This window comes from Haemaphysalis longicornis, unplaced genomic scaffold (genome assembly GCF_048455015.1).
Source record: "Haemaphysalis longicornis isolate Haplotype H1 unplaced genomic scaffold, Haemaphysalis longicornis Haplotype H1 scaffold_7, whole genome shotgun sequence".
In the NCBI taxonomy this organism is placed as follows: Eukaryota; Metazoa; Arthropoda; class Arachnida; order Ixodida; family Ixodidae; genus Haemaphysalis; species Haemaphysalis longicornis.
The window spans coordinates 102,266,889-102,338,977 of record NW_027526422.1 but is presented as its reverse complement, the minus strand read 5'-3'; the positions used below and the strand labels follow the sequence as shown (position 1 = coordinate 102,338,977).

General features: G+C 46.7%; 2 protein-coding genes across 2 annotated transcripts; both read left to right on the top strand.

The window, feature by feature from the left end:
- Positions 1–26,209: 26,209 nt before the first annotated feature.
- LOC144146447 (uncharacterized) lies at positions 26,210–44,900 on the top strand. Its single transcript, XM_077678402.1, has 4 exons — positions 26,210–26,441; positions 40,368–41,240; positions 44,648–44,724; positions 44,871–44,900. The coding sequence occupies exons 1-4, from the start codon at positions 26,210–26,212 to the stop codon at positions 44,898–44,900; spliced, it is 1,212 nt and encodes a 403-aa protein (XP_077534528.1).
- A 15,076-nt stretch (positions 44,901–59,976) lies between these two features.
- Positions 59,977–70,267, top strand: LOC144144703 (monocarboxylate transporter 13-like). The gene is made up of 5 exons (XM_077676232.1): positions 59,977–60,085; positions 60,745–60,994; positions 65,391–65,534; positions 68,465–69,343; positions 69,849–70,267. Exons 2-5 carry the CDS (start codon positions 60,757–60,759, stop codon positions 70,040–70,042), a joined length of 1,455 nt encoding a protein of 484 aa, XP_077532358.1. The 5' UTR covers positions 59,977–60,085; positions 60,745–60,756; the 3' UTR covers positions 70,043–70,267.
- Positions 70,268–72,089: the final 1,822 nt, after the last annotated feature.

The window sequence follows — 72,089 nt, the reverse complement described above, 5'->3', positions numbered from 1 at the left end:
TGCCTTTTTAACAGAGAAGCTGTGGGGCAATCCATGGGTTACGGCGTCAGAAAATCCCCGACAAATACAAAATATTGGGCGCACGTGAGCGCCTACCTCGCGGGAACCACCCGACCGTTAAGAAATACGAAAACGCTGAGCGATCGTGAGCGCGTGCCTCGCGGCGACCGCCCAGGCTCCCCGGCACCGTTTATCAAGCCAAGCATTGGACAAGATTGGCGAAAAACTCCAGCGTTCACCGTAATCGTTGAAACACTTCCCAAAAAACTGACGGAAGCTACACTTATAGCACCAAGAATGGAATAATGGGCGTTGCGGAAGCAAAGAAGAAGCAAATCCGCTGCACTCGTGGACTTAAACCGTCGTGATGGCCGTGAAGGTGGCGCACAGCTTAGCTACGTTCAAATCTTACGCGTTAGTGTGAGTTTCCTTCATTTTTAGTGCGTGGATTTCGTTTCTCCGCGACATTGTAAACGAAGCCCTGTCTGGAAAGTGACAGAAAGAATAGGGTGCGGTCAAATCACGTCAACTTCGCCTACCCTTATTGCCCTCAGCGGAGCCCCAGTCAACATGCTTCGCAATATTGCCCGGAACATCCGCCTCCAGCTGACGTGTTAACCGAGAGCAATAAACAGCTTTGTTAATACCATGCTCAACTTGTTTACTGCGTAATCTGTACCGTTATTTTTTTTAATTGCGAATGCACTTTATAAGCGACCCCAAACCATCCACCGCCGGCGGCGGCGGCGGCGGCGTCGGCGGCGGCGTCCGCAGTGCTCCTCTATATTTAAAAAAGAAACAGCATCCGGCGCCAGGTTTCGATCCGAGGACTTTGCGGCCGCAGCGCGACGCTCTACCGACCAAGCCACGGACGCGACGCTGGTATCAGTGTTAGTGACGCGCCTTATATCTTTAACGCATTCAAACTACGTCGTCAGCGGCGTGCGTTGGCGACTCAGCGGCGTTATAGCGGCTTGATAACTGCGTGGTGTACACGTGATACTACAAACCCGATGGAAGAGATGGAAGAGAAGGCGGCGAGGCGGTGGGCTGCGGGGGCCGAGCGCAAGCGCCGCAAGCGGGCCGACAACCGTGCATTCGCACTTTCACATTCTCCCCCTCGGGGAAATGCGGGGGAATTTTTAAGTTTTCTGTGTCATATAAAAAAAACTTCACTACAATTATCATTTAAATATAACTAATAAGGTGTGACGGTATATGAATTCAACCTAACTTCTCTGCGCCAAACGCTATGCACACTCGCCTATACTTTATAAAAGCGGTAGCAGGCGCAAACAATGTTTGAACTGTCGAAAAGAAGCTCTTCATCAAAGTTTTGCTGGTACTGATAATTCCCGAAACACAAGTATTCCTCATGCGAAATTCCCTATGAGTAGCTGGCATTCCCCACCAGTTTACCTATGAGGAATTGGCCTTTGAAAAATGGCCTTTTGACGAGTGGGACAATACCCATACGAGTCATATATTCGGAATTGTGTATACATCAAAGTAAATTTCAGGACTTTTCCTCTTTCAGGAACGCGTTGCCGTGCCTAGTATCACCGTCAGGGGCGCGGCAAACTCTTATGTCCAAATTATGTGCACTTTATATAAAGTACAGGAATATATAGCATATATACAAGACAACTGAGAAAGCGCGCAGAGGGTCTCAGAAAGTGCTTGCCCGGGTCGAACCGGCGCCCCGGTATTGGCCCGCGACCTGTAGCAAGTTGGACAGTAAAAACCATCTTGCCCTCAAAGTGCCAAACATCATGCTTAGCCCTTCGAGAGCAAGAAGGTTCAACCGAATTCAACTGGGCTCAACACAGAATCAAGTATGCTGGGGCGTTTAACGTTTGCCTGCATTTTCTATGCGAGCTTGGCTCTAGTGTAGCCTCTCGCTTTAACTCGTGAAAAAAAATGTAACACGTTCCACGCCAAAGCAACCTTCTTCGTCCGGCCAACAATTCATCTCTGCCCACGCTTCGCTATCAAAACGCAGCGTAACGGCCACTGTTTGCCAGTGCTGCACTACAGCTGCCTGATCATTCGCAGTCGGCGGAGCGGGGCTCGACTATCGCGCTGCCACAAAGAAGTCGGCTCCTTTCTTTTTACATTTATGCTTGATAAACAAACATTGACGCTGTTGCCGGGAATTTTAAAAACTGAACTGAATGCGGCACGTGGTGGCCAAAGCCAGTACTACTGGCCATGAGCCGGAAAGCTGGACATGCTGTACATTGTCTCCGAACATTGACTAATACAATTATAAATGTTCTTCGGATGCTTATGAAGTGTATGCGTATAAGGTTTGCTTACTGTATCACCCCGCTTTTTTAAACCCCCCTTGTAATTTTCTCCTTATGTTGCTTCATTCGGTGACTAAATCACCGCACAAATGTATTTAAGTATCCTGTTTTTTGGTTAATACTTACCTCTGTTTTATGAATATAATTTCTTCGTACAATGGTAGAGTGCATTCGAAATGTTGCTGCCATACAGACACGTTCAACGTGTACTGTGATAAGCATCATGGAATGCGTTGCTGTTACTGTCGTTCTCAAACGTCCGCTCTACAATTAGGAGAGTCTATGCTGAGCGCACGTGTGCTGTCATGCCGAACAATATTAGCCGTAGATGTGCAGGCGCAATATGAGCGCTGCGATCCCATCCCCTGTGGCAAATTACCTGAGTATAGGGTAGGGAGACACAAGTAAAAAGCGAGTGCTACAGCCGCGAATGTTCGCATTGACTATGTAGTCCACGAAGACCACACAGCAAAGCTTCGAGTAAGCGGCCTAGTGCGACACGCTTGATGCGTACGGGAGTGAAATCAACTGAAAATCATCGCTCATCAGCAGAACACGTATTTACCCATTTTTTTTTCTTTTTAACACTTTGCTAGTCATATAATTCAGCCTTGGCTCCCCAGTAACCCTTTGCAAGACGAACCCATTAACATATTCACACTTCATCATTTCCAAGGAAGGTTGCAATGATTACGAAGTGCTTTTGTTTTCTAAATGTTTTAAGCTAGTTTCAGTATTCGATGACAAAAAGTGTCTCCAATCAAAACCTTCGTAATGCGGTTTACTCAGAAAAACAACTTTCCGCTAGGTTATTATACAAAGCGTGCAGAACAATCTGACTACTTCGTTTGGCGCACCAGGGCCATCTGTTTGCAAGTTCACGTGAAATAGATCTGGGCGTATTTATTTAACTTCATTAAGCATCACGCTTCCAACCGTAATAAGCCTGATAATAACGCTTGCTAATTTGAGGACTTCGGAATTATTGTTGTCCTTCTGGGTGTGACCCATATAATAAGCACACGTGTCTATTGAATAGAAGTTGAGTTATTATCCTAGTAGTGTTTTTTATGGGCAAGCATTTTTTGCATAATGAGCCAGCTGTTGCGGAATATTATACTTTTTTTTAAGAGTCAGCTTTTATATGAAATTTTTTAGGCCAGAAGGGGCATTGGCACTGCACCATGTCAAGCCACAGGCCTAAATAACAAGCTCGAAACTGTTAGGAACTTCACAGTTACGTGCCCGAAGTATATGTGTATCACAGATATCGACATAAGTATTTGTGTACATCGGAAGCAACCCTGGATAAGAGAGGAAAAGTGCTGTCAGTCTGCTTGTAAGTGCTGTCAGTCTGCCTGCAAAGTAAGTATGCTTTGCAATTCGTTTCCCGAGTTACATAGCAAGGCAACGTAATCAACAAATCTGAGGTTACTGAGGTGTTCTTCATTAACCCTTACTCCTACCTGTTCCCAATCCAATGTTCTGAATACTTCTCGTAAACATGTTTTGAATAACATTTAACATATTGTGTCTCGTTGTATGACGCGCTTTCTTATAGGTATTTTACTGCTCTACTGATGGAAGATGATGGTAGCTGTGGACCCGTTGTAAATATCCTCTAGTATTCTTACATAATTTATTTATTCATTTATTTATTTATTTACCCTTAGGGCCGGAAGGCATTACAGAGGGGAGAGGTTACAATCTACAATACAAACATAATAAAAAAGCAGTCAGTTACAATACAAACGCAAATAAAGCAATTAGTTTGTTATATAAAGATACATTCAGTTCAAGTAAATAAACAATTCAGGTAAATAACAAAAGCAGTCAGATATAATACAAACGCAAATAAAGTAATCAGTTTGGTATGTAAAGATTAGTTCACCTTATTATACAATGTTAGGTAGGGTATCGTGAAAAAAATGGTTATCAGTAATCGATACAACTTCTGCAGGAAGGTGGTTCCAGTCTCATGAGGTACGGGGTATAAATGATTGCGCGAACGTTCTCGTAAGACATGATTTGAAACCTACTTTGTGAGCGTAATCAATGCGATGGGAAAGGTAGGACGGAGAGGGAATTAATTTATGGTGTAGCTCATTATGATGATATAGTTTGTGAAATAAGCTGAGGCGAGAAATTTTACGACGGGTCTGTAGTAACGGCAGGTCAAGACTGGACTTCATAGTAGTTATGCTGGCTGTACGGTTACAATTGGAAAGAATGAAGCGTGCAGAGTTATTCTGGACCATTTCAAGACAGTAGGTTAGTTTATCGTGACTGGGGTCCCATACTGATGAAGCATATTCTAATTTACAGCGCACTAATGTTTTATACAGTAGTAGTTTTAATGATGATGGTGCGTTATGGAAGTTCCTATGCAAGTAGCCAAGCATTCTGTTAGCGTTATTAGCAACATATTCCACGTGGCCTCCCACGCTAGGTTAAAAGTAATATGGACATCTAAGTATTTGTAAGAGTCAACGGATTGCAAGCATACGTTATTGAGGTAGTAGGAACATCGAGTTACGTTAATCCTAGAAACATGCATGACTTTACATTTATTTGTATTCAGTTCCATTAGCCAGGTATTACACCAGTTATTGATAGCAGAGAGATCAGATTGAAGTATTCGACTATCATTTTCGCTGGTTATTTTCCGAAATATTACACAGTCATCTGCGAAAAGGTGTAAATTAGAAGTCACGACATTATGAAGGTCGTTAATATAGATAAGAAATAAAAGCGGACCAAGGACGGATCCTTGGGGTACACCAGAATCAACATTACTTAGTTTGGAGTTATGGCCGTTAGTTGAAACAAATTGGGTACGATTAGTTAGAAAATACTCAATCCATCTAAGGACATTCCGATCTATGTTTAGTTTTCCTAGTTTATGGAGTAGTAGTTTATGTGATACCTTATCGAATGCTTTTGAAAAATCCAGAAAAATACAGTCGGCTTTTGATGAGCGATCTAGGATTTGATGCAGCTTATGAGTTAGCAATGCAAGCTGAGTTTCACATGAGTATGATTTGCGAAATCCATGTTGTGCCGATGTGAAAAATGAGTTTGATTCTAGGAATTTTACCAAGTTAGAGTAAATTACGTGTTCTAAAAGCTTGCAACAAGTACTTGTAAGAGAAATAGGACGGTAGTTAGCTGGATTAGATTTGTTCTCCGATTTGTGAACTGGAACCAACTTTCCGATTTTCCATGATGTGGGAAGACTGGACATATTTAATGATTGTTGAAAAATTTTTGTTAGTAGGATGGCACTGTAAATGGACGTGTTTTTTAGAAATTTTGTTGTGATGTTGTCATAACCAGGGGAGGAATGATTACAAAGACCACTAATTAATTTATATATACCAGCTATGTCGAAAGATATTTGAGGCATGATGATGTAGTTATAGTGATTTTCACAGGAAGGTAGTTGTGTTTTGCATCCGAAATAATGTTAACGAATACCTCTTGCAAGACAGTAGCACTTTGATCTTCAGGGATCGGGTTATTTGACGGGTCAACCAAGCTAATTTTGTCAGAATATGACGGATTAATAGCTCGCTAGAACTGTCTAGGGTTGTTTTTTAGCATGGCTGGTAGTGTATTGGTTAAAAAGTACAATTTGGCATTTTTAATAGCTGAAACATAAGCATTTGAAGCAATATTATAGGCGGACCAGCGCGTGTTTGTGGGATTTCGTTTGGCCTGGCGATAAAGACGCTTCTTTTTGTTAGCTAGACGTTTGATATGAATATTGTACCAAGGTGCATGCGTGTTAGTGGTGATTGTACGTTGTGGAATGTGCTTTTCGGTTAGTTCATGAACTTTACGCGCAAAAATGTCCCAGTTTTCTTCGACCGAACGATCATCAAAATTAAAAAAAAACTTCAATAAATTGTGACAAGGCGTTATTTATGGAAGCGAAGTCAGCTCTGCTGTAGTCGTGTACAGTTTTTCTAACTCGTCTTGTTTTTAAGATCGGTGCGTGAATATCGAGAGTGAGAAGACAATGGTCGCTTATTCCAGGCAAGTAAGTGATTGGGGAATAATGCTCGTCTACACCCTGGTTCCGTAATGCCTGAATGACTGCTGAGGTTTCGACCGAGTCAAATGCTTTCTCATAATTTATGAAGGCTATATATAGGTGTTCAGTATACTCCGTGCTTCTGTATCAACTGATTGATCCTGTACATTTGGTCGATTGTTGAATAGGCTTTACGGAACCCTGCTTGTTCTTTAGGTTGACTGAAATCGAAGGTGGCACAAATTCTATTAGTAATTACCTTGGTAAATAAATACCTTGTAGAAGAATAATAGTAAGCTGATCGGCCTGCAATTTTTCAAGTCCTTCATCTCGCCTTTCTTGTGGATTAGGATGATGTTCGTGTTCTTCCGAGATTCCGGTACACTAGCGGTCATTCGGCAGTGCGTGTATAGGTTTTCCAGTTTTTCTAGTACAATTTACCCGCCATCCTTCAAGAGGTCTGCTGTTTTCTGACCTTTACCAGGTGCATTGCCCCATTGCATTTCTTTGAAAGCCTTCCGTACTTCTTCTGTCGTTACTGGTGGAAGGTACTTATGTAGGTATGTACATCCTTTGTCAAAGTTTTCTAGGTCAGCCCTAAGCTTTGTCGACCACACAGAATTCAAAGGATAAGCTTTCGCTTTAAATGTGCCAAAAATATTTTATAACAGCAAGAAAGGAAGGTGTTTGCTCTAGCTTTCCGGTATAAATTCATCGTCGCTGGGGGCGTAACCTTGTACTGTAAAGTTTTTGCAGCTTCGTACAACCGGCTTGCCCTAGAAAATTATGACAAACACTGTACGTACAATGTATGTATGTATGTATGTATGTATGTATGTATGTATGTATGTATGTATGTATGTATGTATGTATGTATGTATGTATGTATGTATCAGCGTGTCGAACCGGAACCAAACTGAACCGGAAGCGGGACTCTAACCGATACTTTGGCCCGAACTGTGCCCCAACATGAACCGTATTATTTATCACGCTGAACCAGAACCGCAACCTAACCAAAAAAATAAATAACGGTTACCGCTTCACGACGAAACATTTGACCATCCATTTTTGATATAGAGCGTTAAGTTTCATTCGGGAATTTTTATTTATGTACAATCAGCTTCCTTGTCGTCCACGGCCCCTTAGATCAATCACAACACTATCAACACCCCCACTGTTCAGGGTCAGAACTCGAGAAAATAAATGCGCACCAATATTGAAATTATTGGTTGCTACGGGTCGCCTGCAGGATAACACACTCTATAGCAGTGCACGGGCCAGAATTTTTATGCCCGGCCCGACCCGGCCCGATTGAGACACGGCCCAGGCCAAGCCCGGGCCCGAGAGATTTATAAAAATTGAGCCCGAGCCCGATGAATTTTTAAAATCTTAGTAAGAGCCTGGCCCGAGCCCGAAAAACTTCAAAAATATGAGCCCGAGCCTGGCCCAAGCCCGCCTCAGTATTGTTACCCAAGTCCGCCAGGATATTAACATGAACTTGAAGAAGTTTGCTGTTAACCTAACAAGCGTAAGCACACAGCGAATACAACTACTTTTGATTTAAATTTCCTTGTACCTTGGACCCAACTTTGTACAAGTTATCCTCACTAAGAAGCTGTATTTTCTGTAGTCGTGTCATTTGCCACTTCATTTGCCAGTCTTCGAAATCAAAGCACACCCGAGGATACCATACATGATTCCGAGTAAGCAGATTTTTTTATTATTGCAATTCTTTTGCAGATATTGCTCCTTTCGTTCTTCCATTCCTTGCTGAAATTTTATCAGACGATGCGTCTGGTTTCCCCATTAAATTTTTGTCTTTCCCTCTAGTTACGTTAGCAGCATGATTTCATGTGCGCTTGTGTTCTTTGTTGCCTTTAATCAAGGCTCTAAAATAATTCTTGCGAGAGAAAATCATGGGCTCTGCTACTAAAATTGGTTCTTCATACTCTGCACACACTGCGAAATCCCGGTAACGTCTGTTTGGTTGTTTTGTTTTGAAAAGGAGAGAGAAACTACAATTATGTTGTAGTCTGTGCCTGGAGTGCCCTAGTTTTCTGGACCGCTATCTCCCGCTAAGCTGAGGGACCCAGACGTTGGTTTTATTGATGTGAAGGCTTTCTAAGTGCAATCGTCTTTTTATTATATCTTTTAACGGCGCGGTAGTGATTTAGCACTTCATTTTTTTGTTTTCACTTTACCTGAAATATCACCACGAAAACTTTTTCTTGCTAACAATTGAGAATTTGCGGCAAAGGATAGCCGGGCTTAAGGAACTGCCCGGGCCGGATCGGACAGGCGCGGCCCGACAAAATTTTGGTTCAAGCCTGAGCCCGACCCGGGCCTGAGAAAATCTGGGCTACCGGGCCCGAGACCGCCCCGTGGGCTGGGCAGGGCTCGGGCTTTCGGGCCGGCCCGGGCCCGTGCACTGCTCTAGGTCACAACACCTTCAAACCTTAGAAGAACCTCCAGCGCTCTTATCACGATAGAATGCTTTACGACAGGTAAGTGCTGAGCATCGTGCGCTCCCACTTCTCTTAATTTGGTAATGGCCGACCGCTAGGAGGGAGATCATCCTAATTGCACGGGTGGAGATGACTCAGGAAGTCGCGTGCCTGGACACGCTTGCTCGTTTCCGCTGAAATCACTCATAGTTGAAGGCGCGCGGTTGAAGATCGGTTGATGAACCGCCATATACAATCTGATTGACACGTGGCACGAGCCGATACCGACGAACGCGCTAATTAGCGCCTAGGTCCGTGCTTGGCTGTGGCGGGTCCACTGCCCGGTCATAACAGCTCTTCCGCCACCCAAATCTAGCCCACGTAATGGAGGGGCTCGACGCCGCTTCACGCAGAGCCGAGGCCTGGATCCAGAACATTCCTTCAGCTGGTTCTCTGGGCTGCGCTGTGGGTCGATGTCTTGTCCTTGCTGGGTCAGTAACTGTCTGGAGTTTCGCAGTGAAGAAACTTGAGACCCTCCTCAACAAACAACCAGCAGGCACTGACGACCTCCGCAGTGAAATCTACGAGGCTCTAGGATAAACAACATTAAATCGTAGAGCTGGCAAGGGCAGCAACAGTTAGCCGTGTCAAGGCCTCATGGATCAAAACTAGCCGATAAATTCTGAGGTGGTTAATGTTGCGCAGATACACTGTACAATGGGCCACAGTACAAAAGAGTACACCCTTCAACCCCTACTAGTGCTTCTGACTCAACCATGAAAGCAGCGACTCAAGCCGCCGGCATGGGAGTTCAAATTAACTGTTTCATATCGCATAAAAGAGGTCGGGCAAGGACCGAGTCGAGAGGGCTCTCCTTTTCCGTCCTCCTCCTCAAACCATCAAACTCCCTGGTTTTATAACAAAAACCCTGCCCTACAAAAGGGACTTTACATATTGATATTGAGGACGACCTATCGATTAACCAAGACTATTCGCTTCCGCGACAAACGAATTAGGCAGGTGCAAAATAATCACGTGACTGATCTACCTCACTATCACACCGAAACTCGAAGGTGTTTCGCAAACACAAATATAACACAACAAAATCAGCCAGCTAAGAATCAAGCTACTGCCTGACATCACCCTAGGACGGCTTTTATTTTGACCCGCTGTATTACCTCCAGCCTCCGTCCGCTGCTGGGATTTTTACGGTGGTAATCACGGTCGCCAGGCGTCATGCTCTCCCCCTCTGTAGGGTTCACACACGGACTACGGGAAATCCTCTTTTAAAAGCTAACGTATCTATTAACTATCGAAGGGTGACCGAAGCCGATTTCGTAGAATGTTTTTCCCGGCCTGCTCGTGGAGTGAACACGAAAGCGCGACGGACAAAAGGAAACTTCCGCGGATTCTCCTCACGCCCTCGCGCTCCAGTCAGCCCGGCTGACGTGAAAACACACACCACACCGGTGAAGATTATACTCAACGAACCATACCTAATTGCCAGGGGGTTTTAATTACCTAAGTGAGGTGCCCGAACTTATCATTTCCCCACCAAGTAGGTTATTCGTACACTAAACTCTGACTGTGGGTATACAACCACAATACAGAACAACCAAGAAACTAATAGCCCTCGCTACAAAACACACAGCGTGTAACATTCCCAGACGTACTGTAGTCTGATGCTACGCGGGAGCAAAACGCAAACTCCGTCCTGTCACAGAGGACACTGCCTACGCTGAAGAAAACACCAACAAATTCTAACAGCCTTCAAAAAGCGAGAAGCTTCAGCGAACTGAATCACAAAAGCGATCTCGGTTTATAACCGCACACTTGGGTAACATTTCCCTTTGACACCCAAAGACTACCCGCATCACGATGTTTGCAAACACTGAGAATTTACAACTGAAGTAACAGGCAGTTTTAGCATATGGTTACCGTGTTTGCGTTACCGTTTACCGTGTTACCGGAAGCGCTGGTGACGGTGACGCTTGTGCCGGTAAGTTACCGTTCGCGGTAACTTTCACGCTGCGCAGCCTACTCCCGCAAGCATGGTAAACGGTAACATAAACACGGTAACGATATGCTAAAACTTCCTAATAAATTAAACTACACACACACACGACCATGAAGGGACCACTGAACGGAAACGTTTACGTACGCCATGGCGGGGACAAGGCTGTGCGGAGATTCAATGCTAGCCTCCCCTAGCGACCTTCTGAAAACAGGACTTTGCGTACGCGCCGTTCCAACCGCCACGGCAAGTTACCCTTTTGAAGCTCCGAAACGCCAACGCGCATCTGGACAACTTAGCCCTACGATGTGTGCATAACTTCAAAGAAGTCAAAGGTTTAGGATCAGAGGGGACTTCTATTTCCGCCCCCAAAGCCCCGTGATCAAGCTTCCTCATTGCCCACCTTTTAGGCAATTCTTCGAGTTCACAGGAAGAGCACATGCTTGATATTGGAGAGGAACGGGGACCCGCGAACGCGACCACATGCTTGGGTTCATTCTTCCCCGTACAGACTGGATGCATCCCGGCTACAACGTCGGACGCGTCCACCAGCAGCCAATGCTGCTCGTGCACGTTGCGATTAACCAGTTGGGCATGGTTCTTTCTTAAACACCCATTGTGCACGATCACTGATTGCGTCACGTTCCTTTCGTTCCTCTATTTTTGTCTCCTCACGTGTGTTTTATCTTCCCCGCACGATCTCATCATGCGCGCTGATTTTTGGTTTCTAAGCCTACACACATGCGCTTTGTTCTTGATCAGCTTCTTCGTGTTCAGCATAACTTTTAAGCTTAACTGACTCACACTCTCTCTCTCTATCATTCATAGCTTTTTCAAGTTCTCTCATACCCTTCTCCGCCTTTTCGGGTTCGACCTCCCTTTCTCGTCCCGTTAACTGTCCTAATCTGGCCGGTTGCAAGCTGTATGGATTTTGGTCTAGTGTCAGCCGTTCCATTGCTAGCTCATGGTTGCAACGTTTCTGTTCAGCTATCTCTGCCGCTTCCTCGCAGCGCTTTCGCTCAGCCGCTTGGAGGTTCTTTCGCTCTAGCTAAGCAGCCGCTGAGCGCTTGCCTTTCTTGATATCTTTCCAGCACTCAACTAACTCGCTATCGTTTGCGTTCAAGCCGCGAATCGCATCGATAATATGAGGCTTGCGAGTGTTCCCTGTCGACACATTCAATAGGCTGCACATCCAGTGCAATTCGGTTCACCTCAACGATCTGAGATCCATGACTACTGGGCTCAGACACTTGGCTACGTCCTTGTCCTTTCAATCTGACCCCAAAAAAATGTCAACCAACAAAACACACCAGCTCAGACACTTCTATGAGACACACGACACTGGTACATCCGTGTCAAAAACACGTTTCTTTAACGCACAAAATTTCATTCCACCGCTAACATCCAGTTGGTGTGACTTCAGTGGCCAGATTCCACCGCTTCTAGCAGTTGTGACCAACGTTTTTAGAACAACGAATTGTTCTAAAAACATTGTTTGTGACTTGGGTGGTCTAATCCCACCCCTGACGTCAGTTGTTGGGACGTACGCGGTCAGATACTACCGCGTTCACCAGTTGTTGCGATTACAGGGTTCGAGAATACGTCTTGCTAGCGTGACTGGTGACCGGAGGCGTTGATCAAGAGACCGATGTTTGCTGATGAAGGAGAACAACTTTATACACGTATTTACATGCGGAGTACAAGTTTGGATACTGTGCTCAAACAGCAACTGCAACTCTGACAGTAACCCGAGAGCAACACGGGAGCAACACTCGGCGGCTCGCAACAACGCCTTTTTGTTCAAGCGAAATTCCCTGGTCCAATCATGTCTGGTAAATGACAGACCCACAATCTCACGCACATTGGCACCGACATCGCGAAAAGCCGTTCTGGTTTTTTGCCCACGCGACTACGACGAAGAGCAGGTGATGGCGCCGCCGGTACGAGAGGACTCTTTATCCCAAGTACGAGGCGCGCCTGGGTGCTTAATTTACACTGATCGGCGCTGACCCATTTCAGCGCCCGCACCTCCTCCTATGCTGTTTCATCAGAATTTCCCGGGCGGGTATGGCTCAGGAAGCATCGTGCCCGGACACGCCTCCTCGTTTCCGCGGAAGCCACTCAGAGGTGAAGGGGCGCGGTGGACGCATGGTTGATGAACCGCCGTATTCGATGCGAATTGACACGTGGCACGACCCGATACCGACGAACGCGCTAATTAGCGCCGAGGCCCGTGCTTGGGCACGCCTGGTCCGCTGGCCGCTAAGGTAGCTAACGAGGAGCGCGAGGCATTGCGCAATGGCGGAAGGAAGCATGGCGCAGCGCGTGGTGTGCAGTACACACGACTTGAGAAAGAGGCGGCACCGAGGGATGAGTACGACGGGGAGCTGTAACCATACTCCTTCCGAAGATGTACATGCTTCGCTACGCAATCCCTCAAAGAAACCAAAGAAAGATCAAGGTTGCACCAATCTCCACAAAGTCAGCTTCACGTCTAAACAAATGAATAGGAAAGTTTGACATCCACCTGAATGCAGCCGTACGACTACAAAGGAAAGCTATACAGCTTCCTCAGAAACTTCGCAGTTGAAGAAAAATTCGTCCTGGTTCAGGCTTCGAACCCGGCCCACCGCTTAGGCGGAGCAGCTGCTCAACCAACTGAGCTAACCAGGAGGCAAGTCGTTTGTAGCGCGAGAGCGAATTGATCAACTCGAAGTGAAGGACCGGTGTTAATCGACCATATTTAGGGGAACTCCCCAAGGTGGAGTACGTTTCTGCAAAGGAAAGTTTGACATCCACCTGAACGCAGCTGTACGGCTACAAAGGAAAGCTTTCCTTTGTAGCCGTACGACTGCATTCAGGTAGATGTCAAACTTTCCTGTGCAGAAAGTTACTCCACCTTGGGGAGTTCCCTAAATATGGTCGATTAACACCAGTCCTTCACTTCCAGCTGTTTATCAATTCGCTCTCGCGCTACAAACGACTAGCCTCCTGGTTAGCTCAATTGGGAGAGCGACTGCTCCGGTTAAGCAGTGGTCCCGGGTTCGAATCCTGGACCAGGACGAATTTTTCTTCAACTGCGAAGTTTCTGAGTAAGCTGTATAGCTTTCCTTTGTAGCCTTGCGGCTGCATTCAGGGGGATGTCAAACTTTCTTTTGCAGACACTTACTCCACGTTGGGGAGTTCCCCTAAATATGGTCGATTAACGTCTAAACAAAACTGCATCGCTAGCAAGACATCTGTCCAGGGGCAATATAAGAACATCAAAATATGGAGGCCTTATGACCTCTTTGACCATTTTAAGCTTTCTACAAGCCGAACCAATGACTCTGATTTAAGCGTCCACACTTCGCGAGGATGTGAGGAGGTGGAGGATTACAGATAGAGCTTCGCTGTAAAACTTCCCAATTTTATTGAGAGGTACAGAGTTTTCGAGAGAAAGTTGGTTCTGTTGCAGGGCGTATCCTGTCGACTGTGGTCTACAAACACTGCGAACAAATGAGCCATTACAGGGACGTGGTATCCTTGGGGAGTTTCTGCGTAAGCGGCTAAATGGTTCCTTTCGGGAATTCTTTATTATTTTGGAATCCCATTCTTGTACCAAACTGTTTTTTTTTTTGTGCGAAGCGCTTACCAAAGACTCAAACTACTTCCTGGGTTCCTCTTCACCTCTACATAATTCAGGGAATTTCTATTTAAGCGCCTATTACGATCTGTATGTTTTTCTTACATGTGTTGTAACCGTTGCTATATATTGCCAACCCAGGAATCACCTGGAACTGCAGCAAGAACAATCTTCTGCAACAATGTGTATGAACGAGCAATCTTCGAAGCTGCAGTTTACCAGGATAATGGCATAGTCAGGGGGGAGGAGGCGGACTGGCGAACTGAGTGCTTGCAATTTTTTTCGGAATGCGTGCATCTTGAATTGATGTCTTGTTAACACGCGTCTAATCATGTCCGTATCATTTCCGATCGCACCCTACCACGGGCCTTTCTCTTGTCTTCGTGAATTCTCCGTGACTTCGTGAATTCGCTGGAAGGTTGGTCTGACTTGGATTCAGTTTGCTAACATGCTTCGGCTAACAAAGCTTATTTGCGTGCATCCACTGTTTTGATGTTTCATGGCGTTTGCTTCTAGCAGTTCTAAAGTTTACCTTTTTTTCTACTGAAAAGGTCTAACTCCTGGCCGGAATTGAGAACCTAGTCGAAATGCAACAGTCATAAAAACGTACGCCCGTTTTTCCTATTCATCAAGAATATGGCTTCAAGACTGCGTTCTTTTTGCCATTTGCCTAGAAGTTTTGACGTATTAAACAGTTGGTGGTAGCGACAATGCCCCACATTTGCAACTTAAGCCCGCGTAAAAGTCGCGTGATGTTACGTAAAAACTCGCATATGGCTTCTCCCATCACCCCGGAAAAGGGGCTAAAGATTTCATGGTACCTCGCTACTGTGAAATGCCCATGAATTTGCAATAGGGACAGTTCCGCATGAGGAGTATTTTAAGCCTGCTTGCAAGTGAATAAAATGAAAATTCGATTCGTTTGAAGCCACAAATAACAGAGGTTAGAAAAAACGCCCATGTTTTCTGTTCACATCGGGAATAAATTTGTCGCTATTGGTTTTGTGTAACAGAAACGCAAGGGGGCCGCCTTTTATTACAAAGAATTCAGAACACTGGATTTGTCCAGACTCCTTCTAGTAAGCTTGCGGGCAACATGATGAAAAACAAGAGAAAAATAAAAGAGCAAATTAACTTTTCTCTTTATTACTGCGCTGATCGAGTTGAAACTAAATGGACGAGTGGATCCGCAGCATCAGCATGCTTTTCGATTATCACGCGTGCTGTTTCGGTTTCCTTGCCTCAGCAGAGAACCGATAGCCATGATCTTCGTTTTTGGTGGCGGCATCAATGTCTTGTAATGTAGCAGCAGACGATCGCGTCACGGCGGTGACGGCCGAGAAGGTGATAATGCTAAACGCTGCCTGGAAGGAAACATTGGTCAGGAGAGTTCAATAACGTCAGTTATGTTAATAAAGGCGGTAAAAAGAAATTATTAGTTACTTGGGAAACCATTGTGTCATGTTCTTTAGCTTAACACAAGCATTCCGCTCGCATTTCGACATGCGGTGTTGGCGCTACTTTTAACCGGAAATTGTGTTTTGTTTCCAGTATCAACGTGCGTGTCTAGTTCAGAGGACGAAGCAGCTGTTTCTATGTTGTATTTCCGGGATATTTGACAGCTTGGAAGTGACCTTTGTAAGTCAAGCGCCAAATTATACTGCATGTCGTCAGAGCTATACGTGCACACGTCACACAGATCGCCTACGTGTCCGCTCCACAAAAACAGATGGAGGCTTTTCGGATAATTCACGAAGTCGAGAAAAACGTGCCTGCCTAGGGTTACTGACATGGGCATCACACATGTTTTCTTGCACCATAGCGCAAGAAGGAACAAGCGAAGGCTTCGCTTTTAGCGCAGGAATAGCTAGGACATCCGTTTTCACGTGGAGCACCAATTATAAGGAACATCAATTGCAACATTTGGTTTGCGGCATTAGCCTTCTATATGTTTGCATCGACATGATGAAAAAATAAGCGGTGCTCACTCAGCAGAAATTCTCTTCTCTGGAATAGTATTGATTTCTGCCTACAGCATGGATGAACTAGGCCCTCGCGCGTAGTCTTGATGCCCTGTAGTTACCGCCGGGGATAAGCTTGTAGGCAAGTCGCCCAACCCACTGTTCAATTCTGCATGGTGAGAGGGAGAGTCGCGCGGGGAAGCATAATATTGCAGCAACTCTTCAGGTCTACAAGTTTGTTGGTCCATGCGTGGTGGTTGTTGTTCAAGAATTGAATGCATCGCGTTGGAAATTTTGCGTACAACAAAAACCCATGCACGGGGCAGACGGGCTTACTGATATGCTCCTGTCATTTCCGCTTTCGCTATTCAGCCTAATTTGTGGGGTGATTGGCAGTCACTTACACAAAGATTTCGGCGGGTCGTCGAAAGAAAAAGGTTTATTGGCGCGAACTTGCACCCTCAATAAACTAAAAAAACACACGCCTTGATAAACAGTCACTGAAGTGGCGTTCACAGACGGACGACGGGGAATGGAACCTCGCTTGGTTTGCTCTGCACAAATTTATTTACAGTTCTGCTAACATTCATTTAAACCGAAAACGCGTTTTTGTAAAAAAGAACTGTCTAGAACAAGGACCACAAATTAACACCCTACAAATGTAGGCAACAAATGCAAATCTAGGAAACGCGCTTCGCATCAAACACAGGTATCTGGAAGCTGCTAGCGGCTCGCGAACCAAAAGGCATGATCCGATGAATTTTATATAAGCGTGGTGTGCGGGGATGTCATGTATCTGAAGATGTTTGCTGGGGATGGTGAGGGAAGATTCGCTTAGTGTAGAGTCATGCTGAAGAAACTCTTCAAAACAGAAGCGATTTGCAAATGTTACCTACCGATAACCATGCAACGTAAAATACTTGATCTTGATATGCTCGAATTCGTAATTCCCCGACAGTTTTTCTTCGGCTAGTTTGGTTGCCATGGAACCATATACAAACAGCGAACCCAACAGACAAAAGGCAGGCGAACTAAACAATAAGCAGTTTTTCAAGGATAACGATAAATCCGCTACATTTTGAAGATTTATTCTCGCATGAAGTCTATTAACGCCAAATGAGGCCGAAATGTGGTTCACACACGGAGAATGTAGAAGGAAATACGCCGTTAGAGTATAATTATGACCGTCCGAATGCGCCACTAAAGCCAATGTCACAGAGAGAAAGATTAGGGCTTACTATATGTGACATCAAAACGACGAGCGCACCGGCTTTTCATTTGTCTGTCTTTGCGCCCAAAAGTTATTAAAGCACATATCTTCAGGTCTGACCCCGACCCCTGCTTCGATTAGCTTTACCTGACTGTGGTGCACACACCTAGTGTCATGTCCAGTGCCGCTGGTAAGTCCCGACTATAGGGACCGGGCAGCTGGACGGGTGGCGCCACCACTCGGCGCTCCCCTCGTCAGTGGAATGAGCCGGTGCATTGGACTACACAGCCTCCCGTTGTTTTTATCGTGTTTGCTTCGGTGCTTTGTATGTTTTGGTGGCGTTGTGAGCAGACATGTGAGATTAAACGAAGTCTAAACAGATGTGTTGGGTTCTTAGATGCAGTAATGACTACGCAAACTTGTCGGACGCGTCTAAAGATGGGTATCGGCTGCAATGGCATAAGCGCTTTTTGCAGCGATCTGCGCTTGGCTCCACCCGTTCTGAGTACGAATAAAACTACTATTATTAGTATTGAAAGGTGATTTATTGCCGAAGATCTTTCTGAAGGCGAGAGGTCAGGAATCGCGGACCAGGGAAGCAGACACGAGCCGAGCGAAGCAGTCCGAGTGAACCCCGTCGTTCTAGGCGATGGCGATGAGGATTTCCGACAGTCTGTTTGCTGATGATGACGCTGCTCGTACTGGTCAACATGACCTATTGTGGGTAATGACGCCTCCGATGCTTTTGCGGAGCATAGCTGCTAATCTTCACTACAATCACCCCCCGGAAAAGAGGGTAGCCATCCTGGCGACTCAAGGTGATGGCGAGACGAGCGGGTCATAATAATTCTTGAGACGAGCAACATGCACTGTGTCACGTCCACGGTGTCGGAGATCCTGGGAAGGTGTTAGCGGCTCGACGACGTAGTTCACCGGGGAAGTGCGTTCAACAACACGGTACGGCCCCTGGTAGTTCGACAGGAATTTCTAGCACAGGCCAGGAGTCCTGGTGGGTACCCAGAGCCACACGAGAGAACCGGTACCGAAGACGGGTGCGGGCTCGTCAGTCGTGATGGACTTTTGTCGCTCCTGCTCTTCAGTGGTGAAAGAACGGGCAAGCTGGCGGCATTCCTCGGCGTGTTTGGCAGCCTCAGAAATCGGCGTGCACTCGGATACATCAGGGCGGTAGGGAAGGATCGTGTCCAGCATGCACGATGGCTCCCGCCCATATAGGAGGAAAAACGGAGAAAAACCCGTCGTCGCTTGTATGGCGGTGTTGTAGGCGTACGTCACGTAAGGGAGTACAAGGTCCCAGTTTCCATGGTCAGACGCAACGTACTTGGACAACATGTCCCCGAGGGTACGGTTGAAGCGCTCCGTGAGGCCATTCGTTTGCGGATGGTAGGCAGTGCTCGTTCGATGGATGACGCTGCATGCGTTAAGAAGCTCCGCGACGACGTCAGACAGAAATACGCGGCCCCTGTCGCTGAGCAGCTCCTTAGGCGCACCGTGACGGAGTATAAAACGCCGCAGGAGAAACGAGGCGACGTCCCGTGCGGTAGCAGCCGGTAGAGCGGCGGTCTCAGCATAGCGCGTCAAGTGGTCGATGGCAACTATAGCCCAGCGGTTGCCGGCGGTTGTGCAGGGTAACGGTCCGTACAGATCAATGCCCACACGGTCAAATGGTTTCACTGGGCAAGGCAGCGGCTGTAACGGACCACAGAGGTGAGGTACCGGCGAATTTCGGCGTTGGCAATCTTGGCAGGATCGAACGTATTTTCGCACGAAGTTGTACATCCCGCGCCAAAAGTAACGAAGACGCAAACGTTCATAGGTTTTGAGTAGGCCGACATGACCACATGTGGGATCAGAGTGGAACAAGGCACAAACATCGGACCGCAAATGCCGTGGAATCACTAGCAACCATTTGCGGCCATCCAAGTAGTAGTTGCGTCGATAAAGCAGCTGATCGCGTACTGCAAAGTGAGATGCTTGCCTACGGAGAGCGCGTGTCGTTACAGCTTGGGAAGGATTGGTGAGCGAGGTGACAAGGGCAACAATCCATGGGTCCTTCCGTTGCTCAGCTGCCATGTCAGTCACAGCAAGGGAAGCCAGGTCACCCGGAGAGTCCGATAGATTAGCAGGTACGGGTGAACGGGAGAGAGCGTCGGCGTCCGAATGCTTCTTACCAGACCTGTATTTTACTCGTATGTCATGTTCTTGGAGGCGAAGCGCCCATCGCCCCAGACGACCGGCCGGATCTTTCAAAGAAGACAGCCAACAGAGGGCGTGGTGGTCAGTGACAACATCAAATGGGCGGCCGTACAGATATGGTCGAAATTTAGCAAGCGCCCAGATGATGGCCAAGCACTCCTTCTCGGTAACTGTATAATTGGATTCTGGCTTCGTTAGGGTGCGGCTGGCATAGGCGACGACATATTCGTCGAAACCTTGTTTACGTTGGCAAAGCACAGCCCCAAGGCCAACTCCGCTGGCGTCAGTATGAAGTTCGGTGGGCGCTGTAGGGTCGAAGTGTCGAAGTATGGGTGGCGATGTAAGGAGACGGCGCAAAGTATGGAACGCGTGGTCGCAGGCCGGAGACCAGGCAGGCAAGTCACGGGCACCACCGAGGAGCTTCGTCAATGGCTCAATGATGGAAGCAAAGTTGCGAATGAAGCGCCGGAAGTACGAGCAAAGCCCGATGAAGCTCCGAAGGGATTTTATGTTGTTTGGCTTCGGGAATTCGGCGACAGCGCGAAGCTTGGCTGGGTCGGGGAGCACGCCGTCCTTGGATACAACGTGACCCAAAATGGTAAGTTTCGTGGCGGCAAAACGACACTTTTTCAGGTTAAGTTGGAGCCCAGCTCGTGAAAGGCATGTTAAAACTTGCTCCAAACGGTGTAGGTGCGTCTGAAAATCGGCGGAAAAGATGACAATGTCGTCTAGATAGCAAAGACAGATCTTCCACTTGAGGCCGCGCAAAACATTGTCCATCATGCGTTCAAATGTTGCAGGGCCGTTGCACAGCCCGAACGGCATGACATTAAATTCGTACAACCCATCAGGTGTGACAAATGCCGTTTTCGAGCGATCACCGTCTGCCATAGGAACCTGCCAATACCCGTACCTTAAATTCTGCCCCCTGCAAGCAGTCCAGAGCATCATCTATGCGAGGGAGAGGATAGACGTCCCTGCGCGTGATTTTGTTGAGGCGGCGATAGTCTACACAAAATCGAATAGAGCCATCTTTTTTTCGAACGAGAACGACAGGAGATGCCCAGGGACTGCTTGAGGGTCGAACAACGCCACGCTGGAGCATGTCATCGACGTGTTGCTCGATGGTGCGACGCTCGGTTGGGGAGACGCGATACGGCCGTTGCCGAAGGGGAGCATGGCTTCCAGTGTCGATGGTGTGCTCCACAGTGGACGTACGACCAAGGGCGTTGTGCGACAAATCGAAAGACGAACGGAATCGCTGAAGTAGAGCCATAAGTTGAGCTTGTTGGGTGCTGTCTAGAGCATCATCCACGGAGGCACGAAACACGTCAGTCGCTGAGTTTGGATCTGACGAACACGGATCCAGTCCGTCGATGTCAATGTGTGACACGCCATCCGCAACGTTGAAAATAAGGCCAGGGTCGATATGTTCTAGAGTTCCAAGAGTTTCGCCTTCTAGGAGTGCGCACGGTACGGTCGATGTGTTCGTGATGAACATGGCGCTTCCCCCGGAGTGGAAATCCAGAACGGCAAACGGCAGTGGAAAAAGGTTGCGGCGGTGAAACGTGTCAGATGGTGTAAACAGCGCCGTGGCGTCGGTCACAGACACACAGCATATAGGCACACATACAGAAGAACAGGGCGGAATGTGAGTGTCTTCTGCCACGACAAGTTTAGCAGCGTGGATGGGATGGTCGTCGTCAAACAATGCGTCAGAAGAGGCTGAAAGTTCCACTTGTGCGCGTGCGCAGTCAATCACTGCGTTATTGCGGGAAAGAAAGTCCCATCCTAATATTACTTCGTGGGAGCAAGCCGGAAGCACTATAAACTCAACGTGGTGCACGACGTCCTGAATAACAACCCGAGCCGTGCATGCAGCCACTGGCTCGATATGTTGTGCACTTGCGGTTCGGAGTGATAGTCCATCCAGAGGCGTCTTTACTTTGCGAAGGGAACGACAGAGATCAGCGTGAATAACGGAAATGGCGGCTCCTGTGTCGACCAGAGCTAATGTGCGAATGCCTTCAACAACAACATCGATGACATTGGTAGGGAACGGAAGGGGATGAGGCCTTGGACTTTTCGACGTCGACGCAGTTCGTGCCTCAGGAACTGCGGCGACTAGTTTTCCGTATCTCCGGGACCAGGACGGCGCCGCATCGGGGAGAGCGAGCGACGGCGTGGTGACGGCGAACGGTGGTCGGTAAAGGTGGCGCGGTTCGAAGAGGAGGTCGGGAACGACGAGCGTGGCGTCACATGGACTTGAGGCGACTGAGTGAAGTCTGCAGGCGCTGAGTTCCAGGTTGACGGCGGACAACGACGACAATAGCGTGCAACGTGCCCAGGCATCCTGCACGCAAAGCAGATAGGGCGATTGTCCGGTGTACGCCATACACTCCGGGGTTGCGGCACGAACTGAGGTTGAGGAAGCACCGAGGGCGGAACCCGAGGTCGAACTGGGAATGTCGGCTGGAACGTCACGGCAGGCTGCTGCAATGGTCTGGTGACGACTTCGGCATAAGTGACTGGCGCAGCTACTGGCACGTACTGCGGAGGCGGCGGCGGAAGTGCTTCAGCAATTTGACCCCGGATGACATCTCTGAGGGCAGGCTCCAGCGCGGACACCGACGTCGTCGTGGAGGGTAGGAGGGACAGCTGTCGCGCCACTTCCTCACGCACGAAGTCTAAGTTGCGTAAGGAGCGCGGAATCGGCGGAAATCGCTGCCAAACTCAACCCAGAGCCATCCCGTGCAAGAGATTTTCGAGTGAGGGCCCATTGCTTCCTCAGCTCATCAAAGCTTAAGCACAGCTTGACGACATCGGCAACCGTGCTCAAGTCCTTGGACAAAAGCATTTGGAAGGCGTCGTCATCTATGCCTTTTAAAATATGTTTGATTTTATCAGCTTCCGCCATAGATGGTTCGACGCGCTTACATAGGTCCACGACGTCTTCAATATAACTAATAAAGTTCTCGCCAGCCTGCTGTGCTCGAACACGCAGACGCTGCTCCGCTTCAAGCTTGCGCACCGCTGAACGGCCAAAGGCCGCAAGGAACTTTACCTTGAACTCAGACCAGGTCCGGCAGTCGCGCTTGTTGTTCCCATACCATAACTCGGCGGCGCCCTTCAGAGAGAAGCCGACGTCATTCAGTTTCATGGCGTCGTCCCATCGGTTATGAGTGCTTACGCGTTCATACACGGACAGCCAATCCTCAGCGTCGTTATTATCGGTTCCGTTGAAGAATGGAGGTTCTCGCTGCATAGCACCGTAGCACATCACCGTCGGCGATGAGGGCGTAGCACTCTGGTTCGGTTGGTTGTTCATGGCCGAGGGTAACTTCCGGCTCCGGAGTTCCAGGATTAAGGCGTGACCCCGGCTCCTCCACCACTTGAAAGGTGATTTATTGCCGAAGATCTTTCTGAAGGCGAGAGATCAGGAATCGCGGACCAGGGAAGCGGACACGAGCCGAGCGAAGCAGTCCGAGTGAACCCCGTCGTTCTAGGCGATGGCGATGAGGATTTCCGACAGTCTGTTTGCTGATGATGACGCTGCTCGTACTGGTCAACATGACCTATTGTGGGTAATGACGCCTCCGATGCTTTTGCGGAGCATAGCTGCTAATCTTCACTACAGTATTATTTCCTTCCTAAATGCACTCATGGCTACGCAAATTTATTGGATGCTTGTAAAGTTGGGGAAGGGCTACATTGACACGAGCGCTTTTGCAGCGCTCTGCGCCTGGCTCCGCGCGATCTGAGCAGGAATAAACTATTAGCAATATTTGAATTCAGTTCTACCACTTTCTTCACTGGTTTCAATGACTACGGTTTCCACGCCAGCCTTAGCGCTGGGATACCTTGATACGTGTGCTTTAAATAGAAAGGCACCTGCATACGAGATGGATTACCGTGTAGCCGTAGAAATGTGGCGCTAGTTTACACTCTCTGTAACCGTGAGCTTTGTACCTTCGGTTTTGGTGAGCGACACTGTGACAGCATGGGAGCCTGAAAGCCGAAGTGGAAAACCCACGTTTCTGGTGGTCATTTTATCAAGAGCCAAAGTTATTCACCAACTCAATAGCCCAAGCTACAAACCATCCCTCCTCCCTTTCCCGTTTTACCCCCTGCGTAGAATAAAGGCTGGCACCGATAGTTACGAAATGTGGCAGTGTTAACGTAAGCCGGTGTTTTTTAATGCTTAAGTATTCTTTACAGAGTACCTAAAAAATCGTGTGATGCCTGGTGAAGACACTAAAAGCGCGCGATTAGTTGCCTCAAATATGGGTGCATGAGCGCGAGTCCTCCACCACAGACACTTTTCCGACACACTGGAAAAAGTTTAGATTTGGAGAGGGGGCATGGAAGTTCAAAATTAAACAGCAAAATCATCTAATGATTATGATGGTTGAACACAAAGCTTTCTTCGTGCGAAATCGAATGGGAAATGGTCAAAGTCCAAGACGCTGCGACCAAAAGACCAAACTGCGAGCTGGTCAAATTCGACGCTTAACTAGTCAAAGTTCAAATCCAGAAGGCAACCAAGGAACCCCTTACGATAGAGCTTTGCGATAAACCATCATCGTCGTTAGATGGAGGTGTGCATGATTTTTCAAGCGTAGGTGGCAGCTTATAAAGCGACCGCAGCATTCAGTTTTGAAGCTGAGTACAGGTTTCGGGCACCCTCCTGTCTTGCATCCTTCAGTCACGCAGGAATTGGTTTTTGAAAAACAATTTACCAACTAGCCAGAAACCATTGCAATTCTTGTAAAACAATGCTTCTTCACGGCAAGCAATAACATTCTACTACCATGCGGTATTTATTCTATCAACGATTCCCGATGACTGTAGTAAGATTATTTCTGTTAAATTAAGCACGTTTCAGCCGTAGGTAATGAAGATACGGAAGCGTCATCCGTCACAATTTCTGTTTTGAGGTAAATCTTCGAAGACACCCTCCAACTTTGTCTTTCGCTTGTGCACGACGTCGGCGCCGTTTCGTCATCAACTGCCAAAGGCCTGGGCCGCAGTATTCCTAGATCGGTTGCGCACACCGGCTTTGTGGGAGCATTTAGCGGGAATATACTCCTCGATTCGTAAAACTGCATGCAGGCATGAAAAAATTGCATGAAGCAACGAACTTTCACTTCCAGTTGAATTCCAGCTTGGCGCATTGAGCGTCGTCTGCTATTTGTAAATACTGAGTATGGGCGTAAATAACACACATGGCATACCTTGTAAACGTCACATCCACACTGAAGATTTACCGATCTAAAGAATGCATGTGTGGTTACGTTCGCTCTGCAAGCCGCACCCCAGAAAAACGACAGAAAGCCATGCACAACTACGCTGCGCTGACCGCCACCGGCCTTCCACTGACGAGCGGTTCGCCATGGGCGGCGCTGTTCGCTGAAACGACGGTGGTGCCATACAACGGCCGCCCGGACCCTATAGCACCGGCTTGTTGAGCCAAATAGCGGCAGGACACGCCACCCAAAAATGTAGACTCTAGGGCGAGCAATCTTCAGCACTGCGAGTTCGAGAATTCAGTAAAACTTCTTGGAATTGCCACTCTGAATTATAGTCAAACCTGGGTGCAACAACGTGTACAAAAGTTACCAATTTTTTGTTACATCCAGGTTTTCGTTAGATGCAAGATCCGAGTTAACGCTCGTGGCAAGGAAGGAGAAACAATGCCAAAATGGTAGACATTAGTGAAGGTTAACTCACCCTTCGTGAATTTAGTTTACAGTAAAAAGCTCCGCGATTTGTGCCTCCTGATTTTGGACGAGCTTAGGCATTACACAGTGCTCCAAGAAAGCACGGTCACTGACCCCCGTAATAATAAACGTAGCTTAAGTGTCACTTTTGCCTTTTGAAACTTTTCGGCGCATGAACGCGTTACAAGAGCCGAACTTATGCTGAAAGGGTACCTTTTGCGAACTTGATTCTCTTTACCGCACCCAAGATTGTTGAGAGGGTGTTAGGCAGGATACTATACCAGGCGGCCACATCTCCTTTCTCGACAGTGGAGGCGGCATTTAAAATTGTGTGCCTTTCTTGAAAAAACGCAACTTTTCATTTTATAGCAGCAGCACTCATCACCGAATAACCGATATACTATAGATAGAAGCGGAGACGCACGACTACACGCCGACAGGATGACCTAGCACCTCAAAACTTATGTTTCGAACCAAAACCGCATTCGCACGTGGAAACGCATGGTAGTGTGCGGTGCGGGCGAAAACAAAAAAGCGATGGGTAGTTACTCTTGCTTGCTGGTACAATGTCATATATCAATTTTCGAGGTTAGTTCGCATTGCGGTAGGCCCCAAAATATCATCCTTTTTTTCACCGTTCTATTTCACGCACTGCAGAAATAGCCAAGCAAATTCCATGACCGCGGACAATTCCTCGCCGTCACCGGGCTCCTGCGTCCAGCGTCGACCAGTTCCACCGGACTCATGTTGGGGTGTGCCAATCGCCGCGGCTCTGTCATCCTTGCTGGCTTGTCTTTCTGTGTCCAGCTATGGATACCTGTACGTCAGGTTCATGGAAGTGTACGCAGTGAACCACCAAGAAGCCATATGGCCGCAGAGTGTTCAAATAATCGTCGCTGGATGTTCAGGTAGGTTATCATCATGCCATGCTTTTCAGGTTGACGTGGTACAGTGTAGAAATTATTTTGTTTCGAAGGTCGTAAGTATGTGTGGTTATTGTTTTGGCGGACTAGCCATAGCAGTGCAACGGTTCCGCGATTGGACTTCTGAAACGATCAGTTACGTTGCAATAAGTTGGCAAAAACGGCGCAGCGCCGTCGTGCTTGTTGAATCAATGCTACACGTTGACGAAATTTCAAGATATCTTTTTACACGCACAGTGGTATTGCTTCATTTATTTTTGGGTGTTAGTTCCACAAAGGATTGAGTCGAAACCTATTTGTGAGGTTGAAGGGTAGCAAAGGCGCTTAGACGTTCCTTCTATACCCTCCCGTTCCTTCTTCGTTGTGCGCGTGCTGGGTCTTGCGTGATTGGCGGGTGACGATGAACGTAGTTGTGGCATAGCCTTCAAGCTTTTCCATCATGCTGCAGCGCTCCTGCAGAACTCTTTCGCCTGTCTCCCCAACCACTGTAGTCATTGTTTTACATGGCCTGCGCATCAAATACGGACATAACCCGTTCAGGGTAGCCGCCACCTGCAGCCCTCATGTGTGCCTACGCACCCTTTATACGCCTCGAGCGCGGCCTGTAGGGGCGCCACTGAAATCCCCCTAGCGGCCCGTTTCGAAAGCAGGCGCGGGAGTCCCCGGCTCGGTCCCCCCTGTCGCCGTTGCTTTTGGGGCTCGTTCAAGAGAGCGATTTACCGTTTGTCCGCGTTAGAAATACCGAATAACGTGGAGCAGGCACTCTGTTTGCAAGCGTGGTGTGTTCACGAGACTATAAACGTTTATGACGCGATCTTAGTGAGATCTTTATGAGCGCCGGGCGTGTGTCACAGGTCCGCGTCCCGAAGCCAGCATTTGCATGCAGCTGATTGCAATTCCGCTGCCCTGAAATTTAGTGGCAGTGTCTCCGTAAGCAGTGTTTCCTCCGATGGTCGTGTTGCGGCCATACACACTATGATGTAAATCGACTTTGTGCACTTACAAAATCCAGCGGAGCACTCATGCCTGACAGCACGCAAGTTACGCCTGCCAATATCACATAGCAGATATTGATCAGTACCATGAAAAAGCCAATGCGGCATAAATTTCACAAACACTGTACCAAAGAAGTACGATGGATAATGGAAAATTACACTCCAGAGTCAGCACACGACGACAAATTTAATGTGGGTCGTCTTGTCCCGAGGTGAGCGCTCGCAAAGATTCATCTGTTACATTTATCCTCCACGAGAAGCGCGAAGACGGGTTTATAGAGTAATCCGCGTCCCCGACCAAACTCTTCGAAACATCGTCATATGACACAGGGAGACTGCAGAATCTAGCATAAACCGAAATCAGAACCCTTATCAGATACGACACTCTTCCAACGAGCCCGTGTGTACGAGATTTCGGCGCACATTAAGGATCTCCAGGTGGTCAAAATTAATCCGGAGCCCGCCACCACGGCATGACTCATCGTCTCCGTTTCGTCGGCGCGTTAAACCCTGCAATCAATCAATCAACTCTTCCAACGACACCTCGTATTGCTTGTGAACTGCCTACCCTGTATTCTTCAAAAAATGCGTCCGCCGAGTGATCAGCCGTTCGTTGAAGGCGAAAAACAAACGAAAAGTGAACACGCAGCAATTGTGTGTGTGATTACTAAAACGTTCATTCGTTGATTTCGCTCCGCATTTTTAAACAACGATAGTGGAGCGTCCTCCTCCTCAGCCCCCTCCCCCCCCCCCCCCCCCCCACATGTCTAGCGATATATCACTGCATTTCGCATCTAGTTGGTCTGGTGAATACTACCTTGCTCAAACAAACGTCTTTAGCATTTCAGGAGCTGCACTCGGTTTTTTTTTTCATTCCCGTACGACTATTCTATTTATTCCTGACTTGCAGACCATTCATTTTCCCGAGGTTTCGTTAACATACACATTGGTTCTTACTATAAGGCATGAGCGGGCACATATATGACACTGCACATCCTTTGAGTGTACTTAACATTTTCGCGTGGCTTAGATTCCCATAAAAGACACAAGTTTTTGTCAGCTATTGGGTTATCACATCCCCGAATCATATTTTTCTACGACGTACATAGAAGCAAAGCCGCATTTGTTGTCTGCGCTGCAAAACGAACCAACCTCTTACAGTGCCAATATGATGTCTCAACGAGGCGACAATAAATAGAATTCACTTGTGCTGACGTGTTCGAAGGTGACAGCGGTGATATGCTGCTGCCGTCGTCGACGCCCGCAAGAGCGGCCAAGAAGCGCGCAGAACCGCCTCCCCGCGGGTAGCTCTTGTTGGCGTTAGAGCGCTCTACCAAGACGCAGCTGTTTTTTTCAAGTGCCCTATACGTGCAGTTAGCTTACAGACGTCACCATAACAAGTTGTTTTGTGCGCGGAAAGGCAAAGAGAAGCGAAAGAGAACCAAAACACTGCATGACCGCCTATCAGCCACGCAGCGCTAATCCCGCAAACGCCGCGGAGAAGCGGCGGCAGGCGGCGCAGCGATCGCGAATCTCGAGGCGTATAACCACCCGCCGCGTTTGCTCAGTGGCTAAGGCGTTGCGCTGCTGAGCACGAGGTCGCGGGTTCGATTCCCGGCCGCGGCGGCCGCTTTTCTGATGGAGGCGAAAAGCAAAAACGCCCGTGTGTACGAGATTTCGGCGCACGTTAAAGATCCCCAGGTGGTCAAAATTAATCCGGAGCGCTCCACTACGGCGCGCCTCATCGCCTGCGCTGCGTCGGCGCGTTAAAATCAATCAATCAATCAATCAATCAATCAATCAATCAATCAATCAATCAATCAATCAATCAATAAATCCTTTTATAACCGGGGTCAGCAATCTGCGGCCCACAGAGCCGTATTAAGCGGCCCCCGGTCCGACGCTGCAGCTGTATGCAGCTGTATGCAGCTAGGATGCAGCTGTATGACAGCTCTACCGGTACTCACCTACGGGGCAGAAACCTGGAGGCTCACTAAGAGGGTTCAACTTAAATTGAGAACTACTAGGGGTGCAATGGAGCGGAAAATGATAGGTGTAACATTAAGGGACAAGAAGAGAGCGGAGTGGGTCAGGGAACAAACACGTGTTAAGGACATATTAGTAGAGATTAAGAAAAAGAAATGGACGTGGGGAGGGGATGTAATGCGAAGGCAAGATAACCGCTGGTCATTAAGGGTAACAGAGTGGATCCCTAGAGAAGGCAAGCGCTGCAGGGGGCGGCAGAAAGTTAGATGGGCACATGAGATCAAGAAGTTTGCGGGGATAAATTGGTCACAGTTGGCACAGGACCGAGGTAATTGGAGAATAATGGGAGAGGCCTTTGCCCTGCAGTGGGCGTAGATAGGCTGATGATGATGATGATGGTGGTCCGACGTCAGAACCCCCCCCCTCCCACTCCACTTGTCATTCCCTACATGAATGATGAGAAGGCAGTTTCAATTATCAATTGGGGTTAGATAGGAACAAAGAAATATCGTTTGCACTTGCCATTGTTCCCCATCGCACAGTTTTGAGCATTATTGCCAGTTTGCCAATGTTTTTCTTTTCGCCTGCAAAAACCTCCCCCTTTTATATTTGGCGTCCGGCCCCAGCCGTGTCGGCTTCATGCAACTCGGCCCTCCACCTGACAACGTTCCCGACTCCAGGTTTATACGATACACACATGAGCAGTTCAAAATGAAACCCCCGGACCCCACCCAGGGGATGCCGAAGGAGGCCAAGGGTGAAAAGCCTTCCTTTAAAACACTATGGAGATGGCAACCGGATTAAACAGGGAGGGTTCGCGGTAACAACTCCTGCACCCATATACGGTTAGCCGTGCGGTAGAAGTGATAGCGTCCAAAGAAGATCAATTCTCTTTGCCCCACCGGTATGAGACGACTGCGCAGCGCTGCAAGTGAAACTATGCCCGGGTCATGTAATGTTTCCGGGCGTACCCTGTTCTTGCTACCAGGAAGTGGTACGTTTGCTTAGCAATAGGCTGGTTTCAGCGACTGCATTTGCCTTGAGCGATACTGTACTGTGCTCTATACGCCTCGAGCTTCGCGATCGCTGCGCCGCCTGCCGCCGCTTCTCCGCGGCGTTGACGGGATTTGCGCTGCGTGGCTGATAGGGGCTCGTGCAGTGTTTTGGTTCTGTTTCGCTTCTTTTCGCCTTTCCGCGCCCTAAAATAACTTGTTATGGTCACGTCTAGAGTACGTTTAGGCAAAGAGTACGTTTAGGTCACTTAAAAAGCAGCTGTGTCTTCGTAGAGTATGCGATCGCTTGCAAGAGCTACCCAGGGACGCGGTTCTGCGCGCTTCGGCGCCGCTCTTCCGGGCGTCGGCGACGGCAGCAACATATCACCCATGTCACCTCCAAAACATCAGGCACAAATGAATTCTACTGTCGCCTCATTTAGACCTGATACTGGCACAATGAGAGGTTGGCTTCATTTTGCAGCAGGGACAACGAATGCGGCCTAATTCGTTTCGAATATATACGTCGCAGAAAAATATGTTTCGGGGATGTGATTACCCAATCCCGGACAATAACTTGTGTCTTTCATAAAAATATAAACCATGCGAAAATGTTAAGTATATTCCAAGCCTGTGCGTCATTAAATATGTGCCCACACATTCCATATAGCAAGAACCAAGGCAAGTTAATGAAACCACGGAAAAATAAATGCTGTGCAAGTGCGGAATTAAGAAACATAATAGCTCTAACGGAAATGAAAAAAAAAAAACAAATACAGTCCAGCTTCTGACATGCTAAGGACGTTCGTCGAAACTTAAGCCAGGTAGGGCTCACGAGACCAACTATACGCGAAATGCACTGCTATTTCGCGAGACATCGGTGGGAAGGAAGGGGGGGGGGTAGGGGAGGGGGACGCTGTGTACAAATGCGGAGCGGAATCAAGCAATGAACGTTTTAGTAATCCCACACACAAATCTCGCGTCCACTTTCCTTTTGTTTTTCTTCTTCAACGAAGAGCTGATCGTACGGTGGACGCATCTTTGGAAGTGTACAGGGTAGGCTAGCTGTTCAACAAGCGATGAAAGGTGTCGTTGGAAGAATATGGTATGTGATAAGGCCCTCTGATTTCAGTTTCTGCTTTATTCTGCAGGCTCCCTGTGCCATATGACGATATTTCGAAGAAGCATTAGTCGCGGATGCGGATTATATTCTAAGCCCGTCTCGGCGCTGCTCGCAGAGGATATATGTAGCAGATGAATGCTTGCGGGCGCTCACATCACGACAAGACGACTCTGTCGTGTGCTGATCCCCGAGTATAATTATGCATTGCCCATCGTACTTTTGTTGAATATTCCCGAAATTAACGCAGACTGGCTTGTAAATGGTGGTGATAAATATCTGAGGTGTAATATCGGCAAACATAACTGGCATGCTGTCAGGTATGAGTGCTCTGCTGATTATGTAAGCGCACAAAACCGATTTAAATCGTATTGTATAGCCGTAGCATGAACATCTGAGGAACCGGTGGTTACGGAGACACGACTAGTAAATTCAGGTCAGTGTAACTACAATCGGCTACATCACACGCCGGTTCCGCGACGCTGGCCTGTGACACACACCTGGCGCTTATACAGACCGAATATACCACACTAAGATCGCGTCAGAAACATTTACACTCTCGTAAACACATCCCATTTGCGAACAGAGTGACTGCTCCACATAAACATGGATTTCAAACGCCCGCAAACGGTAAATCTCAGTCGTGAACGTGCCGCAAAAGCAGCGGTGGCACTGGGGAGCGGGACGCGGACTCCCGAGGCTGCTTTCGAAACGGGCCGCTAGGAGGATTTCAGTGGCGCCCCTACAGGCCGCGCTCGAGGCGTATAGTCAAGCCTTGGAAAACCACAATGTTTCTAGCAATGGGACCAAAAAAGTACTGGATAGCCCTAAGAAATGTTTTAGTTTCTGTTTCCCCTGGGTGACTAATGATACTTTTTGAGTAACCTCAGGGGCCTTAAAAAGGATATTTTATGCAAAAAGCAGCCCCTGCAGTAAAAGTAAAGCATAATGGGTTACATTAGCCAGCAGTAAAAACTGTATAAGAAACGTCCCTTTTTCTCGTCGCAGAAGTAAAATATCTGTGCAGTAATAATGATACTACAAAGGTTCCATGTTATCTAAAGGCTCATTTTTTGGCTCAAGGTGCTAGCCATGTGAAGGTGTGTACGCTGTAATGCAGCCATCTGAAATTAGTAAGGTGCTTCACATGTGGATTTTCCTTTTAGTTTAGAATATTTCGTTATACCTTGTTAATATTTCGGACGTCCTGAAAATTCCTAATTCTTTTTTTTAATTCCGCCATTACCTCTACAAATGTTATGAGGTGATTGTGTGATCGGTTTTCTTAAGAACATTTTAAATGGGAATTTTCTGATGTTTCTTCGGTGTGTTATATTCACATACACTTTTATGAGGGAGGCTAAAGCTCTCAATGTCAAATCGAACGTGACGGTCGCTACTTATAACGTTGAACGTGTAGCACTGGGCGTTCAAGCTGCAAGTAAAAGCTTACGCATTCCACAGAAAAAATCACGACGGCACGTTAAAAGAAAAAATTACGAACCACTCTGTTCCGGAAAGGTGGACAACGTGGGAATCCGTGTAAACTAAATGTCACACTGATGAAAAAAAAGGAATAGTTTATTTTTCAGATTTTATTGTATTTACAGACTCTGGGGCTTTGTGATTACAAAATAACCTAACAAAACTTTGAAGAACATGTTTCATTCTAGTAAAGACACATGGGACCTATTTTCTCCCTGTCTTAGAAGCCCAAGTATAACAGCCGGCGAAAATCATGCAGGGTTTACAACTTTACTTTGAACTAAGTATGACAAGTACCTGAAACTCGTAGTGGTAATCAAGGCGTTTTGGTGGCCAAGTTCACAGAATTACTTTTAGAAACTTTTACTAAAACGAGAGTTATCCCACTTTAAGATGAGTATTTGCATTAAAGTTGTCTTTGCCGCATGGCGTTTTCAGCCCCCCCCCCCCCTCCCCAGGTTTGTTTCAGGCCAAGAATTCCACAGACAACTAGCGAGACTCAGCTTCACTGTAATAAATTAAGTGTAGTGGAGTCTGACCGAATTTAAAAGACAACGGCAACGTTTTTGTTCCTATTTCCGGCCCTCGATGTGAGCGCGCTGGGAGCAGCAAATTGCTGCCGTTGAGGTTCAAATACAAGCCCGCCACTCTTTTACTTCGTTTAGAACTAGTCATGATCCACCAACATGCGGTTAGCATCGCTGGGCTTAGCATGACGATTCGATTTTGTTCCAGCAGATTTGCACGTCCTCGTTAAGACGACAAATACCCTGGACGAGAGGCATCGTGCGGCTGCTATATTAAGTATGCGTAATGCCACTGGTGCTCCTTGATAGCTTCCGACCAGTGTTAAGACCTGGAGCTACATTAGATGTCCGTTCATGAGAATAAGTTATATCGCAGTGGATCGGTTTATTGTACCAGTCGAGATATTCCTGTTCGAGGGCTCTATTTTTACACCGCTATGATGTAAACAGTCTGTCGCCCGACAACTCCCAAAAAAATGCTTAACGCAGTCGTCGCAGCAAACCTGGAAAACACCACGCAGCTGTGCGTGCGCTTCGTGCGTGTGAGTTTACGGCGGCGCGTTCGAGCGATCCCACTTCAGAAGTCAAAATCGGCTCGCAGCTCTAGAAGGAGCCATGCAGACAAAACGCAAGCCTGCTTCATTCAAAAACCTGCCCCGCTATAATTGTACTGACACAACTTTAAGCGTAAATTTCCCTCAAATTAGCTACATAATTTAGACAAAACAGAATGGCAATGGGATTGACTAGCTTCTTTCCCGCACTAGAACATATGACGTTATACCCATAGCCGCGCGATTAGCTGAGGCCGGCAAACGCAAACGAAAGTTAAGCAGGGCTTATAAACTTGAAGAACAAGATATTTTCGCGCACATGCAATGCATAACAGTAAGAATGGTGGGATGAACAATGAAAGTTAAGAAAGTGCACGTACACATAGAAGCACCAGTGCCTACTCCTGTTGGTACTGCACGCACTATGCTTGTTATAGCTGCACAGCGGCCTGGTGCTTTGGGGTTTTCTAACAAAACACTGGCCTAGTGACGTAAGCGACATTGTTTTACGTTACCCTGTTTGTCGAACATACCCCATGCCTCCCGAAACGGTTCTTATCTACCGTAACCAAAACAAGCCAGGTGCAAATACGGTCAAAAACAAAACAAAGGCGGACAGCGGTCCGGCGTGGTATGGTGGCGCTATCTAGGAGGACTCACGGTAAACAAAGCTTTGTGGTTCGCGGCAGATTATGCAGCGCACTTGAAGGTAGCTTGAAGATCGAGCCTTGTTACGTCATCGCAGACGTCACGAAACATGACTTGACGGCAGAAGCAAAATGTTAAATAAATTGATTACTTTTTCATTGAATAAAGCTAGGTTTGCTGCCGGACAAGTGCTGGGCGCATTACAAAAGACCAAAACTTTCGAAAAAAACAAAGTTGCATTTTGTCTGCATGGCCCCTTTAAGGGTGTTCGCTGCTAAGCATGCGCTGTTACGCATGTTACGCATCTAACCCTTCCCCTTTGGTCTAGCGGCCACACTCTCAGTATCTGAGGCTGGCAGAGGAACGCTGGTGAAGAATACCGTTCGGTGTCTTCGCCAATGGCGCTTCAACTCCACAGGCAGCCGGCTGGATTCACTAGGTGCTACCGCGGGGCTGGGGTAGATGAAAAACCCAGGGTGCTGTGTGCGGGAGGAACCTGAGAAGAGATTGCGGCCTCAGAGGATGTGCCTTGCGAAAGCTCGGCCGCCTGACGTCATGCTCCCGCCTAAATTATGTTTTTTGCTCCGTGGGAAGGAGTGCGGCATGGCCCCGTTAGACGGGTGTCCCAACCCTGTACGGCGGCGCTGGTGTCGGGGCACCCTATATCGCTAACGCTATTTTTTTGCTGATGGTTAAATCAGCCCTGGGCCGCAACCAAAATATTTTTCGGTAGGTGTTTTGGGTTATGGGAATGGATGAGTTTTGCCGAAAGAAACCTACGTCTGTCTTACGCACCGCCTAGAAAAAATGTTGGTTGGGTTTCGAACCACCAAACCCCCCATTGTTTACGTCCCTACCACGGTCCCTGCTTGTATGATATAAGGCGCCATTTACGCTACGCCTAACATGTGTCTCACAGAGCAATACGTGAAAAAAATAAGTTGTTTGTGACCGGGGCAGCCAAAGTAAACACACGAAAATCAACCCCTACATGCTCCATGAATATGGTTAAAATACTATAAGACGAACACACAGTTTAAATGTGTTTTTTGGAAGCACGCTCACAACCATTAAGCCAAGTTAATAATTGAAAGTTAGCTTGTCGCTTAACCATAGCATTTAGTTTACAATTTGAAAATTCCGCTGAAAGAACCTAATGCAGTGCGCTTTGTAACTTCCGTGTCAAAATAAAATTATGGTTTATTGATTCCAGTCATTTGTTGTAGGTTGCTGAAGTTAGGCTGAGGTACCTTAAAAAACACAAGAATAAAGCCCATCGATTTTTTTCACAAAAACAGCTCTAAACTTTATCAAAATAAAATATGCCACCATATTCTGCGAGGGGAACCCTAGGGTGATGCAAGGCATCTCACGGTGTTCAATTCGCGTTTACGTTATGTTGTTTACCCAAACTTGGTTGAAGTGTAGCGAACCTTAAATGATGCTCAATCACACGTACATTTCCAATTACGCGGTAGCAGGCATGTTAGTGTCCATTTCAACTCATCGGAGCAGCAGTCGGAGCAGTAGCAGCAAGAGCGACTGACCGAGCGACTGAGGAGCGCGCTGCAGATACCGCGGTTATATAGCCGCTCTGCGAGAGAGAGTGATGAGGGAAAGACACGCATGCGCACTAACGCACAGCTGGCATGGCGAGGAGAACGTGCTAACGCAGCTGACAGGCGAGGGGAAAGCAGGAGGGTTGTGGACGGACCGAGAGAGAGACACGCATGCGCACTAACGCACAGCTGGCATGGTGAGCAGAACGTGCTAATGCAGCAGGCGGGCGAGGGGAAAGGAGGAGGGTTGTGGACGGAATCTGGATGGAGGGACAGGCCGAGTGTAAGGGATGCCTTGCATCTAAAAATATTACCTTCTGGTTACACAGAGTGCTCATGAAATTTGCTTTAAAACATTGCTTTCGATTTTCCAGGCCTCCTCGTCAGCCAAGTACAAAATAAAGTTTCGTACTACCACATTACGCTGATTGGTGGCTCTCTGGTAGCCACAGGACTAGTCACTTCAGCCTTTACCCCGAGCATAGCATGGATGTCGATAACATTTGGTGTTATTCAAGGTAAGATAAATTTGGTATACGGTAACCTTTCGCGTATTCGTATTAAAAGCGTGCGTGTACTGAGTTGTAGAGAAAATGTGAGTCAGGCAAGGCAATGAGAAATCCGTAAGGAATATAGAGAGGTGAACCAGAAAAAAGTTCCGCCGGCAATGTGTGGTGATAGCATAGTGGTAGCGAATCAGGCTGGACTGGTTGATATTTAGGTTCAATTTCCATCATGCTGAAACGCATTTCTTTTTCTTTACTTCTCCTTCATAGGACCGTCGTTTTGTTCGCTGCACTACAAGAACAAGAAAACCGCGGTATTTCACAGAATTGTGCCGTTGAGGCTTTTGCCCTAAAAATAGTATATTTGCTTTGGTCAGCATTCCATACAGGAACCTTAGAAATGCGAGGCCGCAAGGAATCCCCATCACTACCACAGCGTCTCTTTGAATCGCAGTTCAAAACGTTTAGCGTGAACATATAAAAAAACGTTTTGGAAGATTGTAATATTGAAGGGTACTTGACCTAGACCATTATTCCGGATTGACCTAACAAACATTTTAGACAGCATGTTTCGCTGGTTGACGCATGAAAAAGAGAACAGCGTTGGTGCAATTTCTGTGTATTGATTATAGAGCAACGCAGCTCATGTATTAAGAACGGAATTTTTGAAATGAGGATAACTTATAAACAATTATCATCCTAAACATTCACTTTCCCCACCTTTTCATTGTTCTGCTTTTTGATCAGGTTCCGCCTCCTGTCCTCGTGAGTAAGGCTCCCTATGCCAATGTTATTCGAGGTGGAGATCTAGCGCACATTTGCAAATGCGACTGGAGTCGAGAAAAAAGCGCCGTCTAAATTGCAGGCACTCTTCTTAGCTAATCGCACTGCGGCTCTAAGCCCCCCTTCCCTCAAAAAAAAAAGAAAACCCGCATCTTCCCACGGGGGGAACTCGAGTAAATGCGTCGCATCTACTCGAGTCAAGCAAAGCGTCACGTCAAGCGTAAGCCATGCAAAGACGCCCTTGACTGAATTCCGAACGCGCGCTCCGCCGCTTATATACGTTGAGGGGACTGCGTAAGCCGGTCCCAGTCGACGACGTTGGCGTACTTGTAAAGCGGCGTGGACTCTAGGTGTTTGAGCCAACCGCGGATGTTGCTTGGCCGGAGAACGGCACACCGGTTATATGCGCAGCGCGCCCGAAGGAGAGGAAACCGCGGAAGAGAGAGTACTGCACATGCGCCGGCCCAAGCGCGTCTGCCGGCCGCGCCTATGACGCAACGTGCCGCGGCTATGACGCAACACAATCCAACACAATCCACTTTAATCCAATCCAATCCAATCCAATCCAAGCCAAGCCAAGCCAAGCCAATCCAATCCAAGCCAATCCAATCGAATCCAATCCAATGCCCCTCGCGAGAGAGTGTTCGAATCCAATCCAATGCCCCTCGCGAGAGATGTGTTCGCTTTCGCCTCGACTCCACGCGCATGCGCAGTGAGCGTGCGGACTACGGACGCCAACGCGGGTGACATCGTGAGTTACTGAAATGCTCTGCATTTAAAAAGAACTTGGCACTCTTTACAGCAACAGCAGGACGTTCCCTTTTTAGGCAGAAGACTGCTATGCCTCCAGCGTATACGATAGATGTTTCCGTTTAGTTTTGCAGGGATGATGCTCGTTTACATATTTCTTTTCAAAACGGTTAGTCATGGCGTCTAAATCTAAAAATCAAATAGCGGGGAACCTTATCAGAAAGTCTTAGCTGTACTGTTCATATAGAGACCTTAGGTGTCTTATTTCAGTTAACATCGTGACGCACTTCCAGTACGCCAAGCCTTTATTAAAGTGTTGCCGAGATGCTATGACCTTTATTAAGGCCTTCTTTATAAAATGGTTGAGTGAAACCGGCCTCCTTCACACAGGGCCTACATTTTCACGTTATAAAGTCATATTTGTTTTTTCCAATTCAAGCACACCAACGTCAACACACCTCTTAGCCGCATCGCAGCACTCGAGCACACACCTGGCTTTGTGAATGCTGATAAATATCTTGGGGCCTTTTGCGACTCGCGCCGGGTACGACGCAGCTTAATGTTGTTTGTCTGCCTGTAGACCCCGTCCTAGAAATAAAAAGAAACACCAGTAGTCTACTATATTCTGATAAATTGAAGGACAACACATTTAGGCTTTTTTTGTGTTTGTTTTATTTGGTAGCATTGTACGTGCTTTAGAATTAGACGATGGTAACGCATTGAAATTGAAGGATTTTATAAAGACTGCCGCTAACGGTAGAAGTATCTCGTTCTTAAACGCTTGACAAATGACCCCGATAACACGTGGATGCCTGGAAACATGCTGGCGTGTAGTTTACCATTGTCACTATGAAATTGCCATCGCTAATGGCCTTTTCTCACATTTTCTTCAATTTCTAGGGAAGTCTAGGCATTGCACCCATACATTGTTTTGAACGATACAGGGTTAAATTCTTGCTTCTGGCACGTTAATATAATACTTGAATGGAAACTGTTAAAATTTAATACGCAGCACCCGCAGATATGATCCAGCTGAACATCTAGCTTGGCTGGAAACAACGAGTATGCGGAGGCCTTACTTTGCCATTGGCTAGGACGCATAATTAGAATTTGGGTCCGGATGGCGAAAGTGTAGTCCTCAATTTGCGTTTCGAGGTCTAACACCGTTACCAAGAAACCGCACTTTGACGTTGCATAAACTGTCATTCGGCTCCACGATACCGTTTCCACCTTTGCGTACGGATACAGGCATAACAAAAGCCATAAGCACTTCCCAAGGGGGCTGCATGGGACAATAGCCGGTGGCGTCAGAAACTCACGACAGATTTACAAATTCGTATTTGCTGCAACGTCAGCATACGGATCAATATTTACCACGTCGGGACACAGAAGAATTGAGCCTTGAAAAGAACAACTGTCTTCGGAGGGTCACACGAAATTCGCGCAGTCTCGTTGCCCTAAATGTTTCACGTTCAAAGCGTGCAAGCCGACCTAACAATGCCACAAATTTTCAATTAGGGGCATAATTTCTTAATTCTAACTACACTTAAAGAGGTGTGATCTAAATATTCCGAGCAGCCTAATGCACTGATTTCTTCCCAATTTACAACACAATACAACTCCCCGTTACTTATTTAGCTACGTGCTTTCAGTTTCAGTCTCGTGCTATCACATAGTTTCGCAGTTCTATTCTCTCTAAATTACCATGAAATCCGGGCAAGGTTACGGGCTGTGACTGTTTAAGGTATCTTTCTTGAGCTGAAAAAAAAGCGAATGAGTTCAAAGGCACAGCTAGGCAAGTTGCTACAATACTCAGAACGCGATCATTCTGGGTTTGGTTATCGCACTCAGAAACTGCACTTTGTTAGTTGAGACATATACCCACCACGTCTTGTTTTTTTCTAATCCTAAAGCATTCTTGACAGATCAGGTGTTATTGACGTAACCAAGTAAGTAAATAGTTGGTCTTAATTATTAACAAGGTTTTTTATTAACTTTGTCTCTAGGTGTGGGCCTAGGGATGATTATGCTGGGCCTCTCGCTGTACATACTTCTACACTTCAAGGAATACATCGCCACCGCAACAGCCATTAAATATGTTGGCTGGGCCGCGGCTGCATTCGGAGGCCCACAATTGACAGCGTTCTTGGATGCACGCTACGGTGTTCAAGGAACCCTCCTTTTAACCGGAGCGATAACCATGCATATCCTACCGGTCGTGATGCTTATCAAGCACCCCTGCCGTACAGACATTCGTTGCTTCAAAAGGGAAACCAACTGCAAAGAAGAGTCGTTTCAGTCGAAAACTCCATATGCAGCAAGGATCGATGAAAGAGAGAATAAATCGTTATCGTGTGGCGTGCAAGTATCAAAAACTTCTACAAATATTCGCGCCCACCAGGACGTTCCGGTTAAGAGACTTGCTTGTTTCAAAATGCTCCCTTTCTACGTTATGGTGACGTTCAGCATTATTGCCGAATACACAGCAGCCTCCTTTTCGATGACCATCGTCGACTACAGCGTGGACAAGGGATCTCAACTCCAAGACGCCAAGCAAATTTTGTTATACAATGGCCTGGGACAGTTGCTCGGGCGGGTGGTTGTGCCTTTCGCGTCAGATAAGATTGCTCACAGCCGCTGCCCCATCACCGTCCTCAGCATGTCAACGGCCGCGGCGTGCTTCTTGGTCCTACCGCACATATCGGCGTTCAAGAGTGTTGCGAGCTTGGCAGTCATCGTAGGACTGACCCAGGGTTACGTGATGTGCATCAGACCCGTGCTTGTTGCGGACTACATGGGCGTTGCGAGACTCACTTTCTGCACGGGAATGACAGGGCTGACGGGAATTCCGCTGCACTTAGGTGGCCCCTACATTGTGGGTAAGTCCATTGAGGGTTAATGCTAATTAGGTAAAAAATATCGGAATAATGAGATCACTGTATGTGGCTCTGTAACAAACCCTGAATTGTCATTTGCACCCTGACAATAGTTAAGAAACGAAAGAATGCCGCAATGCAGCTCACGATGAGAGATCGGGGTGAATTAGTCCGCCTTAAGATTGATCGAGGCAACAATGGCTTGCTTGGCGAAAAAGATCTTAATTCTCCTTCTGATTTTTATTTTATTTATACATACTGCAACCCCCAATTTGTGGCTATGGCAGGAGTGAGCATTGACAGAACAGAAAATAGCAATTAAACAGATCAACTGAGCAATACAACGAAAGAACAGTTAATGCAAATCAGCAAGGGCACGTAAAAAAATTTCCAGCGGAAGGGAGCGAGTATCACCGGACAATTCATTCCAGCGTTTGGCAGTGAAATGAAAAAAACTAAATTTGATTGCGTTGGTTTGACAATGGTAAGGCTTGATATATAGGTGGTGATTACTTCTAGTTATGGACGGCGAGGCAAATGAGATGTAGGTATTGTCAGACATGCGATAGACTGAGTTATTAAAACAGTAAAGCAATTTCATTGAATCATTTATTCGGCGCGTGCGTAGTGTGGTGAGTTCAAGAGAAGGCAGGGCAAGGGAAGGTGAAAAGTAGTGGTCATAGCGATTACAAATAAATCTGATAGCTTTTTTTTAATGGCCTCGATTCTAGTGATTTCCCCCTGCTTGTCTTGGTTCTATACGGGGCATGCGTAGTTAAGTACAGGACGAATCAGTGTTTTATACATTAGTAATTTAGAGTGTTTAGGGGACTGGGACAGTGTTCGTCTTAAATAACCTGATTTTTTAAAAGATCTTGTACAGATAAAATTAATATGCTGAGACCAAGATAGATTGCTGGAAAGAACAACACCAAGATATTTGGATTCTGTTACTTTTTTAAGGTGGATCCGTTAAACGAGTACGTGAAGCAGGAAGGGGACTTAGTATTCGTGAAAGAAATAGCCACGGTTTTTTTAATTGATACTTATTTGCCAGGTTGCACACCATTCGCATAATTTATAAATGAGTCATTTAAACGATGATGAGCTTCAGGAGAGTCAATGTGTTCATACAAAACACAATCATTCGCGTACAGCCGAATTTTAGAGGTGACGTTATTAGGAAAATCGTTTATATACAGTAGAAACAGTAACGGGCTAAGTACAGAACCTTGTGGAACGCCTGAACTAACACTAACAATATCGGAGTCCGTCGAGTTATACCAAACGGATTGCGAGCCCCCAGAAAGGAAATTAGAAATCCAAGTAACTAGTTTTGGGTCGTTTAATATGGTGTTTAATTTACATAATAATTTTGAGTGAAGTACAGTGTCGAACGCTTTCGAAAAGTCAATGAGTAGTGCGTAAACCTGATTACCAATATCTAGGTTACTAGTAATGTCGTGCACGAATTCGGTTAACTGAGTAACAGTACTATAACTTCGTCTGAATCCATGTTGGAAGTTAGACAAAAGATGGTTAGATTCGAGAAATGGAATATTATGTTTGTAAATATTATGCTCTAATAGCTTGCAGGAATGAGGGGTAAGAGTGTTGGGTCTGTAATTGCTGAAGACTTGCTTGTCACTAAATTTAGGTATTGGTACTATTTTGCCATTTTTCCAAGATCTGGGAACGGCACCAGATTTTAGGGATTTATGGGAAATTATTGTGACGTATTGAGAGGTCAAAAGAGAGTAACGATCGAGAAACAAGTTAAGGATACCATCGGGTCCATAACATTTTTTAGTGTCCAAATTAGGTATGAGATTTAACATGCCCTGTTCAGTGATCACTACATCGTGGATTGTAGACGTTGGATTCGAGGTGGAAAAAGAAGGAACAACAAGATTGTCGACTGTAAAGACAGACTGAAGAACGAGTTAAAAGTGTTCGAAATTTCGGCCGGATCATTTGCGATTCTATTGGTCATTTTGAAAGAATTGCAGTAAGCATCGCGGGGCAGGACCGAGAGCCGGAACTTGCGGGGATTGTCGGATAGTAAACGTTGCAGTTGAACACGAAAAACAAAAAAGAAAAAAGAACAGAAGAAATAAAAGAAAGAAAAGGGACATGGCGTCTGCTGTGTCTAGATAGAGAAAAAAATTGGCGCTGAATAGTTCCCATATACAGCCATCACTTTAATTCTTGTGTATGGTAGTATTTATTTTTTCAAGCAGAAAGCAATGCTAAATTTTCGTGGCCCAAGCGTTCGTGGGACTATCCCCTAAATCTTTCTGGACTCGGCGTCATTGTTCACGCAGACGGCACGGCAATCGGAAAACGAAGGAAAATATTGAGGCTGCTCAGATAGCACGCCTGGGGGACCACTGCGCGGGCTCACCATGCGTGGCCTCATCTGAAAAGGAGATTGGCTATCTGAAAGGGGGGTGACTACCACCTTAGGCACAGTCTGTTGTTGCGTCCTTGAAAGTCAAATCCTTTTGCAATTCTTTTTGTGTGCGAATTTCATATTGTCTTGCTTCTTTTCTTGACGTATGATAATACCTTTCCTGCCTATTGAACTGTGCTAAGCTTTCAATAAACTCTCTCGCTCGTTCCTTCAGGTCTCTAAGCTCTGTGAAAGCTTTAGTTATATCCCGTACAAAGTAACACTGCGTGATTTGCTCGTCGCATCAGATCTGCCTTCCGTTTCTGTTGTGCTTTGGTGGCGTTTTTTTAAGTGGCTACCGAATGCGTTTGTTGCTGCAACTTGAAGGAAGCCGGCCGATAGCCGCTATATCGCTATACTGACGTAATTCAAGCTAAAGAAGAACGCCAATACTTGAAACGGAAGAAAAATCGTTTGAGCAAGTTACTAAGTTGTGTGATTGGCATAGATCAGTCATTTTTGGCTGAGGTACTTTTGTGAGCCGCTATAAATGTGTTTGTTCACTGCAGTCCGAAAGCCTTTAAGATTTAGAGCTAAGTTGAGAAAAGTATTGCAAGGTCCGTTTAAATTATTGCAGTTTTCAATAAAACTAATTTGGAAGTTACCACTTGTGCGTGTCACACCTCTGTGTGGATGTCCATTTTTTTCTGGTACACGACGTTATTGGATCATCGATAACAACCAACCCAAACATAAACTCTTAGAAGTTACAAAACTGCATGTTTTTACGGCAGGAGATAAAATACCATTGGCACGGGGGTGCTGGCATAAACCGGTGACAAGGACTTAAAAAATAAAACTGAAGAAACAACACAGCCGCTAAAGTATTGCCACAGACCAACAGCCTGAGTGTGTAGAGAATTTTGTCGGGGCAAGAAACGCACAGCGTTGGCGCATTTATACTGGCGTAAGCAATCATACTAGCAAGTGCTAATATAATTTCCTATGTTTATTACAGGGTTTTTCCGGGACAAACTAGGATCCTACGACTATTTCTACGCTCTGCTTGCGGCACTGAACTTGCTGATAGCTTCGGTACTGGCGGTGCTTGTCTTCAGAGACCACGTTCACAGAAAAGGCCGCCTTAAACATTATCGGCGACCGAGTGATGGAGCGGAAGAAAATCCGATGACTAATTTACGTGCAGTCGACATCTCGCACTGTTAGATGTTCCTGAACAGGCAGAAATCAAACAGCAGGACGTTTCCTGACTCACCTTGATGCCCCAGTGTCTTTAGTTAGGTTTTAGTGTTCTGCGGTATCACCTCAATTGTTTTTTCGTCAGTGCTGTTTTGAGTAGATTGAACTCCTTTATTTTTCTGTCAGCCGAATTTATTACGCCATCTTTGTGTCAACGAAAGCAATTTACTTTTTCGGAGCTAAGATCATGACATTGCCTGCACGACAGTTCTTGAATACTGAAAAGCCACTTATACATGCGGAAGGGAACAGCAGCCACTGAGCCATCAGCAAGATTTGGACCCATCCTTTCATTAAAATGGTGGAAGCAGCTGTCATTTTACCTTGTCCTTGTATTCCGTGTGATAACAGAGGACGCGGCCTACGGCGTCACCTAAATGTGAAAGGCAGGTGGCAAGCGCAGAAAAGACGCATAACACTTTTTATATTATTGCAACATGCGCGGCGCGAATCATGTGTAAGCGGGAGCGTTGTGTGGTTGATTATGGGGAAGTGCTGGAACAGTAGCCCCTAATGTGCACAAAACTTCTAAACCTGGGAAGGTCCAAGATCACAAGACTGGAAGCACAGTCCACTGTGTCGAGTAACGTAGAACCCTACAGGACGGTTTGAAGAAGCCTGCAAAACAGCGATCACTTCGAGTTTGTGGCATGTGGTGCACCTGTCTAGGCCTGTAAGATTCCTTACACTGCATTTTGGATCAATGCTGACGAGCAGGATGAGGAGGTTTATTCGCCAGGAAGGTATTCGCTTTGGCATCAGGGTGGTTCATACATCAATTACCCACCTTTGAGAAAGGGAGGCCGAGGTTTGTCTTGGGCGTCGTGAAACGACCTGATTTAGGGTGCACTGATACCTTTGGTATTTCTAATTTTGTAAATATATGGTTGATTGTCTGGTCTCGCCATTGGAATTGCTCAAGATGGTTGTCAGTATCCTGTCAGCTTTCAGCGTAAGCAAGCCATATTTTTTCCCATGTGTCTAGGTTGAGACAAGCAGCATACCGATAATTCAGCATTGGGCGGCATAATAGAGAACACGAGGATACAGTGTGAGATTCGCTGCACTTCAAACTAAGATAAATAAAAAACAATAGAGCGTATTGGCAAGAACTCACCATTACACTTTTTCTTTTGTGTTAAAACAGGATGGTGCAGATACGAGAAAACTTTGCAACGTACCTGCGGCTGTGAACTGTACAGGTGCGGGTGCTATGTAGTGGGTGCCGTTGCTCTCGGTTATTTCAGGGCCCCTTTATTTGTTGCCCGCTGAACGGAACCAGTTCGCGATTTTAGGTGGACTATCATATCATAAACGTGGTTCCTCTTGGACGAGTAAGCCAGAGATTATGCTGAAGGCGGCTTAGTCGACGCTTCAGAATCGTGCAGTGCAGTTATGCGTAAATCAGTGTGTGTGCATAAGTTCTTCCCTGATCAATGTTGTTGATATACAGGGCTAGTATAGTATCTGATAATTCTTGTACGTGTTGCAGGCGTTGCTACACTAGGTACACCGCAAATGGATAGTAGCATTTGTGGGATTCTTCATTTCACGCACTACTTATTCCCTACCGCCGCAGCCATCCGTCCTTGGCAAACATGCCTTGCGAGCACCGGCTGCAGGCGGGTCCGGTGCGTGCGGAGACAAAGGCTGCAGGCGACAAGGGCAGAACATCGATGGGGCCATTTATTGCAACAAGCAAATCACATATACTGCATACAGGCCAACCGTAGGCCATAACCGTAACATTGGGAGCGATGCTTTAAACAACGCTAGAGATCGAGATAGTTCGACTCACCGATGGCATACCGGAGCAGCGGGGCCCTGCGCCTGCGAGCCGAGGTGCAGTCTCCGAGCTCGCACGAAAGCACCCCTCCGTTGCGCGTTCCCCAGGCTCGGACAAGCCTGCTGGCGCTAGTACGCGCGCTACCGCATGCCCAAGACGAAACAGCGTCCTCTCGTCATGCTACAACCCACCAGACCTCGCCAAATGGTGGCGCTAGTACGGAGGAAGAACTGGTTCTCGGGTAAGGCAGAGCGAAGAACGGTCGACAGCACCCCAGCAACAAAAAACCCTCCAGTTGCTGGCGCGCTGCCGTCGCGCAAGCAAGGAAACGATGTGCAATGCCGGCCTCGATGAAAAGCTAGCCAGAAAGGGGTTCGCGTGAAAGCCGCCATCCCCACACATTGGAATAGACTAACCCTGGCTCTGGTATTCGTTCTTGCACAACACACTGCAGTGATGCTACCTGCTTGGGCTTCGCTACGCGGCACTACTATAGGGTAGGAGCAATAGAATGGAAGGACGCTGATGTTACTATTTCACTCTCTATTAGCACCCACAGCAAATAAACAGCCCACAAAACGCTCCAGCAGGCCAAACCACGGGGAAAGGTTAGCTCCCGCTGCGCGTACGCATGTGACTTCAAGGGGAAGGGATAACTTTCGTAGAAACGGGGGCAAATACCTGGACAACCAAGATACAAACACAATAATGTGATGTACCCTTATGCACTCGGGAAGTAAACGGTAAGCGTCTACCCAGGCCTGAATCCTATCGCATGCAGAATACAGCGCGTTAGTACAATTTCGCACGATAGCGTTAACACTGTCATCACTGCACAAGATTTTGATCAATTGATTTTGAGTCACATGATTTTGAACAACATCACACTGCTTCAAGCTGGTGGCGGGGCAATTAATTTCTCGCCCAATTCACTGTTAAACCACTTCCGGGTATTAGTTTTGTTTTCAGGCGATCATTTTTTAATGGACTGTGTTCTGGAAATTGGGCGAGATTATTGACGCTTTGAAGAAAAATAAAATAAATATGGCGGAATCTCGGCACACAAATTTGTCGTATGGTTCGTAAGCATCTTTTCTTTGAACCTCATTGCACATACACCTGGAAGTATCCACGGAGCGTGTAAACCACTCCTGAACTCAGTGAACGAGAGAGGACATAATCACGGTAGTTATCACAGCTAAATCATACCAATACACCAGTACCTACTGAGAACATTCAGAACCTATGGACCGCATCATGCATTAGACAAAGCGATAATACACATATGCAAAAGCACGGCGCTCCGGATCGTCCAACCATAGTTACAACTCAGTCGTCATATACCATAAACATCAGTACATCACATAACACCCTAAGTATCCTTATAAACAAAATCCGGTAACTTGCTACAGAGTGACGCATCTAGGCAAGAAGCCGCCAAACACTGGCTACGCTGGAAAACAGATAAATAAGACGCAACAGCCTGAACAGTTGGCAAGGACTTATACATGGCCCACTGGATAAGGGCTGGCTCTCAACTGTTGACTGAACAGGTAAAACACGGAAATATATACCGCGATTGAGCGCAGGCCCAAGAACCGTAAAAACCTATTAAAGCAAGTAATATCGCAGAATCAATCAACCGTCAAGCATATGTGCGATAAAAAAAATGGTCCTCATTTGGCCCTGCGAAGTGGATGTCAAGTAAAGCTTTGCAAACCAAAGAAATGGCGATTCAGGAGGGTATGAAATGTGTCTCGTTGTCTCAGCAGGCTTGTCGCTTGCAATCGGCTAGTGTCACCAGATGAGAGTAGAGTGTATCGGCAGTCTTTTCTGCATTTGTTCCGTGCCGTCGCAATGATGAGTGATTAGTTCTTATTACGTGGCATTCGTTTACACTGCGACGGTTCATGAGCGCCGCCATTTTTTAAGTGCGATGCACTTTATAAGCGACCCTGAATCCGCCGTCCGCATTGCTCCTCCTCCTCTCCCCTAGCAACGGCGCGAGGAGCGGAGAGGAGCGTCTGTAGCAACGGCGCAGCGACGTCACACCCCACGTGACCAGCGCGCGCTCCGCCTCCCGCGCCGTGGCTGCGCGCGCCCGCGCCGGCTCCAGCACCGCTCCTCGCGCCGTGACGTCACACTCCCACGTGACCGCGCGCTGGCGCCTTTGCGTCTGCTCCCCCTCTCCTCGCGCCGTGACGTCACATGCTCTGCAGCTGGCGCGCCTCTCCCCCCGTTAGGTTTGCACTCACCCTCGGCGCGCGCCTCTCCCCTCGCCTGACAGCTCCCCCTCGCCGGTACTGCGCCTCTCAAGGCGATGGCAGAATTACTACGCCGTGTGCTGTCGGCGCAAGAAATGCATTCGCACTTCCTCACGATTCCCTTCGGGGAGGTGGGGGCAATTTTTGTTGTTTATATATTTTAGTTGCTCAACTCTGGTGGGCTCAGCTTGTCCTCTGCTAGGCGGCTGCGGGCGACTGGCGTCGTTGCAAATACGGCTCAAAGATAACACGTGTAATAGCATGTCAGCAGCGGAAGTATGTCCAACGATGCCGTTTGGGTGCATCTTTGGTAGTGTTGTTATCATACGACCCGGTCGAAGTTATCAATGACGCCTTAGTTGCGGCAATCTCGCAACACGAACAAGCACCTGAATGGCCGCCTTTGCTGAATTGCGTGCGTGAGGGGTGGTGCTCTAAAACCTTAACGCTGACACTACGCTCGGTTTCACTACGCGGAATATGCTGGATCCTGCCTAGCCTGATGCATGCGCTCGGCGTTTTGGGCAAGAACTGCTCTATTTAGTGACACTAGTCCTGCCTAGCCTTCAAAGACAATCTGCAAAAATCTTTACCAGGAACACATGGTGGGGGGTCCCATTGTTCACCGGTGCCTCGTCATTCATAATGTCGTATCGATGCTTGTTTTGTGGTTCCCTTAAACAATTTCTGAGCTTTGTGCTGCAAGCCTGCTTAGCCTGAAACATGCGCGAGGCGTCGTAGGCGTTGGCGCCTCGGCGTGTTTTGCCCACAAAGATGAAAACGCTGGGGTGTGGCGGTATACAGCTGTGTTGTGAAAATGACAAAACAACAGCTGCATTTGAAATCAGTCTGAAAAACACGCCCAATTAATTTGATTGATTGTAGGGCTGAACGCGCCTACGCAACGCAGATGATGAGATGCGCCACTGTGGAGGGCTCCGGATTAATTTGGACCACCTGGGGATTTTTAACACGCGCCCAACTGTCATACACACACGCGTTTTTGCTTTTCGCCTATAAAATGTACTGAATACTGCTAGCTCTTCGCAGTACAATTGAATCGAAGTGGCGTCCGTGCGCACTTATCCTTTTTTTCTATTTAATGAAAAGTGCACGTGAAAGCTCCAATTTTGCCTCGAACGGCTTCGATTGACAATTTTGCTCCCGAAGAATTGCGGTTTCCAAGCGGTTGCGCAGAAAAATCGGCCAGATCATCTTTCTTCGCATCATTGAATTTATTCCACCGAAGCCACACCTGGGCTATGGTGCATGCCGTAGGAGGGGACCCTGGGTTAATTTAGATCACCTGGAGTTCATTACCGTGCCACAAAATCTCTACGCGCCGGCGTTTTTGCTTTACATCTCAATTTGACAAGGCGGCCTGCCAGGCCGGGATTGAACACGCGTCCCTTGGCTCAGCAGAATAACGCGTAAGCCACTTAAAACCACTGCGGGGGACCAAACCCACTTTGTTAAGGCTGAGTGGATGCCGCGTCCAGCGGTCCTTGGCGCAACGTTCCATCTGGGTAATGCAGGAGTTTCCAGAGGTAGGCTAGAGAACTTCGTACACAACCTGTGTCACACAACCAACAAACGCTTCCGCGTGTATTAGAACGGAATCTCTTATGCGCTCTTCTGCGGTTTAGCGGCGCCGTCGACCCTTATTGCAACCGAGCGAACGAAGAGGATCTCTAAGACGGACGAGATAAAGGGAGTAGGAAAGCGGAGGATGAAAGTTTGGCGGAAGTATGAAACGGAGGGCGGTATGCCGAGGCCGCGCAAAATATTCTGGGCGGTGGTGATATCCTGCTAGATAATACAATTATAGCCGGTAGCGTTACACGTTCGACGATGACACGATTGCTTCCTGAATCGAAGGATGTGCTGCGTCTGCCGCTGCAGCTAAACGAACCGCCCGACGTTCAAGCCCGAAGTTCAGCTTCGCCGACGCCAGCGTCCCGAAGTTCATAGCGCTGAAGCACCAGTTCTGCGCTTAGTAAAGGCCACAACAAAGCGGCGTGAGTACTTCCGTACTAGTATGTCAATTAGGCCAATGCAAATCTTCGTTACGTCTGATGAAGTGGGCGGTCTGTGTGCCGCAAACTTGAACAGCGCTTTGCTGTAAGTGGTTGTCTACTTGTCGCCTTCCGCGCTCACGAAAGACGTAGTGCACATCCTAGGCCTCACATTAAAGAGGCCCTGAAACACTTTCCATAAGCGCTTTCACTCTTTCCTTCTCGTCTGAAACCACTGCGAAAGCTACAGTTATCGCCAGCAACGAGCGGCACCGCGTGATTTGTTCGTCGCAGCAGATACGCCTTCCATTTTTGCTGTGTTTTTCTGGCTTTTCAAAGTTCTTTAAAGTGTTGATTGCAGGAGTAATATGTGAGGAAAAAAGTGGTCTGCGACCACACATATATGTCGTTCCTAAATTCTTCCCCTAAGCATCTTTCGCGCATTTGAAACAGCTAACAGCTGCGCTCAACTTCAGCATTGACCTCTATCCTAATCGTCAGCCACTTTTTTTTCTCTTGCAAACCTCTTTCGGTTTGTTGCAGTCGTTCATGCGTGGGCGGTTCTTGCGGGAACTGGCAAAAAAGTCCTGTGCAGAATAAAAGACAATACGGATAGTTGGTAGCAGATCATTTCAATTGTGAGTTAGCGCCATGCCGTTTTCTTCGGTGTTCGTCCCTATTTTGAGAGCGCTTTCAGCACCAAGATAAAAAATATCCATGCGTACTTTTTTGTTGTTCCCCAAAACTACTCGCAATTGGTATGCAACCAGAATGTATACCCTTCCGCTTCGTAGCCGTGCGGCCTTTGATTGGCTGCACCACTACACCCTTGAAAAGGTGTAATGCGCAGTCGGCGCTGCTAGAATCTATCATGGTGGAGGAGAAAACATGCATGCAGAATTCGAGAGTTCTACTGGCTAGCCGCAATGAAGTTAGTGAAGGATTGGGTCTGAATTAGTGCAACCGCAGAGATTAAACAAAGCCTTTGAAAGTCACGCAATTTTTCGCGCTATGGCTGCCAGTATTTCTTGCTTCGGCCTTGTATGCATGGCTTCAGTGACACGGAGGCCGGTGCGGTACACGGCAGTAAACTAGCACTACCGAGAGAAAAACTGAAAAGGACAAATTAACATGCGGGCATTCACCACAGTCTTCAATTACTAGAAAAAATGCCGGCTGAAGGGGCACAACGAGGCAGTGCTGTCACTTTTTGCGTCTCACCCAAAGTAATGCTTGGTGTTCCGTTAGAAATACATGTTTTGGCAAAGAGCCATGAAATAGACGAAAAAGCTTGGCATGCCACGATATAAATCTCAAAGGCAAGGGGCACAGACACCTACGTGAAGTGATGTGCTCTTTGCGCTTAATCTTTCCTAACTGTGATAGCGATTTGCACCTAAAATCGGCGTCAGTTACCGAGAGTGAATAATGTAGTGACCTAAAATTGGCAAGCCGTGCCAAACACGCGTACTTTAAAGCCAGGAATGTTTGGCTACTTACAATGTACTAAACTGTCTGTAGAAGTAATTATCTCACAGTATAATAATCAGAGAATGTGTGGGCAGTGTTAGGTTCAAGTTAGGTATCATTGACGGTGGTACCCTACAGGTATGTTAGCCCTGATGTATACAAAGCAATAATAAATGTTCTGGAGCGTACTTCTCCCACAGACAATGTTCAGTGATAAATCATGTCCCCCCTTGTCATTCCTAAGCAGGCCTGGCTAAAAACGCTGAGCATACTTCCATCACGCACTGGGTGTTTGTTGTGATTGTGACCTGCGTGCTAGTAATTTGAAGGGCACCGAAGGTGCAGACGAAAAAAGCATTCAACAAAACCACAGGTGTTCCGTTCGGCTACATCCGTGGCATGCCGCAAAACGGAACGCTTCGAGCAGACATCACTGGGTGCGGCGCTGGAGGCATGCAGCTGTGGGATAACCTAAAAAAGGTATGTTGGCCTGCCGGTACGTGGTGCTTTGAAAATTGTTGAAACGGTTTAAACTCGCCCACAAATTTAAGGGTGGTTTGGTCATACGTTTCGTGAGATAAAATGCGTATAGGTGATAACGATACATGATTTCCAATAAAAAAACTCGCAAGCTTCTGGCATCTAGTAGTACGCTATGTAATATGTAAACCTTTCCCTGGTGATTTTCATATTAGGTGCCGATACAGCCTTGTTATAATCAATTTACAGATAACGATAATGGTGCTATGTTTTCACCGTCTAAATGTTTCCGTTCTATGAAGTGTTGCCCAGATAAATTGATATCATTTACTTTTGTGCTTCTAGTTCTCCCTCTTAGAAAGGTGACCGATTTTCTTATGAAGAGTGAGTTTATTTATTGTCTTTAAAAACATCTATTCTCCTAACATGTCTCCTTATATATAGAAACAGGACGCAGTTTCTTTGTGTAGTAAGTCATATTAGCTTTGTAGCATTGTGCTACGTGTCGCTTGTGTCATTCGGTATTTGATATAGCTATTGCAAGAAGTAGTGAAGTCGCTGCCCGGATGGGATTAAAATGTGCAGATTATATCAACCATCGTATAAAACGCTCGTGATGGTAACATTGAGCTTTGCCCAGCAAGTGCGCAGATATGTAATTTTTATTGGCGGGGGTGGAGATTAGTGGGAATGGGAGACTGAAGTCCACAATGTATAAGTACGCACTAAATTGTTCGGTGAATACTTCGGGTACTGCGAGTACCTATTTTCTGTGGGTGCGCGCCTTTTGTTTGTGGGGTACGGAAGTTTGAATTATGTAATACACATATTTTATTACTGGAATCTGCAAACAAAAATCCAAAAATGAAAATTTTGTTTATATCTGCTCCTATGTCGCACAAAGTAGAGTGGGCGTGCAAAGCCATTTATTGCTGTTTTGTATTCGACTGCAGAATAATCTTTAACGACGTACATTATCTGCCTTCACAGAAGTAACATCTCACCGAGTAACGTAGACGTTGTTAAGACGTTAGATTTTGAACGAAACGTTGTTAAATGGTGTGCTTGCGACCGATCGTTTAAGGCGTGCCCCCGCAGGAATGCCACCTAATTTAAAAGATACAAAGTGGGAATAGAGAAAAATATTATGCAACATTTCCTGCAAGCATAAGAAACATCACACGAAAATGCTTTGAAATTCAAGTTGAACATGCAACTTTATGTTTGTATGAAAAAACAATACTTAGCGAAACAGTTCCTCACACGCAACCTATAGAGGTCGCGCCAATAGAAACAATACGCCCAATTAGGGGTCTTCTATCTCCCTCCCAGCGTGACCGCTTAGATTTGCCAGCCTCTTCGTAGCCGCATTGTTTGGAGCGTGTTAGCGGCACTAATTTCGTAGGCTTTCCTTCTCTATGGGAGGGTGATTATCGGGCGCAGAATCCCGTATTTTAACACGTGAGGTTTCCGTAGCATTGTCGTTTACGCGTCAACTCGTTGGGCTGATTTTCAGTGCCGCCTACAAAGGGCCGTCCAGTCTTCAACATGGTGAAGTTTTTGACAAGAATTTCGGTGCAGCGAGGTGGCGTAAGTCCTTTTAGCAAGGTATCAGCTCCCCCCTCCCTGTTTTGGCCCAAGAAAAATAGGTTGCTTCAGTAGAGAGTAGCCCTCGGCCATGTATACGCGCCTTGGTCATGTCTGTTTGGTAGCTAGTTCTTATGAAGAGGTTCGCAGGTCTCTATATCATGCGGGAGCCATTGGAACACAATCAGTTCTTCAGCGGCTAGCCCTGCCAGAACGGTGCCACGCTGAATGTCAAATCTTGCAGGGGCATTCAACGTAACAAGTCCGGGAAATTACACGTGGTTGAGATGAAGAATCCGAAACAAAAGCGCTCTAATGAGCAAGCACTACCCTATGCTTACATACATTATGTAAAAGTGGCACACACAACTATAAAAACCAAAACTGCAAAAAGTATGGCACCGAAGACGGTAAAAGCTACACTTAGGGCCGTATTCACAGTCCCTCCCCCACTACATTTGCTCCCTCCACTCGGCTGTGGGAAAAATAACGCAATGCTTATGCATGCGAAATCGATTTCAAGCATTTCCTCCACTGGACGCTCGAGTGGAGGAAGGATTCAGAGTACTAGGGTTGGTGTTAATAATCTGGATCTAGCATTGCGTTGGGGCGGTTATTTATAGCAGTAAGCTCGTGAACCACACTAGGCTCAAATGATGCACGTATGCGTCATCGGCATTACTATCAGTGTACGTGACCCACTACTAGTTTAGTAATTACGTTTCTTAAATTTTTTGACCGCGTACGTTCGTCGACCCCTGGAGGACAGACTTGTGAGAAAAACTGAGGACATCTGCGCTTGCTTGGTTTTCCATGTATGCTCGGAAGCCTGTGGTTGCGGGGTGTTTCGAGAGTTGGCTGAAAATGCGACATTTGTAGTGTTTTCCAAAGTATCATCGGTGAGCGTCGTGGGGCTATCTATCGCATAGCACAAGAAGCTCGCAGTGGTGTCAAGGCCGTAGGCTATTCGAAAACTGGTTTGCAAATTCAATTATATCGACGCCGTCTGCTGCGTGTGATTTGTAGTGGGGACATTTTTCAGTTAATTTATGTTGGTGATGGAGCCCTTTGATTATATTGAAAGAGCCTACCGTAATTTTTTGGCACTTTATGTTGCTAGGTGGCGGAATGCTTGGCTCAGCTTTAGTTACGGCGGGAGAGGCGCTTGGGCATGATCAGTTTTGGGGCGGTACTCCGTGGTTTTGTCCGTTTTGTGTCCATTTTGAGCGTGCCCCGATTGGCTGTTAGGGAACACGCATGAGGCGCAACTCAGGCACGGCGGAGCTACTGCGATGAACCACGGCCTCTCGGAGAAGACGGCTTGGAGCGGACGATTTTTCATCGCCTTGTTGTTGGCTCACTGGCAGAACAGGAGGTGAATAACTACAGCCGACCCGTTCCAACTTTCTGCAGAAGCCTACCGCCTCAAGAGGACGGTGCGGTGGCTGTGCGACGAGCTGCGAGATGAACTTAGCCGGTGGTACCGTGGGCTCAGTGTCCAGGGCGAGCTGATATGTGCCCTTCGTTTCTTCGCTACCAATATCTTCCAGTTAGCGGTTGCTATAACGAAGAAACGATATCGCTGCCGCAGCCTCCGTGAGCCGGTGCCTCACCGCCGTTTCCATCACATAGTGAAATAAACGATGGTCTGCAAGCTTCGTAGCTGTCGAGCAGGTTACCGAAAGTTCACAAACACTCGGCATAAAATTTATAAACTTTTGTTGGTACTTTACGTATACGCCTACCGACTTAACATTTGTACACATGACGGGAAGCAGACGTGTAGTTAAACAAGAATCGCGACGACTCACATTTTTTCACTCGGAGAGTACAACAGAAACGCCAACGCCGTAGCGAACCATTTAAAACTCCTGGAAAACCTCGAGCCAGCATGGCCCCAGTTCGTTGATGTCGACATACGTAACACGTTTTTGTCGCGATATACTTTAAGTGTCACCGACATAAAAATCGCGGTCCAAGTGTGAAAAAACGCAGCAGTCGTAGCGTTGTCTGCCTTTACTGCCACAGGAAACAGCTGGACGCAGCTGCCTTCTTCGGCTTACATTCGTCGCCTGGTGGTGTGAATTTTGAACTGCTTTTACAAAAATGTCACCGTGATGAGGTTGTCAAAAACACGTTCAAATAAACACATAAAAGATATTTTAAAATAGGTCACATTGTTTAAAATTTGTTTACAAAAACAATTGCGCAAAAGTCAACGCGAAGCCCGCCTAAACCGGAACTACGTAGCAATGAAATGGACTCCAAACGGGCGCTTTCAAAATGGGCAAAGGTCAGATTACCGCCCCTGATAACGGTTGGCGACTGTGTTAAGGAGCAACGTGCGGGCACCAATGCAGGCGCAAAGAACTTTAGAGCAGCTTAGCCTACGAGAATATTGAACCCCATGCGCAGCAGTGGGAAGCGGGCCATTGCTCGGCTTCCTCACCCACAATCGTCACCCACTATCGCACATTCATCTCCCCCGCCTCTATCATCTTGCTGCCCGATCAGTACCTTTGGAGGTTCACTCAACCAGGGTTTTGCATAAAGGTGAATTTCGTTCGCATGCACATCATGCTCACCATTGTTAGTAAAGAGCGCTAGTTTAAAGCATTTCGCTATGCCTGCGATTTGCAATTAGATTACGGAGCGTCTTTCCAGAGTCTTCCGGGTATCAGGTATTTCGACTGTGTGCCCGGCGTGCCCAGTCCCCTGGAGATAATCGGCAAGTGATAAAAGCAAGTAAATTTTGGAAAGGTCCCTCTTGCTGGCCTGTTCTCGTCACACGCCGATGGTTGTAGCACACGATTCCAGTTTCTGGCGGGCGCTATCCTCTGTATATGCACCCGTCTAGCCCGCCTAACCATAAGGTTACGAAGCGCCGGCAGCCGCTTTTTAGCCGCAAACTCACCACTGCAAAAACGGCAGAGTAATACATGTGTTGCAAAATAGGAAGGAAGAAAATTCTTAAATTAACTCAATACTTTATAAGAACTCGATTTCGTATTAAACGTTCGCCTAGTATATATTTAAATTTCTATGTTGAATTAGACAGAATTCGATTTTGGGTAAAAATGTTGGGTGATTTCAATTACGATGGTGGCGTGTGTAGATTTTCCTGCCTGAGCATGAACCACTGCTAGGCGTAATCTACCCGAAGGCCTTGCGCGGTTATAACACCATCCTTGACGAATGCGTGGGATTTGTACTGAAGAGGTTTTTTTTTTCGCGCAGTAAAATTAGTTAAATATCGTATAACGTTCTGCAGCCGGAAACCATTGATTAAAATCGAGTTAGGAATATTTTACCTATTGCTAAATATTTTTGCATGGAAAAGCGGCCAACGATGATCTATAAAGTTAGGGATATTTTGAATCTACGCGTGTGTTAATTTAGAGCGATCTTTTTATTTACAAAAATAGCAAACTCAGCTCATATTCTAAAGCTGACTTCTGTGAATCTCTTTCAACACTCTCAGTTAAGCTAAAATAGATCTCGTAGTTATCAAAGATACCCTCGAACACTGCAAATAAACGCTTTTACTATTTCCTTTGGACCTGGAAGCACTATAAAAGCTGTAGTTGCTGCCAGCACCGACTGTCAATGTTAGATTTGTTTCACCAGGAGATCCGCCTTCCAGTTTGCACGTTGCAGTTCTTGCGGTTTCGTAAAATAGGTCTGTCGGGTACGTTTGTGGTTGCAACTGGAAGACACTCGGTCAATAGCGGCGATATAGCCTCAGAGACGTCAATCAAACGGGCAAACAACCCTGAGTCTGAGAGAGAGAAAACATTTTGGGGGCGAGTTTTTATGTGATTTGATGGGCATAGAGAACGAAGCTCTTCCAGAGGTTTCTGTCCCCCCCCCCTAGTCTAACTACTAAGCGAGCAATTGGGATTTATATAAAATAGAAAAAACAAAAAAACTGCAACCTGTCCTCGCGGGAACCCCTGTGTAGATGCGACGCATAGGGGGTTCACGTTGCAGCGTTGGACAGCGGAGGAACGGCGCTGGAACGATGGAGCGGAGCGGCCAGGCACCGCGTTTTATAGCGAGCATAACGGTAAGGGGACGCGCCGGCGCCAGTGCGTCTGCCGCGGCTATGACCCAACACAATCCAACAGAATCCACTTTAATCCAATCCAATCCAAATCCAATCCAATCCAATCCAAGCCAAGCCAATCCAATCGAATCCAATCCAATGCCCCTCGCGAGAGGGTGTTCGCTATCGGCGAGGAGAGGGGGTGAGCGGCGGAGAGCGCAGCTGGCGTGGCGAGGAGAATAGGGGAGGGGTGGATGCCGACAACGCCAGATGGATGCAGTGACAAGGCGAGTGAATGAGATGCGTTCGCATCTAAAATTCTGCTTACTTTCACTTTTTTCTCAACCTAATTAGTCCCGTTTACTTAGAGGTTGCATGGACAAGTTCACGTACAAACAATTTACTCGTCTCAAGTCTTACGTACAAATATTCTGGAGAAGCCTTATTTTAAGTAAATAACGCCAAGCAAAGTTGCGTACTGGGAATTCGGTAGATGCTGCAACCAGTTGCAAGGATTCCACAAAATTACCAAACCAAGACAGTACCCGGGCAACCTGTTTTTAAATTGAAAACGAAAGTAATAAGTAGAGGTCCTCAGAAAAGTAGGCACGAGCCTAGAAGCAACCTAACGCACACTGTAAAGCCGAATCCGATGTCGTTTGCTCAAACCCTCAGTGCACTGCCAACAGCTATTTAAAAACAGGCTTTAATAAACGCTTGTAATATCGGCACTAAACTACAGTCATACCAGGTCGGCTTCAGACTATAAGAGCAGCATATGGCTTCAAAATATCTGCCTTAGAAAGCGCCGTCACGGTCTAGTTCGCACACAAAAATGCATTTAAATAAATTTAACCCGCAGACGGTTGTATGGCATAAACTTTGCTGCTCCAATTGCAATAACTGCATCCTGGACCTTTGATATAGGGAGAAAAGACAATTGCATTTCCCACCTCTGTTCCGAAACTTTTGTACGGGAAAACAACCTTTGCGAGGGCACAAGGCCGCAGGTGTGTTAGCCTGTTCTTGAATGCATGCATGTGCAGTCGTCAGTGTCCGCACGTTTCCACTATAGCGTATTCAGAGTGGAATTTCCCGTACAAGAGTTCTTCTCCGCGATGTTTTACTTTTATGTATTTTGTTTTTATGTTTTTATATAGAACAAATAAAACCTCTGCAAATATGGGACAAATTTCGCTTTACTTAAGCATGGTTTTGTTTCGTACCGTAGGTGTCTTTGCAATTACTGAGCCCGTATATTCAGTAACATAAGCGGATGTATTATTGCCATTCCAGTCATTGTCTTATTCAACAGTCCGATTGGTTTACACAAGAGGCGAGATCAAAATGTGGTGCTGTCATTAGACACAAAAAGCGACTTAAGCAACGAGTGAAAAGTGATGCGAGAACTTTCACGTTCCAAATGAGCCTCTCCTAAAACAATGTTTTGGCACTTTCTTACAGATGGCAATAGCATGGGCTGTCGCAGAGAAAAGGTTGTGTAGTTTGACTATTCATAATTCTGGATACCCGAAGTAGGCGCACACAGGTCAGTTGTCAGAGGCGATGGTTTTTTATTAGTGTATTTTTCTAGATGTTCGTCTAACCAAAACATAAAAGTCGGGTTAAGGGCCCGTCAGCAACGTCGGTAAAACCAATCAAAAATTTATGACATGGTACGACGAGCTCACTTGAGATGATCAGAAAACCTCCCAGTACAAACAATATGCAATCACCAATGCTGTAGTTTATGCTGTAGTGTATTCGCGCATAAACGCATAATGCGACAACAACTATTTATTTCTCCTATTACAATGTTGTCGTATCGAAGCACATGATCTCTAATTCGCAGCCACACCACCCCCAATCAAGGGCCTTTTTTTTATCCTCACCTTGCTTAAACATGCATCAGGCGATACTTATGAACAGTAAATATGGAAAACAGGAAATTTTACGCTGCCTTACTACCACATAGACGCGTAGGTGCTAGCTTACAACGGCGTGTGCGAAAGACTGCTTTGAAATAAGGACGTGCTATAGTTGTTGTGGGGCAGTTGTCCCACACCCCACACCATAGCTCAGACTTTAGCTGGTTGTTTAAAAGAATTGAGCAGTCAACTGTGGTGAGTAATATTGCCAATACACTTCTGAGAAACAAGCATTCGTAAAATAATTTTTTCGTTTGCTCGTTCTATACAGTCGGTGTAGCACCAACTCCCCATGGCCATGGAAGAGCGTAATCGTTCCTCGTCTTCGAGTCCTCGTCCCCAACGACGACCGCCTCCACTGGATACTTGCTGGGGTGTACCCGTTGCTGCGGCTGTGTCAGCGTTCTTGTTCTGCTTTCCAAGTTGTAGCTATGGATACCTCTATGTCAGGTTCATGGAGAAGTTTGGGCTGAGCCGTGAGCAAGCCATTTGGCCGCAGAGTGCATTGATCCTCACCGGTGGCTGTGCAGGTACGATGACATGATGGTAAAATGAGTGACTAACACTGTAGTCTACATGCCTATTAAAAATATGGCATGATCATTATTAAGGATTCTGATGCCAAAAGCAAAAGCTCATTGTACGAAACGTCCTAAGTCATGACAGCAGTGAGCAGAGGAAAGTCACCGCTAGTGGTTACGTCGATGTGGCATTGTGTGATTGGTTAGACCGTACTATTATTAGATATGTAGTGCTAAGCTGAACTATTGTTACAGAATAACAGCGTTTTTCTTATATTAGGTTGCAATTGTGATTGCATAATAACCAACTCTGCTTACTATTTTGAAATATAGTTCTCAGGGGTGGGCTTAGGGAATGCGTTATACCCTCCGACTTATAAACGAGTGATATAGACATACACTGTGAAGCGCACATGATTACTTGAGGATGCTGGGGGCTTCGTGTCGTCTACTAGCATTGAAGCGCGCCGTGCTTGCTTTGCTATGAAGCACGCATAACTCTCGGCATGCTTGTGGTAAGGTTGTAACGTATCAGCATGCCAAGACTGCTTGGCGCGAGAGCGCACTTCGTTCACTGCGGCGCGTTGTGTAGTTTCTGCTTACGGCAACTGCAAGAGCGGTTCCTCTTTTCATCGCCACGATCCCAGTTAAATTCAAGCATTGGGGCGAACATTTCAGTACTGATTTGGTTCGGGTTATGGTGTTTAATGCTGCAAGACGACCCTGGCTATGAAGACGTTGCAGAGGAAGGCTCCGGATAACCACTCGAGGCTGTTTAATGTGCACTGATATTGCGCAGAAAATGCCCGTTCTTGCATTTCACCTCTTAACACGCGGCGCCTCCTACCGTGTTGGACAATGGGTCTCCCGGCTCAGTATAGCTAAGCACCCTGGTCACAGAACTATCGCGGCCCACCTCTTAGGACTTGACACAACCCTAGAAGTAAAGAGGGTCACGGAGGAAAGCTTTTTTTTCTGCGTGTGCTCTTTAAAGCAGATGGCCATATGTCCGGATATGGCGTCCAGCTCACTTTTTTTAACGGTGTGTTCATGTCCTTAGTCTTCACGAAGGTACTCGCGGATTGGTCGATGCGACTTCGAATGGGATCAGCGAACTCGTGGAAAGCGACAACAAATCTCGCAAATATAAAAAAAAATCAACGTATGTTCAGTCCACAATGAAAGTGTTTCTTTTATATGTAAGCCCATGCTTGAAGTGTTAAGCCCTTTGCAAGCATATTGAACATATTGGGGATTTTTCTGTTCTTGGGGTTTGGCTAGGCCATTCGTTGTCGGATGCTAACGGGAAGAATGCAGAAGTTGTGGACCTCAAGAACCGAGAAGCTGTTCAACAATTGTAGGGCATGGGTCTGTTGACCCCAGCTTCATTATTCCCGTAGGCCCATTGCGAGGAAGTATGGGTCGGCGCAGACATTAGGATGCCTGGCCGGGTAGGGCCGCTATCTCTCAATAACTGGCCAAGTCTGATGCGCACCCAATGATGCATTATAATGCTGCAGGCGAGAAGTGGGTCCAGTCCAGGACTCTACCAGAGAGTAGGACGATCATGCTGGGGGCGTGAGACCCGCTTGCTGGGCGACTGATCGAACGGTCTCCGCGATGGGCGATATTCATATATACATAAAAAAAGCCAACAGACGTCCAGACCTTATTCGCGGGATCAAAACCCAGCCGCTGCGGCCGAACGTCCGTGGAGGCGGAATGCACGGACACCCACGTGCTGCATAATGCGGTATGCGCAGTAAATAAACCCTGGTTGCCGAAATTACACGGCGCCCTCTTTTAAAGCGTCTCTCATTCAACCAAACCAAGCCAGTCTTTGAAATGTTTGCAACAATGCTGGCATATAACTATGATCGTGGCGCTGAAAAGAGGAAGCGCTTAGTTGCCGTAAGTATGAAACTGCACAACGCGCCGCAGTGAACGAATTGCGCTTTCCAGGAAAGCAGTTGCGGCATACCTGCTTACTATAAGCACATATATGCTTACTATAAGCATGCCGAGATTTAGGCATGCATCATAACAAAGCAAGCACGGCGCGCTCTCGCGCTAGCAGACGACATGAAGCCCCGCCTCCAAGCCCCCGTGTGCCTGCGCTGGTTAGCTTCGATGCACGGCTGTGGCTTGGGAGCTGACGCTCCGCAGAGCACGGCCACGCCGCGTGGTGTTCACACCAAGAGTGGACGGCCCTGTAAATTACAAATGCATATCCTGTCTACTTGGCGATATGAATGTGACTTGGCACTGGCGTGTCTTTAGAAGAACCTGTGTGGAGCATCAACTAAAATATGCCATTTTGTGGCGGTGCACCAACTGCGAACGTGAAGGTGGATGTTGACGCAACGCTTGGGCTATGAGTACGCGTTGAGGTCTGGCGTTGTCGACCGGTAACCTTAGGTTGACGTAGACGAACTTTGCCACAGTTGGCGCATCGTAAGTCCTCGGGTTCTGGCAGCGTATGATTATCCCAAATTAAACGGTCAACCAGGTCGACTGTTCAAGTCTCAGAGACATAAAAAATGGGAGGAGGATAAAAGTACTCCAAACAAAACGGATGGCTGTTACAGAGAGACGACACGTTCGGTATTTAAACATGCACTCCTACATAGAGTGCGTTGTCCCCCTAACTTGTGGTTTATTTGTGTGTTTAGGCTTGAACGTAATATCAGGCTTGGCAGAAATCCCACTCAGCATTCTGCGGAGGGTCGTTTGTTTGAAACAGGTGTCACAAGTTGAGACAGTGGCCATAATTGTCAGAACTGGGTGCCGTTTATTTTCTGCCCCTAATAATATTTGAAATTTAAAGCTAGTTTATGAAAAAAATATTTGACGATTACGATACTCAGTAATGCGAAATTTGAGTGCAGCGTGAACTGCAGAGTCTTCTCGGCGACAGCGCATAGCTGCTGCTTCGGCGTAGCGCACGCCTGGACTCTGGCGCCGGCGGCGCTGAGCTTCTGCTCGGGCAGCACATCGTCGGTCTCAGGAAGTGACCACGCCATCTGCGAATGCACGGCGGTGCGCTTTACTCTGGCGTTATCTCGTAGCTCATCGTCGCCTCGGACCGGATCTCGCAAGTCAACCTCGGCATACCGCCTTACCCCTCGCACTTTTGTCGTACTCTCCGCCTGCGCTGTCCTGCTCGCTTTCTTACGTGTCCTCTTCGTTTCCTTGGTTACAACGAGGCCGATGGCTACTGAGGACGCGTAAGCACGGGACCCTGCGCGTAAAAGCTCTAAAAAAGATAATCAAGGTCGCCGTAAAAGCTCAGGAAAGGTGTCTTGCTTACTTTGTAACTTGTTAGCGTAAAATAAGAACCGCCTGCTAGCTCACTAATTTAAAGCAGACATTTACGGCGTATTTGCTTCCTTCTCTGCCCATGACAAAATATGATAGCCTCCAGCTACTCTTTCGAGGTTTCACACGCTTTTACTTGTATCCTTCAGCCTCTCCTTTCTCCAGTCGCGCTTTTTATGATGAATATTATAGAGCTTTACCCATTAGTGACTCCTATTTACTCACTTGTCTTCGCTACCGTTGTAACGCGTTCATCTTTAGTTTTAACTTGCGATTGTAAAACAAGTTCATAGTGCATTAAAGAATCACGCTGGTGTTCTCAGTATTGTACATATATTTTGCGCCGAATATGCCTCACGTTTTATTTATGCTTAAGAACCTGGACATTTACGACACAGGGCAACAGTTCTAGTAGTTTGTAATAGTTATCCGTGCGCATACTTGGAGGTAAAAAATTTATTAACGTGTTTTTCGGGAGTTCGCTTATTACATAGCGACGAAGAGACGAGCTGACACAAGAATGTTCGCATTTATGTTGCACAAGCCAGAATATCGGCATTAAAATGAACGCGTTCATAGCTACAGTCGAAGCAATGAACTCAGGCTTCACCCACTCAACCAATGCCGCGCCAGTAGTGCGCATATGTTAAAAAAGAACATGCAATACCAAGCACAAAAACAGAAAAAAAATAAATGTAAAAGAAGTATTCTGAGGTAATAAAGAATTTATGGCATTTGTATTGGAGGACATTTTTAAATTTTTTTAAAGAATAGTAAATGTGGGATTCCAAAGCCAGCATAAACATGCCAATTTATGAAGGCACCGGGTTGTATGTTGGTCTCTGGCTCATTGGGCGTTGGCTCTTTAGTATACCGCTAGTCAGAAAAGAAGCAAACAGAAGCCTGCCACGTTCTATCGCGTTGCTAAAATTAAATAGGGCTATAATATAAACAGCATATCAAATCGAGCAGACCCGTCTACGTTCTTTGTGTCCAGCCTCAAAATTGCAGTTGTAAAGCCTGTACTTGGACTTCTGCACCTACGTAAATAAATAAAGATATTTACACACATAATTAATTTTTTCAGGCCTTCTCGTCAGCCAAATTGAGAGAAAATTTCCACTGTCCCAAATAACAATGCTTGGTGGTTTCTTGGTTTCCACGGGACTTGTAGCCTCAGCTTTCGCCCCAAACAATATATGGATGACATTAACTTATGGCGTGATACAAGGTGAGATGTATTATGTTGTTGTAACTCCTGTGCACTCGAAACAGCTCTCAATGTATCTCTTAAGGTTGGAACTCGCACCCAGTACGTACGCTAGAATACTCTAGAGTCTACCCCATGTATACTAAGGCCGAACAGGCCAGTAAGGGAAACAGCATATTTTAAGCGAGCCAGTAACTGACGATGGATAAGCAGAGGAAAGGCTTGCCTTGTACCCTTTAAGGAAAACAATATTCCCTTTGGCGAAGGTGTGGCATGAAGTGCCACCAGTCCACGAGCCGAAGGATTTTGCGCCGAAGACGAAGGAGCACAAGCGGGGGAGGGAACGGAAATCCGATGGAGCAGCAACGAAGTCTGACAAATACTATCAGGGGAAGGCACACTGCTATCGCCTCAATTGACATACACCGACATAACTTCCCCTAGGTGCTAATTTCAAATAAATGCAGTAATTTTTGGATATTGACCTGAAAAGACTGTCTCCCATTAGACGCCCCTCCCCCCCCAAAAAAAACGAGAGCAAGTAATATGTATTTGCTGTTTGTGTGGCATGGTTTGGTATATGACTGGTGCCCTCATATATTTTTAAAGCGAAGCTATGCTTGGCCGAGGATTTCATTGAACGAGGCGTGTTAACGCCGGCACAGGGATGGGAAGAGGGCGTAGCCTAGCGAGAGAAAGAGCAAGCACCAAGCACACATGCAGCGTATTGGGGAGAGGGAGAGCAACCGACAAGCACAGATGCAGCGTAATGCGGCAAGCGCGGGTGGGCGAAGCCGAGACGAATCGGGCAATTGGAGAGCGCACGCACAACAGATGGTTCAGAGTATCCCGCATATACAGAGACGAGTGCGCTTGGTGGCCGTTTCTCGGAGGTTGGGAAAATGAATGCAGTCGTGCGCTCCTCGAAAGGGGTAGCCCCCGTAGTAAGTACCTGCGAAAGTGGGCGCGCGAACGGTAACCGATCTGCGGGCTTTGAAGAGAGCCTTGACTTCTGAGATAAGCCTTGAGATAAGGGAACTTCTGGCTGTTTCCCTCTTACATCAGCATTTGCTACACTAGGCCTGCTAAACCGGGCTAAGTTTTGGTACATTCGCGCGTTGGTAGGTTTTTAAGAATTCTGTTTCTGCCTTTTAAGCAATTCTGACAATGGATGTCGAGATAGACGCCTAAACAATAGTATTTCGACCTTTTATTTCTTCACACTTGAAATCCTAGTTCAGGCAGGGAGACAAACAAACTAAAATTTTGTAGACTAGCTAGCCCAATAAAGACTATCTCCTTTAAAAGTAGCAGCCACAATCTGCCCGGAGCTGTCAAGAGGCTCCACATTAGAGAACGTCACGGAGCAGGGCTCGTCGAAAGTAAAACTCATGCGAAGTACCCAAGTTATGGCGGCACGCTTTGGTAGCCATTTTCAAGGGCAACATTTTTGTTGATTGGTGTAGACTCAGCAAATGAGGGAAGGATTGTTTGGAAGCCTCGTTCGCTCGGAAAGAAGGTTCGCATGTCCAGCAAACTTGCCCTCCCAGTGTACTCACTGAGCAGGTTACAGCTTTATATTTCACCCTCAATTTCACCACGCGTAGTTAGGGTGACCTTATGTGGTTCTCCACACGCGTTCAAAACTGCTTCTTTGGTGTGCTTTTTTATCTAGAAAAGTTTTTTGAAGTTTCAGTTTAAGTGGTATTGGTTGTATTGGAATGACTTGTATTGTTACGTGGCGCTGTTTCTAATGAATCAAAATTATACGGTCATTTCCTAATAATATTACAGCGGGTCGCTACTAGGCCGTTAGGCGATAAACAGACAGTAAAACTGCAAGAGCAATTGAATCTGTTTCCGCGCAAAGTGACAGCCCGAAGTGCTGTTTGTGAACTGGTCACCTTGAAAGAAATTGCACATCGATCAGGTCTCTGATGTTCAAAAAGCAGTCCTAAAAATTTTAAGACTTTTCGTTGGAATTCTGTTGAATTGCGACGTGCATATCTTTTAAACAAAAAAAATTATTTGTTTGTCATAGGTCACCAGGGGTTGAACACATACTGTGCAGAATAAAGATTAGATCACTTCCACTTTTTAAACTTTTGGAGGCGAAACGATAGAAAAGAAATGCTATGAAATGCTGATTAACATTGAAAATTTGTTTTATAACGGGGCTGACGAAAAGCCTAAAAACAGCCTGTAAATATCATTTTTTTAGTGTAGTGCAGGTGCGGGGCCTACGAGATGCATATTTGAAGCTGTGTTGTGGCGCTGGATACGAACAGTCTCGAAAGACTCATTCTCTGCACGAAACCTCCATTCAAGGAGGGACCATCAGTATAACAATGGGTTGGTAGGGGCTCCCTCGAAAACAAATTTCTGTACAAACGTGTCTTGCGTTAGGTTGTCACCGAACTTGCCCGCGTCTGTTGGGACGCGTACGCGAAGAATCGCACGTGCTCGGTCCTGAGCTAGTCGGAAAAACTCTAGCATCTTGCCGACAATGACATTCATAATGGCCGCTGGGACGACAAGATTGTTTACGGCGAATGTGATTTAAAAATTCTCGCAATTGGCTAGTTCACGGTGAAATTGTAAACGTCACAATATTCCCTGGTGTTGTCAATATAAGCCTTTTCGAAGAGGCGTTACGTTTACAGGAAACAGCTGTAACTTTTGTTTTACAAGAACTACCCCGAAACAAGTTCTATGAAAAATAATTTATAACCAGTTCCAGCGAATATACGTGTATGTTTCTCAAAAATTTATTATTAAAGTAAGGCGACAGACTTTACTCGATTCACGTATCCACGAAATTAACTCCGCTAGCCTCCATCTTCCCAGAAGTGCAGGGCACTAACTTGTTCTGATATTCTCAGACGCATTGACGCATAACTTGTGCTGTTTTCGAAACACAGGCGCGCAAATCTATATCATTTTTTTTTCAGGTGCTGGCGTAGGAATCACCATGATTGGGTTTTCCCTCTATATACTACTGTACTTCAAGGACTACGCCTCAACCGCAACCTCTATGATGTTCGCAGGCTGGGCGGGGGCTGGCCTGGTGGGGCCTCCACTGACGGCGTACCTCTCCACACAGTACGGCGTTCCCGGAAGCCTGCTGTTGGCCGCAGCGTTAATACTGCATGTTTTGCCCATTGTGATGCTCATCAAACATCCTCGCCCTGTACTAATTCGCGCCATCAAAAGAAAAGAAAGTCGTAAAAAAGCATTGGATCACAACAGCGGAGAAGGAAGAGTAACTTTTAGTAATGGATCAAATGGCTCGCACGCTTGTGACGTCCAAACATCAGCGCCTTCTCCCAACCACAGCCCGACTACACTGCAGGGGGCTACGGGGAGCAACCTCGCGTGCTTCAAAATGCTCGCTTTCTACATTCTACTACCCTTCTGCGTGTTTACAGATTACACGTCCTCCGCATTTACGGGGACTATCGTCGACCACACTGTTGACAAGGGATCCCCACTCGAAGACGCGAAGCAAATCCTAGTGTACTGCGCGCTTGGACAGTTTTTAGGGCGAGTGATTTTACCCTTCGTGTCAGACAAGATGGCCTTCAACCCGTGCCCTGTAACAGTGCTGAACATGTCCACAGCGGGTGTGTGCTTGCTGATTCTACCCCATGCTTCGGCCTTCTGGACATTCGCCTGCCTGGCATGTATATTGGGCCTTGTGTTGGGCTACCTACAGTGCATGAAATGCGTCCTAGTGGCCCACTACGTGGGTATTGCAAGGTTCAGTTTCTGCAGAGGAGTGTCGGGACTAGCGGCCATTCCTGTGTATTTGAGCAGTGCCTCCATTATTGGTAAGTACCCTCACATGTTTTTGCCGCCGTGCAAAGTGCTGCGAAACAATCAAAGTCCCTATTGGCGCTCTGCAGTTGTGTTCACCTGGCCGTAATGCCCTCACAACCAGCACAGGACAGCTGGAACAAAAAAATCTTCAACTCTCCGCGCCTCCGTGTGCTTTTCAACACTTGTTTTGTAGTTAGTTAGCAGCAACTCACATCCTCGTATTTTTGCAGTGCTTTGCGCTTCTTCGCTAGTCCCTGTGGTCTGGTTTTTTGAGCTGCGGAACAACTAAGACAACAACCATAGAGAGACAAACGGTTGTTTATTATTAATAAGCAAACTGAACATTGCTTCCCAGTGAACTGGACTTGTAAGCACCGCAAAATGTGGATATTATCGATCAATGAAAACGTACTTGGTCGCTACAGCATGCAGACTGATCTGGATTGTGTGCTGAACCAATGAGCGAAGGGTTATTGTTTCTAATACAAAATGTGTTGTTTGTACCTTTTGCTTCAGGATTTTCGCGGGATGTACGAGGATCATACAACTTTTTTTACGTCTACCTTGCTGCGGCAAACATTGCTATCGCTGCCTTGCTCGCCATGCTCGCCCTCCGTGACTACGTCCGCCTGAAACGTCGCAAGGACAGAAGACGCAGCCTGGGCGATGGCGCTGAAAGGGAACGGATGAACGATTGCAGCACCGTATGACGTTTGCGGCCAATGGTAGATGAATAATAAACAAAAAAGTTTGTGTCTGCGACATTCCTGTTCTTCGAATTTAATATCCATATAATGTTTAATTGTACGCAGCGTACAATAAATCTAACGATGAAGTTTACACCATTCTATCATATTTACGGTGCACAGCTCAAGTAGTAGAAATTTTGTAACTCTTAGTTCAAGTAAATGATAAACGACTGAAAGAATTCCCAGTTGCTATTCATAAATTTCAGTTGTAGCCTTCTATAAAGCATCAAGCCAACAAACCAATAATCCACCGAATGCGTTAAAATGAGATTTAAAATGAGATGCCTCCTACGCGGGTGGCCTAAGGTTTGTGTAGTATGTATTGGCTCAATAATGTAATTGGTAATCATCTTAACAATTTCTTCTGTGTTTGTAGAATGCTTTGAATAAAATCTGTCGAACATAGTATGGCTATGAGAGACGTATTTCTGCCAGTCTCAATATCCCCAGCTATCGCTCGGTTATTTACGTTTATTGGGAAAAGAAGCCACTTGAAACTAGCATTATATGTATATTTAGAGAAACAGCATGAAAATTTCTCTTCTTAATTCAGCAACCTTGCTGTCTCAAGCACTAATCCAAACGTTATTGGGGCATCTAAGTCGGCCTAAGTGGTTTGTATAAGAATGGGTTATGGCAATAAAAAGTGGTGGATCAGTCATGAGCCCCTGACCGCCCACTGTTATTTTTCCTGGTCCAACCCCGTTCGTGTTTATGTAGGAAAAGGGAAATAACCTGACGTCGCAGACCAACCTGGAAGTGGTGAGTCGCCACGGTTCTTCTCACGGCACCTGTTATTGTCATTGCCGAATCTGCACTTTGGTGCGTTATGTATACGGAAGACAACTGGAACTTCGTAATGTGAAGCTACGAAAAGGTCGTATGGTAGGTTCTTGTAGCAGGAAGACGCGCGATGGCTAGCAAAAAAAAAAAACATTGGGTTAAGGCACACCCTAATGTTCTTGCACTCAGACCACTTAAATAGACTTTTGTGTACCACTTTGCCTGTGGTCCGTGGCATGGGCGTAGAATAGGGGTTGAGTCGTTTGCCTAACACCGTGGGTCCTGGGGTGCAGTTGATAGCCGTTGCGCCCCCAGGGGGCATCTGTCAGAGTCATTGACCAATCTCCTTGAAGGCAAGTGTGACCAGTCCGAATAACATGCGGAACCTGGAACTATGAGGTGAAGAATCAGCGTTGCGCATACGCAGCATAGGTGTACAGCCCAAAGAAGGCACCAAGGCTTCTCGCAAGGACATGGACGATGAGAAGACGGACCAGGCGCTTTTCGTTCTCGTCGCCGTCCATGTCTTCTTCACTTTAAGCCTTTCTTTTCAGTATGAACCAACTCACCCAACAACACATCCTATTGCAGTAAAATATTATCAAAGAAAGCATGCGTTCGCGATCAATACCAGTAAGAAGGCTTGAAAACGTGACCTAAATATACTCGAAATACGAATTGAATGGCTCATGTGGCCTTACCTCATGTGGTGTTGGAGTGGGGTTTTGTACACACCTCCCTTTAATCTTCCCTCCCTCTGCTCAAATCTCGTTCCGGTCATACTGCTTTCTTTTTCTCTACTTCAATACACGTAGAAATGTCGGAAGATCTGCTGTACACAGCGTGGAGTGTCTCGCTTCATTGAGCACCCTATGATGCCAAGGGAATATAAGACATGCGAGATTTGTGTGCTGGTATGTGTTATGCAAATTGCCTAATAGAATAGGCAGAACTTCCCCTGAAAAAGTAAGCGCCAATGCCATCGGAATTACAAAGCTGCCGTATTTTCCCCTTGCCGTTATTTTGCTTTGGGCCTCATGAAACTACGCTATGGTGTGGACGATGGGGTTATCCTTTTCAGATAGGTTTATTAGGGGTTTAGAGAAAAGCTGTTTATGGGGGTGTCGTGATGGCTATGTCAGATTTGGTGGCAGGGTGTGTTTGCCCGAGAAGTGATGAATGTAAGGACAATGATTTGGTTGCAGAGCGTGTTTGTCCGAGAAGT

Bases quoted from the DNA above. Each gene is read 5' to 3' on its own strand.
- LOC144146447 (XM_077678402.1), top strand. From the start codon at position 26,210: ATGACCGCGGACAATTCCTCGCCGTCACCGGGCTCCTGCGTCCAGCGT. The intron at 26,442-40,367 runs GTAGGTTATCAT...CTTTGTCTCTAG, and splicing joins AATCGTCGCTGGATGTTCAG to GTGTGGGCCTAGGGATGATT. The intron at 44,725-44,870 runs GTACTGGCGGTG...GTTCCTGAACAG, and splicing joins TGAACTTGCTGATAGCTTCG to GCAGAAATCAAACAGCAGGA.
- LOC144144703 (XM_077676232.1), top strand. From the start codon at position 60,757: ATGGCCATGGAAGAGCGTAATCGTTCCTCGTCTTCGAGTCCTCGTCCC. The intron at 60,995-65,390 runs GTACGATGACAT...TAATTTTTTCAG, and splicing joins CCTCACCGGTGGCTGTGCAG to GCCTTCTCGTCAGCCAAATT. The intron at 69,344-69,848 runs GTAAGTACCCTC...CTTTTGCTTCAG, and splicing joins GAGCAGTGCCTCCATTATTG to GATTTTCGCGGGATGTACGA.